Below are 65,328 nucleotides of genomic sequence, written 5' to 3'. Positions count from 1 at the left end.
TATTCACATAAATGTGGGCCGCGCTCTGTGTGTACTCACCCAATAAATAATTCCTAAGACTTGGAGTCAGACATTGTCCTCTAGTTTCATATCTATGTGAAAGTTCTGGCAGAAAATGTGTTTAGTCAAAATATCTCCACTTTTCCAAAAGCTTCACACGGACGACATTCACTCCGGGCGAGGGCCCCGGAATGACTTGTGGACTGAATTTGAATCACAAGTTGACACATGTATGGGGCACACTGTATACAATTGGTAGGTTTATTATCCTGCACCTAGTGCAACGCACCTGCCAATTGTGTGCCCCATACATTTGTGCTACATTTATGCCACACATGTCAGTCTGCTAACCGCAAGCGGGGGGCATAGATGAATACTGGAATACATAAATCTGTGTGAGATCACAGAATTCTAGGGCTAGCATGTACCGTGTCACAACTCACAACCTTAAAAAATTCCCCACTACTCAATTTCTGATTATGGTTTAGTATTGCCATTGACCTTAAAGGAGTCTCTTAATTTGACAAACCACCACCAAACACTCTTTTTGATAACTGGAACCCCTGGTCACTTCCTGTACTTTCATAGATGTTCCAACTTCCTGGTACCTCACTTCCTGGAACTATTGCTAACATGCCTTTTCCCCACAGCTCCCCCTGTGAACAAACCTTGTCAATGGAAAATAAATGACATGGTTTAACTACACAAAACAAAAATCTTTACTGTACACTACATTTCGGGGTTAACCCATTAGGCATGAGGCCGATTCTAAAAAGGCCTTCTAAATCCTGACATAAGTTTTCTGAAAAACAAATATTTATATAGCAGCATCAATTTATTTTTTTACATTTTTGAATACTGTACATACTGTACAGAACCAAAAATGGGTTTCCGGCCTGAGGGGGTAAAACATTAATCATATTATGTTATTATTGATTGATTATGATTGTCATAGTTTTTCAGAAAACTTATGTCAGGATTTAGAAGGCCTTTTTAGAATCGGCCTCATGCCTAATGGGTTAACCCCGAAATGTAGTGTACAGTAAAGATTTTTGTTTTGTGTAGTTAAACCATGTCATTTATTTTCCATTGACAAGGTTTGTTCACAGGGGGAGCTGTGGGGAAAAGGCATGTTAGCAATAGTTCCAGGAAGTGAGGTACCAGGAAGTTGGAACATCTATGAAAGTACAGGAAGTGACCAGGGGTTCCAGTTATCAAAAAGAGTGTTTGGTGGTGGTTTGTCAAATTAAGAGACTCCTTTAAGGTCAATGGCAATACTAAACCATAATCAGAAATTGAGTAGTGGGGAATTTTTTAAGGTTGTGAGTTGTGACACGGTACATGCTAGCCCTAGAATTCTGTAGCCTGGTTAATAAACCAGACCGAATCAGCCGTTGGCAAAAAAAAATTGCCTACCAGCGGATTACGGTCTGGCGAGGCTCAGTAGCACGCCTCTTTCCTACAACCGAGAACAGGTCGGACCAATCGGGACACGGTATGCAATATGGGCGGGCTTTGGTACAGTGACGTTCAATGCTTGAGACTTTTGACTGACAGTAGCTCTGACCAATTGCGTCAAAGAGAAAATGTTTGAACCCGCCCCCCGGGAAATGAAATCCAAGTGGAGCCAGCCCAGACTAATATACCGCGACAGTGTTGTGTGATATTAGTCTGGCTTATTAGCCAGGCTAAGAATTCTGTGATCTCACACAGATTTATGTATTCCAGTATTCATCTATGCCCCCCGCTTGCGGTTAGCAGACTGACATGTGTGGCATAAATGTAGCACAAATGTATGGGGCACACAATTGGCAGGTGCGTTGCACTAGGTGCAGGGTAATAAACCTACCAATTGTATACAGTGTGCCCCATACATGTGTCAACTTGTGATTCAAATTCAGTCCACAAGTCATTCCGGGGCCCTCGCCCGGAGTGAATGTCGTCCGTGTGAAGCTTTTGGAAAAGTGGAGATATTTTGACTAAACACATTTTCTGCCAGAACTTTCACATAGATATGAAACTAGAGGACAATGTCTGACTCCAAGTCTTAGGAATTATTTATTGGGTGAGTACACACAGAGTGCGGCCCACATTTATGTGAATACTGGAATACATGAATTTAAGATCACAGACATTCTACGGTTAGGTACATGCATCATAGGCATGCCACGGTATGAGATTTTACAGTACGGTACGGTGCCGGTATTGAAAACCTATACCTTGGTATTCCACGGTATTTATATATATAAAAAAAATTAAAAAAAAAGATTGCCCCCCCCCCCACCTATGTCTAGTGACTACCCCCACCTCCTTATAAGCCCTTTTTTGTTCCCCAACCTGTAGGCCTACATATCTTATTTTTTTTATTTTTACCTTTTATGATAATTTGAATTTTGTTATTTGTCATGTGACTTGTCATGATTATGAATTGGTTACCCAGGACCGAATGGAAACAAGACTGCAAGGACTTTTTTCAGTGATCCCTTTGGACATGTGTTTGACTGTACCCTATAGTGATTACATTTCTGCCAATAAAGTATTCAATCAATGAATCAATAGCTATTCCCCACTAGCCTCGGTCCCAGGCTCACTTAACTGCGAAAAAGAAGAGCCTGGTCACAACCTAAGGCAGAGAAGCTATCGAAATGCGGGACTTCCGCCGTGTAACCCCCCCCCCCGGAAATTAACGTTTTTTGACCAATCGCAGCGTTGTGTTCCCGAAAATGTATTCCCGCTGAAATGATCATTGGGTGGGGACTAGTAAACACAGCCGCACCGCGTGACGTAGTTATCTTACACGCAACACTTCCGCCACTTCCGCTGATAGTCTTTTCAGCATAGGTCTTGCCCAGGGTGATTCCCCACTGTATTTCACTGTACTATGGCTCCCCCTAATGGCCGTTTTGTACCCTGCACGCTGGAGCAATCTGCTCCAGGTAGTGCAATCTGCGCATGGTCACAACTGCGTGTCTCTGTGTTGACAGTTCACACTTTTAGTTTAGTACATGTGGAAATATGGAATATACAATTGGATCTGGGTGTCTTTCAGCAACACTAACTCAAAGGTAGGAAGCAACTTTTCAATCTACTGCAGCTGTGTGGTGAAAATAAATGTTTTGCCTTAGTCTGGGAGTGGAGTTGCACTGCATGCGCGCAGCATGCGCCGCCCACCAACGCTGTATTAAAATACCGTAAACTCGGAAATCTCACGGTATCAACACCGTGGCTGTTCCTGTCGCGGTATTACCGAAATTCGGTAAACCGCGGCATGCGTGCCTAATACTAGGTCGGTTGTGTTGTGCTGTTGCTGTTGAAGGTTATGCATTTTTTCTACAGTCTATATGGTTGTGACAGGGTGGCTGTATTGGTTCATATTTGGCTATACATCGAACACAACTGTCTATGTACCTGTAGGCCTATCGTCAAGGCCACTATTATTCCTCTTTCTTTCTTTCTTTCTTTCTTTGCTTGTTTGCTATTGGGGAGGGCTCTACACCGAGTAAAGCCCAGGGCCCACCATGGCTTCCAAAGTCTGACCCTGTCTCTTACACCAGTGGTTCTCAACCTTTTCAGGCCACAAACTGGGGGACTACTCCAAATAGTCATATTTGAACTGGGGACCCCCCAACATAATTATATTTGAACAGGGGAGGGAGTGAGGGGACACCCCCACCCCACCCCACCCTGACAAGCAGTTGGAATTGTAGGAGTTGAGGCATTACATTTTGTTTGACTCTGTTCCACATATTATTGTGAAAATAGCCGGTCTACAAGCTCACAATGCCTCACAACTTGTAGATATGCTTTTTTCAGAAATTGTGCCTCTTTCTTTCTTATATTATTGGACAATTTGGCCAATGTTTGACTCATTTTTATAGTATAGTTTGTTGATGATACAATATTGCTCTTTTTCTTTTCTTTAGGTATTAAACAGTTCCTAAAGGTCAATAAATTGTCACTTCACTGTCATCTGGGGTGTGACTTTAGATTGTGGTTGCTGTTGAAAGTAGTGAGTTGTGACAGGATACAATAATACTCTGTGTACCCAACAAAGTTTATCCTATATCTGACATTATCTGGCATTTCAAAAGTCACCGTTTAGTGTCTTTAAAACATAATATTGTCCTGACTCTGCAGTAGAGTTCTCAGGCCCGAAAATTAAGGCCTGGCCTTAACTGATCAGGCCCGAGGCCCGGCCCAGCCCGACTAATTAGCATAGATTTTAGGCCCGACCCGGCCCTAAAACGTCGGGCCTGGTCTGGTTTGTGCAGAATTTCAGAACTCTACACAGTAAAAGTGAAACGCCAGTCAGCACCATCTTCATAATAGATAAATACACAAACAGAACTATTATTTTTGTTATTATAAACAAATTCAATATATATATATATTTTTTTTTTCATGGAGCCCGAGGCCCGGCCCTGCCTTACTGATTTGCATACATTTTAGGCCCGGCCCTAAAACGTTGGGTCGGGACTGGTCGGGTTTGGGTTCGGGCAGAGTTTGAGAACTCTACTCTGCAGGTAGTAGCTACTCTAGCTACTCTACTCTGCAGCTACCCCCCCCCCCCCCCCCCCCCTTACCTGTTTGCCCTTGTTTGCTTCGCAAGAGGAGGCATTAAGACAGTCCTGTGCCGTGGGCACGTCTGCTTATTTTGTGCAAACCAGCTCATCCCTGAATTGATGCCCATAATAGGTTTTGAATAAGGTATATTGGGCTCTGCCTCTGGTTATGCCAGTAGTGCCTGCAGTAGCTAAGGGTGGGCTATAGTTGTAGTCCCGACAGGTGGTGGTTCACATGGTACTGTAGGCTGTCTTGGGGTTTTAAATGAGACGTAGTTTTCGGAGTTAGTTCATTCAGACATACTCGAGGGGGTTCATGCCATGCTTAAAGGTGCATACTATACTCAAGGGGTTAACATGCTGCATTACTAAGTGGGCGTATAAGTGTGTGCAAGTCCCACACGTCATTCGCCGATGCGGCAGTCAGCTGACCAATTGGGCGGGCTACTTAATGCCCACACAACACAACAAAAAAAAACCTGCGCAGGGTGCCCACTTTTTACATTAATTTTTTGACATGTTTTTTTTTATATATATATATAAAAAAAGACCCAGGACGTCTGTGGACGTCTTGGGCACACAACCTCACTAGACTGCATGCTCTTCCAGCACCACCAGGGTTTTATTGTATATCTATCTCCCTGCTCTTAATGTTTTATGTTGGTGCTTAATCGTGCCGAGCAGGGAGAAAATCCAGCAGAGCCGAACGCCAAGTCAAATATCATATGCACACTCATTACTCATTCTAATTTTGGAAAATCTATTCGTGAGTTGTCTGACTGAACTAGCTATTGTACATGATACTTTTTAGTGTGAAACCACTAACCAGTGATGTGTGTATAACTATTTTCTTTTCTTGCAGTGCGAGTGACTGAGCTTGTGTGCTTTGATGTGAAGTGTGCACTCTTTTGGTGGCGGTGAAAACCTTTCCCCTCACTCCCTCACTCCCTGCCTTCCCCCTGTCAGCAAGGACCCCTTGGCACCCCCTGGCTACTGGTATTGTGGTATTTTAGTATTGTTGTAGGCTATTGTCTTTTTAATCCTTTTTGATATTGACCCATTTATAATGATTATTTTAATTATTAGTATATTGAAATTGATAAATAAATACATTTTCTAACCTGACCCTCTTCTTCTAGTGAATTAAGCATTTCAAGATTTCATTCAGCCATAATTTATCAATAAAACAATATATTAATCTTAAACCTGGAATCACACGTCTCTGTAATTTTCTGGGCTTGAAATCTAGTATTGTATGCATGCATGCATGTATGCATGTATGCATGTATGTATGTATGTGTGGCCAAGTGGAAAATAGCATGTTCCAGAAGAAACCACTAGATGGCACTAAACCCCTATGGGTCTTCCCAGGGCCAGGTGTACCAGAGAGGAAGTTGTAGTAGAGGAAGCAGGAAGTGAATCATCTTCCATTTTACTGCCACTGTCCATGATTGTGGAGAGTTGTTTATATTGTAAAACATGGTAAATATACATTATCTGTTCTTTCTGTGCAAAATAACCAACAGATATGCATTAACATGATTTTATGGAAAGTGTAACATGTAATGTTTGTCAAGGATGGTCATTGTTAGGGTTGGGATTCGTTAGGATTTTAACGGTTCCGGATCCTTCCCGGATCCCTCTTAACGGTTCCGGTTCCTAACGGTTCCCTTAACGGATCCTAACCAAGTACATAATAAACACAAATTCATTAATTCAATTATTGAAAATGCACTTTACAATTATGAGGTGGCACTATTATTTAAACTTCACCACCACCACCAGCAGCTAGCCACCAATATCATTGTTGCAATTTGTACTGTATATTGCAATTTGTAGCCTACTGTATATTAAATATACAGTACACATTGCAATAATGATATTGTTGTGGTGACAAATGTTGTCTTTAATGTTCAGATTAATGTAATATGAAGGACCCCTTACCCTAATGGAAACAAGCCATAGTGCTTTCTTGGATTATAAAATCATCATCAATCTATGGAGGTATATGCACCTAAACGCTGGGCTCTCAACAGTCACGTGATTAATTTAGAGCCAAATCAAAAGCAGTTGAGTTGCTTATAAGTTGTAAAAAATAAGTGCAGACAAATTGATTTGGCTCTATAGTTAACGTGATTCATAAAATATCAGACAGAAAGACGTCGAGTCATTGGCGTTCTAAATTAACACCATTAACAACAGTTGTACAATACGCCTAATGAAAAGCTCTGTAGACGTTAGTAGTTTTTATTTTCTATTACGTTACTAGCCTGGGGAAAGTAAACCAGCCTTGCATCAGATCGTCCCCCGTCGGCTGTGGTGAATCTGCGGGGAGAGCGGGCACGGCTTTCCGCATGGCTCACAAACGCGATGTGCCGGTTCTCGTGAGTTGTGGACTCGTGTAGGCATATTGATTTTGAGATGTTTCCTCAATGTGGACGTGGTACAAGTTGCAACAACCTTTGCAGAGGGAACTATAGCATCGCATTTATTGCACTTTGCGTGCTCATTTCCCTCTCTGTTAACCACACTTTGGAGAGAGATCTGTGCGACATACTGTCCCAGTGTCCCACTCGCTCCGCGGCGGTCGCTGAATGCACAGAACAGTGGGCGTATTTTCCCCGACCCCACTCACTCTGTAGGTGGGGTGACGTCACCCCAGGCTCTGCTTGCATGCACACACAGACACAGCGGAGCTAAATGACGACTGATGAGAACCGTTTGGGGAACCGTTAATAAAAAAACGATGGAACCGGCTCCGGATCCGCAATGTCGGAACCGGGTCTGAAATGGACCCGGTTCCGAATCCCAACCCTAGTAGCCTGTGCACCCAGGATATGTAATCAAAACAGACTGACATCAGCACATCTCTTCTTGACGTCTTAAATCTTGTTTGAAATTACCATCAATTATGTCATCATGATGTCATAGACATCTATAGACAAGATCAATTTCTAATCACTGGAGCAATTCTTTTTTTTTAATTTCTTGTCCACATTTGGAGTTACATCATGGCAACCCAAACCTCTACAAAAGTGGTCTTGGACTTTAAGTAGACATTAAGGGCATCCACCTATAATGAGCTATGGTTGAACATGCTCTTTTAAGTTTTGGCATCAGTTTGTATTTAAATAAGAACCAAAACAAAGGCTATGATTGCATTTCCATCACTGCATAGACTAGAAACCTTCGAGGCCCCTAGCCCCCTCACCTAATGGTATTTCAAATATTGTCAGGACAATGTAAAAACTTTGGGTAGGGAAGGGATTGAATTTTCAATCTGGGGGTAGGATTGGAATAACTAGAAAAGTGTGCTCCTCAGTGCCTTCGGCCCTAGACGGCACCCGGCGGAAACCCTGAGGTGAAATGGACATAGTGGCCGAATTTGGTATTTCAGCACTGGCCCAAACACATGAACGCGCTGGTCCGTTGACTATCATTGATGACACGTGAACGCGGTTTCATACATGAACGCACGTGAACGCGTGCAATGATAGTCAACGGCAGCGCGTTCATGCGTTTGCGCCCAATCCATCCCAGAAGGCACTCTGTTCCTACCCGGAAGGAGGAGTGAAATCGCCTCATGCGCAACTTAATGCAAGTGGATGGGAGGTATCTATTCATATATACTCTAAGCTTCGGCCTAGTGGAGACAATACATGAATAAAGATCATTGTTAAGCATAGTGGTGATAATTTTATTTATTTAAGACATATACAGTATATATATAAAAAAATCTGCAGTGGAGGAAAAAAAAAAGTGTCATCAAAACTATAACATCTTATTGACCACACAGTGTAAGGGTCAAAGTGTACAAATCAGGCAGCTTGTTGGCTTGAAGGCGTCGCGTGATGATCCGGAAGAAGAATTTGGATGGATTCATTGTATGGATTCATCTCAACGTTTGGCCCTTAATATCCACCCTAATGTGTGTTTCAAATGATTGATTGCTCAGTTGAAGGAGTCAGGCACAACACTACATCTGTGGGAGTTCACAGGTTAAGGATTAACCTGTGATGTCATGACATACTTGATTTGTGTTTTTTTCTATTCACTTGGTCATTAAGCTCCACAGAATGAGAGGTCTGCTCTGCCGGAAACATTGCGGGGAAAAAAAGTTATGGACATTTTTGTATACCACACCATAGACAACCAATATAAGGCAAAATGTCATCATACTTTAAATAGCATGTGACGTGTCAAACTAGGGGGTTTTCATGATTCTGAATCCATTCCAAGCATTAGTTTTGCACGAAAAACACTCCTTAATAAGACTAATGCTTGGAATGGATTCAGAATCATGAAAACCCCCTAGTTTGACATGTCACATGCTACTTAACCAATATAAGGCAAAATGTCATCATACTGGTCTATGGTGTGGTATACAAAAATTGTCCTAACTTTTTTGCGCGATATTTCCCGGCAGAGCAGACCTCTCATTCTGTGGACCTTAATGACCAAATTAATTAAAAAAAAAAAAAAAAAGTATTTCATGACATCACAGGTCCTCTCAAATTCCGGGTGGCTGGCTGGCTCCCCGGCTACCAACATCTCACAATTGGCTGGTCCATGACCAGCATCCCAAAGTGGATGGTGTCAGTAGTCCACCGGAGACAGGAGGAGCTGGAGCTCTTTGAAGGTACTGCCGTGTCAGTAGTCCACCGGAGACAGGAGGAGCTGCAGCTCTTTGAAGGTACTGCCGTGTCGCCCCACCTGGTCAGCCTTGTTCTTCACCACGTTACTTAGATTCTTGAGCTGCTTATGGCAGGCCTTGCATTTCTCATGCCTGAAGAAACAAGAACAACCAAACATGTTTTAACCCATTATGACCAGACGTAAAAAAAAAGAAAAAAGAAAAAATCTTCCGAAAGAATATATATTCAAAGATTTGTGCCGCATTTTCACGATTTTTCAAAAATAGCAGACCTGCAAGCTTGTAGCGTGCCACTCTGTGGCATGCTATGAGCTTGTAGATCTGCTATTTTTTCAATAGCTAAAGCATAACAATGCTAACACCAAAAGGGGTTCCCACCCAAAATGGGTTAATAGATTTGTCATTTTCCGATTTAAAATGTGATTCTGAATGTGGTGCAAAATACAATAAATTAATAAGTTTAAAACACTAGATTATTAATGAGGAACTTCACACCGAGTCACAAAGACTAGCGACTCTACGAGACCTTGTGGCACTGCTGGTCACACGCCAATCGGCTATCCCTCATTATTTATCTATGTATTGTCTCTGCCAGGCCGATGTTAAGCCTCCAAATGCACTGGCGCCGTTTATCAAGCATCCAAACAAACAAGTCTTCTTTGCCAGCAACAATCAAATTAAAATTCTACCATTGTTAAGGAAAGGTCTACACAAGGAAGAAATGAAAAACATCTGCACACCATTTGATGCGTGTCCTTTTTTAGACATGCGTGTCCTTTTTTAGACGTGCGTGTCCTTTTTGACTGTTTATTCAGCCTCCTCTACTACTTAACACAGGGGTTCTCAACCCGTGGGTCGCGACCCCTTGGGGGGTCGCCAAATTATTTTAGGGGGTCCCCAAATTATTTAAAAAAAATATATATATATATATTTTCACGATTTTTCAAAAATAGCAGACCTACACGCTCGTAGCGCGCCACTCGGTGGCGCGCTATGAGCTTGTAGATCTGCTATTTTTCAATAGCTAAATTATAACAATGCTTAAAACACCAAAAGGGGTTCCCGCCCAAAATGGTTTAAGGTTATTGTAGCAGTCAATTTATATTGGGGGTCGGGAGGGGGCGGGGCGGGGGTCCCGAGACATTGCCAAAGCATTTCCGGGGGTCCCCGGCCAAAAACGTTGAGAACCCCTGACTTAATTAAGGTCTACACAAGGATCTATTGTTTTTATATCAGTTTGAGAGAAAGGCGGTATGTTTAGATGAGTGCCAAGCTGGAGATGATCACCTCTCTTCTCGTGTGATGTCCACGCCGACCGATGGTGGTGCTTTGAGTGTGTCTGAGATGAGGGGCCAGAAACGCTTCAAGACCAGCTTCAGAGACAGGTAACCCGTCTGGATATAGCTAGAGATAAACATAAACGGGGGTTAGAAAAACCACAATAATAAATGCCATTGTTACGTTCACCCCATTTCTTTCAGTTCATAAGAGAGCAAAATGTATACCGTTCGACAAAACTAAAACTCCACTTCACTGTTTCAAGATTAAGAAAGGGTACAGTCAAATAAAATAATTGAATACAAAGTAAAGTTTCCAGCAGCCATTTTTGAGTGGTGTAAACCACTCCTACAACTGGCTTTTTTGTGCAGAAAAAAATGAGCATGGTTGCTATGTTCACCCTGTTGTAATGACGTAATGAAATCACACCCGGGTGAACAGGGTGAACATAGCAACCATGCTCATTTTTTCTGCACAAACAAAGCCAGGTAATGAAATCACACCCGGGTGTGATTTCATTACGTCAGACATGATTTCATTACGTCAGACCTTACACCACTCAGTTCACACGGGTGTGATTTTTTTCTGTACCGTTGGCAAAAAACACTGCTGCTGTATAGACAGTTTTCTTCCATCTACTCTTAGAAAATGGAACCAGTGAATGCACGACTGTTCCTGCTGGATCCCCACTGACCCCACACAGGTGGTTTCATCCACACACTTTCATGTTTTTAGGAGACAACTTTTGGATACATCCGGGTGGCTGGCAGTTGGTTATAAATCTTGGACTTTGAACAGGCCAACTATGCTAGCCATCAACCACTTTAGAGCAGTGTTAGCCAACAATGGAAGAAGTTCATTTCAAAATAATTTCCCAGTACTGTCATTTCATTTTGTGCACCAGTTGTCTTGTACCATCTCTGCTATTCTTGAACTTGAAAACACTACACTTCTCCCTGCGGTCAACAGCTAACCCAAACAAACAGCTGACCAACAAGGGTCATTTTTGTTATTGCTGTCGGTTTGGAACCAATGAAATTCTGACTGTATATATATATATATATCTTCAAACATATCGTTGCTATTGGGAGGTAACCTCATAACTCCATTTTTGGGGTTTTAGATTTTTTTTGTGCATAAATCAGTGCTATTTAACACCCTTTACGCCTGTGTGATGTTTCGAAAAATATTGAACCAATGGAAAGTAGTAAAAAACGCAAGTTGGGACAAAACCTCTTAACTCCATTGGACCCTCAAACTGTCTGCTAAAGCAGCTAACTCCACCACCTCTCCCCCTCTCATGCAAGTCATTGACAATATATAAAGTCACATCAACTTTGATAAGGCAGTATTGCTTAGTTTTCAAAAAGTTCGTAATTTCCTGAAAAATTAACATTTTGGAGTTCCTTCCGACAGCAGAGATATGACACATAGATGTTATTTTTGGAATGCAATGGGCCTGTTTGTGTTGTAGTAGAGTATATTTATTGGCCTCCAGGCGACAATTGCATAACCGTCCCGTCTTTGCTCACCTTTCGTATTTGCTGTGCAGCAGCTTTTCTATCTGTGGAAGGATGGAGGTACATAGGTCCAGTTTCCATAGTGCCCTAAAAGACAGAGAGATTATAGTAGCTAGCATGTGTGTGTGTGTGTGTGTGTGTGTGTGTGTCATGCCCACTCACGGTTTAAGATTTAAAATGTTGAGCACGTCCACAATGATGCACATGTCACCAATGGCTACAGCGGTATCCATAGCCACCTGGAAAACAACCAAGTGGGCAAATAATAGCAACAACAAACTTTGGAACAATAGCATAATAGCAACAACAATGCTGCCAGTGCCCAATGTTCCTCATGTAATGTTGCCTAATAATGTTCCTATTGTATATTTCCTAATGTCATTCATTCATTATTATTTCCCTGAGCGTTTGGAAATTAACACATTGTTATATTTCCAAAACGTCCGGCAGCCAACAGGCTTCTTTTGTTTAAAGTGGGAAATTTGGTATATAGTCTTTTTTATTGGCCTAAAATATTGTCTATGTACATACATTCATGAATCCACTTGCTGACCGGCTGTTAGTATTGGGCAACTTTTTTTTTCTCATTAACATCCTATGGCAGGCAAAATTGTCAAACTTTCCTTATGCTTTAAGTAGCATGTGACATGTCAAACTAGGGGGTTTTCATGATTCTGAATCCATTTCAAGCATTAGTTTTGTGCAAAAAACACTCCTTGGGCTAAAAACGGCCATAGACATCATGACAAATGGGCAAGTGGCTATGGCTGTTTTTAGCCCAAGGAGTGTATTTTGTGCAAAACTAATGCTTGGAATGGATTCATGTTAGGGTCACAAGAAACCCCTATAAAACAAATTGCCCAATACTAACAGCCGGTCAGCAAGTGGATTCATGAATATATGTATATAGACAGGCCAATATAAAAGACTATATACCAAATTTCCCACCCGTTGACTGCTGGACTAGCCCATTAAAACCGGGAAAGCAAGTGTCATTTTAGATTATAGCGTTGGCCATTCAAAAATAGCAGATCTGCAAGCTCAGAGCGTGCGTGCCACGCTGCGAGCTTGTACATCTATTATTTGTTTAAGTGGTTGGTGGTTTCAAGTGTTTGAAAAACCATGTTGAATAATTGAAGAATCTACCTCAGATGGTAAATTGTCTAGTAGCCCATTTACCTTCACGTCTCCGCTGGCCCACGCAGCTCTCACCGTCTCCAAGTTCTTGATCCTGTTGGCCAACATCACACGCATGGTTTCGTGACCTTTAGTCATCTGAGAGAGGACCTCCTCATCGCTCAGGCCAGTGGGACCACGTGAAGACTGCAGAGCGAGAGAGCGAGAGACGCAGAGAGAGAGACAGAGAGAGAGACCCCTTCATAAAATGTGGAAGTAGGAGACAAAGCTTTAAGAGTGTGTACTGGTCATTACCCTTTCTCTTATGGGAATAACAAAATCACACCCGTGTGAAGTGAGGGGCGCTCTTATCATTATACTTGCGATTGGTTGGATACATTTGGTTAAACATTTTTGGCAGACATTTGACCCAATTTCTCCTTTCATTGTCAATGGCAAATATTGAGACGTGTGGGGACAAAAGCTGTATATAGGAGGGCCCTCAATAAACGATGGCAATTGCACAAAAACTAATTTCACACGCTGTTTTACAACTGTAAACTTTGTCAATTCTGATCAATGGTGCAATCGGAATGTTCAGACATTTACTCACTGGTAAGAAATCAGCCACGTTGAGCCCTATGGGCTTGCTCCTGGCAGCCGGGATCAGATTAGGCGGTGCTTTGGGCTTGGCGAGGGAGGCCTGGGGGGGTTCCGAGCGGGGAGCAGGAAAGGCGGAGACCGGGGGAGGAGGTCTCGCCGAGGGGATGGGCCGCGGCGCTGAGGAGACCACCGTGGGTTCAACCCGCTGGACAGGAGTGGACGACGCCATTGGGATGTCCCTCAGATGGCCAGGCTGTGGAGAGATGCATTGAGCAGCAGGCTTTAGACATAGAATGTCTTAAAACACTTTGAGAGCCCACGCAAAACTGCCCAAAAATCACTTTCACCTAGAAATCCATTAACATTTTTTATAATTCAGCTGACTGTGGAGACGCATGCTGGAACTTTTTACTTTGAAATGTTTTATAGTTTCTGAATTATTTAATTTAAACGCCAAATGCATTCTCAATGGCGAAAACACAAACTTTGGCAAAACGTATTAAAAAAAAATCATTTTGATTTTTTGGATTAAAAATAAAATGCAATAAAATTATTATTATTATTTTTTTTTTTACAAAGACGTCCCTTGGGCTCTGCCCGTGCGGTAACAAAATGTGTTAAGGGCCTTGTAAACGGGGAGCAAGGAACGCACACGTTGTTGCCAAGTTCAAGAAACTCATGGCTTTCCATGTATCTTGACTTGTGGGTCAGGAAAAAAAAAAAAAGGTATCAAACTTGATGTCTTTATAGCATTAGCATATTTGACAAAGGATATCAGGTATAACATACTGGCTTCACTGGGAAACCACAATGCTCCCAAACAATGTAGATATGGGAATTGTGCACAAAGTGTCACATTTCCAGGAGCGAGTGGAGAGAGTTGGGACTAATGCAGGTTAAGGCATGCACTCAATGGGAGTGTGAATACATGTACCATTAAAACCAGTCCACATTATACTGTAAATAAGAATGTGTACCAATACACCCACCTGCTGTTTGTCGGGCATTGGTGTCATAACATCTGACACTTGGCTGGCTCTCACCACAAACTCTGTATAGAGAGAAAAATACAAATTTAAACATCTAAAAAAAATGCACTTCTGGATTATTCAAAGTGAATCGATAGTTGCAGGACCTAAATGAAGGAGCTCGTCTCCTACGGAGCACACAGTGTAGAGCTTTGGTTCACTCACCTTCCTCGAGCGGAGCAGGGAAAGGCTCGCTGAACTTGGGAGGGGTGCGAGCTGACGGGAAGAGGAGAGGGATTCAGGAACAAAGTCAACACAATAGTACCACATGCTGGAGTGTTCAATAAACTCCAAGAGTGTCAAGTTGACCCATAAGCACAGACTGTTAAACCCTCTGGCCTTTTTCAGGGATTTAATGTAATTGCTGACACATCCGAAATACCACATACACACCGACTGTTTTGGCTCACAATACTTCGGAATCTTGGAGCGAATGGGAGATTGTTAGCGTCGGCATGAAACTCTGAGAAAACATTTGTTCCGGATTGTTATCAGCAAATTCAGTATTTTAGCCGTGATATAAGCGCCCCCCCTCCAGAACAATAATTAATTAATTAATAATTCTACTCTAGTTGGAAGCATTAAGACCCATTTTAACCCTCAATGGCTTCCTTTCTGAAAAATAACGTTATTGTAAAAAGATTCACACGTTTAGATATTGCCATTTACAATGAGAAGCGGACGGGAGCTGGTGCCACGTAGCGTAGGACTACAAAATTACATCGGACTACAATACCGAATTGCTGCAGATTACCGCCCTCAAATAGGCCTCGGAGCAAAATTTAACAAAATATTTTTTTGTTTACACATTTGAGCAGACATACAGATGGCTGCCTTGGGCTGGAAGATTTCCTTGTAGTCCTCTGCATTCTGAATCTCAGCAGTGGACTCCTTCTCCTCCTTCTCGTCCTCGCTGCTGGGGCTGCGGTGCTCGCCTTCTGGGCTCCATCGCTCCTGGCGCGCCTCCTTCACCCTGCTGAATGGCACAGAGGTTGCCAGTAACTCGCTTAGTATTTCCAGCTGCACAATTTGACTTTTAGGTCACCATATTTATGGAAAAAAACACTGATGGCGTCTTTTTGGAACGTTTAGTTTCCTATATACAGCTTTTGTCCCCACAAAATGTCCGCAACACAAACCTTAACCCATTTAGGCCTGACCTCAAAATAAAAAAAATAATTCTAAATCCTCCAGTTTTCTGAAATAAATATTTTCACGATATTTTGGATGACGTCCCAACCAGAAATGACGTCGAATGTTGCCCAACCGGCGCTCCCCGCCTGTGGAGTGATGCGCTCCGTTATGATATCAATAAAGTTCCGTCCTTTTTATTAATCTCCGTCCTGAGCGCCGGGCGTTACCATTTTATGTGTTAAGAACACAGTTTACGTAAGGCTTTCTACTTTATGACCTCTGACCTCTGACTGCTGCATGTGGTGGTGGGCCTCTCGTAGCTGCGTCTCAGCGTGGAGCCCTTGGGGGAGGGCTCTGTGATCGGCTGGTTGTCCTGGACATGGCCTTTGGTCTCAGAGCATCCAGACTTCTTTACTCTGGTCAGGTCGACCACATAGGAGGACACGCTGGTCAGCTGGTGAGACACGCCGATCTGAGAATAATAATACAGTGGTGTAAAGTAACAAAGTACTTTTACTTAAGTACTGTACTAACCCATTTTGGGCGGGAACCCCTTTTGGTGTTAGCATTATGTTATGCTTTAGCTATTTTTGAAAAATCGAAGAACGACTGACATAGAAAGATAGCTTTTTCAGAAAACTGTCAGGATTTAGAAGACATTTATGGAATCGTTCCCAGTAGCTGGGTCTGAATTCGTCCAAAATCAACAAGATCGTGCACTTGGTGACAAGTTTTTGATTTTTGGTATGATGGTAGGTATGGTTATAAGGTTTTCAAAAACCATCGCAAACGAGTTGGGAGCGCCCCCTAGTGGTCTGTTTGCAATGAATCTAATATCAAATGGGCCAGTATATGGTTAAAAACCATAATAATTGATAGAGATTTTCCAATGGATTCTATTAGTATTGGGTGTGCTAAATAACATACTAAAGAATTAGGAAAAAATAACTTCTGGAAAGGCATCATTTTCAAGATGGCGTCCACGGTGGCTGCCAGGAGCTTGAAATGCCTATAAACTGGGATTTAATACATACAAAATCATAACAATTATACTCTTGGTGACAAGTTTTTGATTTTTGGCATGATGTTAGGTATGGGTATAAGGTTTTCAAAAACCATCGCAAACAAGTCGGGCTCGCCCCCTAGTGGTCTGTTTGCAATGAATCTAATATCAAATGGGACAGTATATGGTTAAAAACTAAAATAATTGATAAAATATATTTTCCAATTGATTCTATTAGTATTGGGTATGCTAAATAACACATTAAAATTTTGGGTGAAAATAACTTCTGGAAAGGCATCATTTTCAAGATGGCGTCCACGGTGGCCTCAGTAAGCTTAAAATGCCTATAAACTGGGATTTAATACATAAAAAAATCATAACAATTATGCACTTTGTGACAAGTTTTAGATATTTGGCATGATGTTAGGTATGGGCATAATGTTTTCAAAAACCATTGCAAACAAGTTGGGCTCGCCCCCTAGTGGTCTGTTTGCAATGAATCCAATGCTGGCCTATTTAACATTGAATTCATTGCAAACAGACCACTAGGGGGTGAGCCCAACTTGTTTGCGATGGTTTTTGAAAACCTCATGCCCATACCCAACACCATGCCAAAAATCTAAAACTTGTCACCAAGTGCATAATTGTTATGATTTTATATGTATTAAATCCCAGTTTATAGGCATTTTAAGCTTACTGAGGCCACCGTGGACGCCATATTGAAAATGATGCCTTTCCAGAAGTTATTTTCACCCAAAATGTTTATATGTTATTTAGCATACCCAATACTAATAGAATCCATTGGAAAATCTATTTTATCAATTATTATTATTTTTTACATATTAAATCCAAGCTTTATAGGCATTTTGCAGCTATTGTGGACGCAATCTTGAAAATGATGCCTTTCCAGAAGTTATTTTTTCCTACATTTTTAGTATGTTATTTAGCACACCCAATACTAATATAATCCATTGATTTTTTTCTTTTATCCATTATTATGGTTTTTAACCATATACTGGCCCATTTAATATTAGATTCATTGCAAACGGACCACTAGGGGGCGAGCCCAACTCGTTTGCAATGGTTTTTGAAAACCTTATGCCCATCCCTAACACCATACCAAAAATCAAGAACTTGTCACCAAGTGCATAATTGTTATGATTTTTTATGTATTAAATCCCAGTTTATAGGAATTTTAATCTCCCGGCAGCCATCGTGGACGCCATCTTGAATATGATGCCTTTCCAGAAGTTATTTTTTCCTAATTTTTTTGTATGTTATTTAGCACACCCAACACTAATAGAATCCATTGGAAAATCTTTTATCAATTATTTTGATTTATAACCATATACTGACCCATTTAATATTAGATTCATTGCAAACGGACCACTAGGGGGCGCTCCCAACTTGTTTGCGATGGTTTTTGAAAACCTTATAACCATACCTACCACCATACCAAAAATCAAAAACTTGTCACCAAGTGCACGATTTTAACGAATTCAGACCCAGCTACAGGTCAAAAAGGGTTAACAGTAGTGTTTTTAGGACTGGGGATGAGCCTACAACTACATACCAGCTGGTTGTTGCAGATGGACAAGTCGGCCACCTTTCCCCAGCCCACTGGCACCGCATCAAAGCAGCAGTCTGGCTCCCAACCGTACACATGCAGCGAGTCCACACTCCCACTGTACAGGCAGCAGCCGTCTGGGTTGAACAGAACACACCTGCAAGCACGGAGACATTAGTAGATGAAGAAAATGGTAAAAGGTGCATTTATCCAAGGCGCTTTACATAGATTGTGCATTACATTCGCCCAGTCTCACACATTCATACACAGATGGCGGCGGAAACCATGCAAGGCACCAACCAGACACATCAGGAGCAATTAGGGGTTCAGAGTCTTGCTCAAGGACACTTTGACACCAACTCTGGGGGAGCCTGGGTTGGAACAGGCAACCTTGCGGTTACCATCCACCCACTCTACCCCTGAGCCACCGCCGCCCCTATGAATGTGATGGTCCAAAAAGAACATGTGTTTAAATGGAAAGGAAAAACACCACGACACATGTGACTAAAGCTGGACAAGATATACATCTCTCCAAAGTATTGTAACAATACACCACAATTATCTCTTACCGATTGCTCCATTGCTTCCCATTTAGCCTGTCAGTTTTTCACTAGAAAGTGCTGCTTAATATTATCCATTTTGGGCGGGAACCCCTTTTGGTGTTAGCATTATGTTATGCTTTAGCTATTGAAAAATAGCAGATCTACAAGCTCATAGCGCGCCACCGAGTGGCGCGCTACGAGCTTGTAGATCTGCTATTTTTGAAAAATCGAACAACCGACATAGAAACATAGCTTTTTCAGAAAACTGTCAGGATGTAGAAGACATTTTTAGAATCTGATCTCAGGTCAAAATGGGTTAATATTAACATTGCACAACAACAAAAATGAAGTTTTTCCTTTGCTTCCTTTCATGTAATTATTCCATGTACTTCCAGTACCGCCAGCTGAACCAATTCATAAACCACTTTCAATCTGCCTTCCCTATTTTGGGCATGTCATCATAAACTCAAAAGCTGCAAGAGTAGCTAGAGGCTGTACTTTTACAACCCAGATTCGGCACAAAGGGACTAAATTATTTTCGCTCCTATGCCACCAAAATGTGGAACGCCCTACCAACAGTCATTAAGACATGCGAATCCCTTGACTCCTTCAAAACCGCTCTCAAAGGGCACCTACTGTACGGACGGCTGCAATTCGAAGCTGGCCTCCGTAAAATCTGAATCCTCCACCCCACCCCTTTTTCCCCTCACTGTATGTTTATGTTCCCTTTTTACCTCCCTTATGATGAATTCCTGTTCTGTTCTTTGACTATATATATATATATATATATATATATATATAGAAGTGTCTATTTGTAAGTCTCTAAATGTTTTGATGAATTGAACAAGGTGGACCCTCTTGTAAACAAGTGCAATGCTTAATTGTCCACTCACAGTTAACAGTCTTTGTATTGAGTTTGTGCTTGAAATGTACTGTAATTCTGCAAACTGTTAATAAATATTTCAATCAATCAAACTCCTCCTTACAATCACCCCATTACCAAAGTGGGTTGAACCAAACAATTGACATCCCTTGCCCAGAAAAGCATAGATAAAAAGTAAATGAACACAAAAAGCCGTTTCATTTACAGTATATCAGGATAACACTTAAGTCACACTGACTCACACTATACACACCTGACAGGCCCCGTCTCCCCCGTCGAAGAGCCGATCATGCTGAATTTCTCTAAGTCCCACATCTTGATGGTCCTGTAATATACAAACACAACAGTAGCTATTTAAAAAAAACTGCATGGGTAAACTACATACATGTCCTTAACCCATTTTGGGCGGGAACCCATTTTGGTGTTTTAAACTAAAGCATTATGTTGTACTTTAGCTATTGAAAAATAGCAGATCGCGTGGCACTCGGTGCCGCGCTATGAACTTGTAGGTCTGCTATTTTTGAAAAATCGTGAAAATGTGCCTCAAATCTTTGAATATATATATTACTACATTATATATTACATTATTATTAATTAGTGAACTCAAATCTTTGCTTCTGGGGAGGTCCCTGGAACAACATATTTTCAGATGGGGGGGGGGCAGAGGCATATTACATTTATATTTTGGGGTCCTTGACATGAAATATTGAGCACCACTGATTAGAGAAACATAAGGTTTTTCAGAAAACTGTCAGGATTTTGAAGACATTTTTTAAATGTCAGGCCTAAATGGGTTAAAATACAGATGTGGGTGTCTGTTGTACCTGTCCGAGCTGCCCGATGCCAGCAGGTATTCTGTCGGGTGGAACTGAACAATGTTCACAGGTCCAGTGTGAGCTGTGAACTCTGTGATCACCTTCCCCGCAGTTAGGTCCCAAAGCTAAGAGACATTGTGAAAAGAATAGAAGACAAATGTTGACAAATAAATGTCTTTGTACTTACCGTACTTGGTCATTTAAGATACTAAAGGTTATAACGCAAATTAAAATGTTGGTTGAAACATGCAGATGCTATCTGCTTCTAAGTTCCAACAAGCTTCATTGACTTTCTATTCATGAAACAGAAAAGCCCTTTCTGATTGTATTAAAACAACTTAAACTCACCGATATTGCAGTTGTCAAATCAATCCAGGTTGATGTTGAGTGATTAACATTGAAAAATATGACTGCACAGAGTTTGACAGAAAGTTGCTCATTAACATGACAACGATGGACAAAGTCTTGACAGAGACAAAAGATAACCCGAGCTGTCCGTAGAGTTGCAATATTGGTGAATTTTGTTGTTTAATACAATCAGATAGGATTGCGTTTCATGAATGGGCTGTCAGGGTCAATGGAGATGGTTGCAACTTGCAGACAGTAAGTTAATTGTGGCTAATAAAAGGCTAGAAAATGCTACATTTTAGGCATTTAGCAGGCACTCTTTAGCCAGAGCGACTTACAGTAAGGTAAACGCATACATCAAATGCAGAGAGACAGTGTAGTGCCTCTGTAATCGAGGGCCATAGGTAAACGAAGCTTGGGATAAGACTGCATGGTGGTCAGTGAGCCATGTTAATCGAAATAAATGATTATTATTAATAATAAATCATCGTCATAATAATACATCATCTTTGGTGTATAGGTGTGGTACCTTAATGGTGCTGTCATCACTGGCAGATGCCAGCCATTTTCCATCTGGGCTGAACGCCACGCATCTCACCACCTGGGTGTGACCCTGCGGAAAACAGAAACACATTCAAGTTGTTCTGGCTTTATCCTCCATGACTGTGTGGCACAAGCCTGTGATTTAACCCAAAGGGGTGGGAACTGGGAAGCTGGATGGGGCATAATTGATTGAAACCTTTATTTATTTTCGAAAAAGCATTGAGGTGCACCCGTCTTAAGCATTATGTTATGCTTTAGCTATTGAAAAATAGCAGAGCTACAAGCTCGTAGCGCGGCACGAGCTTGTAGATCTGCTAAAAAAAAATTAATCGCAAAATGTGGCGCAAATCTTTGAACATATATTCTTTCAGAGCGAATGTTTTTAACTCAAATCTTTGCTTCTGGGGGGGTCCCTGGAACAACATATTTTCAGATGGGGGTCAGCAGCCAAATACAGATAATTCTGGGGGTCCTTGACATGAAATAGTTTGAAAGCCACTGATATGTCAGTGGTTCTGTAGAAACATGAGGTTTTCAGAAAACCGTCATGATTTACAAGACATTTTAATTTCAACGTCGGGCCTAAATGGGTTAATTTGTAGTGTTTGTTGTAGAGTGTTCCATGAAGTAAGGGCATCAAAGCAGAATGATCCCGCTAGAAGAATATGGTGTTTCGATTTTCATCGATCAAAGCGGCAAATACTTCGGCGTATGCTCCAAAGGTAATAAGACAATCTAGGCAGCATATAATATTGGATTATATAGCGGGGAATGCGGCTTATGCAGTAGAACTGTTAAGAAGCTTGAATACTGTGTATACTGTATATTATATAGCATACACCCCAAACCTTTGACTCACACAAACCTTGCAGTATGCATTTAACCAGCGAGAGAGCGAGCAAGCAAGCCAGGGAGACAAACTTCAGACAAGCAATTCCAGACATGCACGCACACCCACCAGCAGCAGCTGACTAAACTAGCTGTAGGCCTTTGGCAATTGCTAAAGTGAATAACAGGAAGCCTAGCTAATGACTATAAATGCTGTACCACTTTTAATCAGATCACAAGGCTAAGGAGGCACTTTGTGACACCTGAATGTCTGGAGGTTGTCGGTAGTCCTCGGTTACTTCGCATTTTATATTTGGTCATCTATGCACATGAACTCCTTCAATTCACTACACATCGCAAGGCGCACGCGCACGCACACACACACAGCTTACCTTATACCTAAACACACATCCTTTCCTCCGTAAATCCCACATCTGAAAAAACAAAATGACAATGTTAGGCTTCTCTTGATTTACAAAGTTCTTAATGGGTTGCTACAACATTGCTGACCTTTTAACCCCTTCTACTTCCAGATCCCACAGGTCAGCTGACCTGTTGGGTCTCCCAATTGTCCCATGAACTACACTCAGGCTCAGACCATAGACGTGTAAAACGGTACACATGGCAGCGGGCCACCATATTGTGGCGGGAAAATCATAAGGGGCATGAGCAGCAACTTGGAACTGACCTCGAGCGGTTATATTTTATGCAACTCCATTCAGCAAAGACCCAGCGATTGTTTCTAAATTAAGTTCTGAAAGTACAGTAATATTTCCAAAAAGGCACCAACTCCGACACAGACACAGACACACACACACACACACCTTGATATTTGTGTCCATGGACCCTGACGCCAAGTAATCCCCGAAGGGATGGAAATCCAGGCTGGATATGTTGGCCTTGTGTCCCGCCAGAGTCCGTAAGACTGAAGAAAATAAGAACAAAGAGTGAAACATGTTCAGCTAGTTTTCTGTCCCACCACTATGCCTTGTACTGCTGGTTTTCAAATCTACATGGACCCCATAGTACCATTTCTGGTTTTCTATTATAATTATTGGTGTTACCATTATGTTATGCTTTAGCTATTGAAAAATAGCAGATCTACAAGCTCACCGAGTGGAGCGCTACGAGCTTGTAGGTCTGCTATTTTTGAAAAATCGAACGACTGACATAGAAACATAGCTTTTTCAGAAAACTGTCAGGATGTAGAAGACATTTTTAGAATCTGATCTCAGGTCAAAATGGGTTAAACCTTGTACTGTTGATCTCAACAACCAGGACTACTAGTACTACTGGGGACGGACGGACGGACACACACACACAAGTCTCACTTTTAGCGGCTTCCAAGTCCCAAACGCGCAGGGATCCTGACTGTGACCCTGCGACGACCTGCTCCTCGGATCCTTTGAACTGCACGCACTCTACTGGGTTACTGTGACCGGTCAAACTCTGAGAAGGATTTCCAGAAAAGACAATTAGAAGTGATTGAACTGCAAACAAATCAGAATTATTTTGTGAGCATTCTCTCATTCATATTTATAACATTCCATTTTCAATTCTCCTTTCAGCCATATGAGCACTGTCAAGCCTTTTCTTTATATCTTCCCAGCTTGTCCCTTTTCCCATTTAAAACCTTTTCACACAAGTGTGATGTGGAAATGAGGCACAGATACCATGGTTAAAATGTTCTACATGCAAAGCATTCACACCTGCAGCAATTGATGATGCAGTCACAAGCCAATCAAACCTGATATACCGCGCAATATACTTTACTTCTCCAATGTACCATATACTGCATGTTACCTTTATCAGGGTAGGATATAAAAATGTGTAATGTCGCAGCTAAGCCAGAAATTGTGTTTTTTGCCTTGTGTGCGTCTGAGAAGCGGCAAGAGTCCCGACTGATAAGCAAACATTTTTCATACACGCAGACAACGTGCCAAGAGAGACATTCCTCTCCAAGATTTTTTCAAATCGGCCACATAGTGGCGTTCTAGAAGGCCACTTTAGATTTTGGCATATAAGACATTTCCTACTGTTACAGTACATGAAATCGTGGACAAGTTTGTGTCGACCGACACCAGTTTTCGTTTGGGGATTTCCACAGTGGCCACCATTGTTCAAGACACCTGCAACCAGATCTGGGAGCATATGATAGTGCTATGACGCCGGTGCCCAAGGGTAAGAAATTAGGGAACACCGCCCACATGTCCCAGAAGACGTGGAATTTGCCTGCCTGGGCCCACTGAATATGTGGTCATCCCTGAGCCGGCACACTCAGGATCCAGATTCACAAATGATAACGTCATATTCTCCATAGTCCTGGCCCTTGTGAATGCAGACTATAGGTTTCTTGTTGTTGAAGAGGGTGTGTGTGTACAGTATGGCAGCAACAGATTTTAACCTTGTTCCCAAAAATGTCCCTGTCATTTTAGCTGACAAGGAACTTCCTCTCCTCAAGTCATTACATATACATTTAGTCTTAGTCAGTCATCATGGCTTAGTTTATTTAGTTTGTCAGTGAAAAACACATTTAGTCTTAATTTTAGTCAACAAAAACACTGACCATGACACAGTTGGGTTTGCTGACGGAGAAGATGTTGACTCTTCCGTCCTCTCCACCAGTAGCCAGCAGGCGGCCTGAGCTTTTCCCCAGGACCAGACAGGACACATTGCTGGAATGAGCCACAAACTCTTCTGCAAAAAATATCAAAACAAAACAATAAACATATTTTTATGTCATATATAAAGATGTTTATATATGATATACATCTTATGATGGATGATAACTTACGTAATCGCCAGGACATTTTGGTTGTGGTGGAAGAAGAAGCAACTGCAGCCATGATGGGGACACTTTGGCGGCTGCTATTCCTTTTTCACTATAGTATCTATGGGACAAACATTGATCATCATCCATGAGGCAGCAGGAGACTATGAGCATGATAATCCATGCTAAATCAAGTCTTAAACATGACAGAGCAACAAACAACCACATTTCCCATTAGATACTCTGGGAGCAGGGTAGCCCCTTTCGGGACCCTCTGTTAGATTTTAGCAGTGAGCCCGGTGTCTCTGATGTCATGGACACTGGGCTCACTTACTTCCTGGACTACATCAAGGTTAATTAAATAAGGTTAGGAAGCGAAGACCGTACGGTGGAGGGTGGACTCCATGTTGCTCCATGGAAGGAAATTGAGACCAAGAAGTTGTACATGCCCTAATTTGTGCATGTACAACTTCCTGGTCTCAATTGTGCATGTTTCTTTCCTTCCATGGAGCAACATGGAGTCCACCGTACGGTCTTCGCTTTCTATCCTCATTTAATTAACCTTGGACTACATGTTGTCTCAGTAAAACAGCCCTCTCCCTATCCCCCTATCCACAAGGAACAGTGCACCAAAGCATTATGGGAATTGTAGTCCAGCAAGGAAGTGAGCCCAGTGTCCATGACAGAGACACCGGGCTCACTGCTAAAATATCTTTAAAACCACATATTACACATAAAGACCCCCAGGAAAGTGTTCTACATCTTCTAAAGGCCATTAACATATATTTGTTAGCAAAAATGGTAAAGTGTCCCTTTAGCAAATCATATTTTGCAAAAACATCTGCATCCTATTGAGTGCTTACTATAACCGATCAGGGACCCTACGGTTAAGCGATGTCCAAACTTCAGAAAACCTTAACCGAGGGTTCCGAAAGGGGCTAGGTAGTACTTATCAGCTGCCATTATTGTTGGCAGCTGTTTAAGAAGCTTCTTAAATAGCTGCCAACAATAATGAATCACATTAGGGCAGTGGCTTTGGACCGGGGGACCACCAGTGGTCCTTGAGGGGGTTCAGGTGGTCCCTCATAATATGATGGTGAGTTGGTAACAAATGGACCCTTAAAAGATCTTTAACTCTTGAGTGTGTAAAATGAAACCAAATGGACCCATGTTTATATAGTTCAGTGCACCAAATATTACAATAAATATATGCAATAAATATGTGCAAATAATCTAAAAATAACAATCAAACGGTGAGCAAACAAAACGTGAATGAATGAAACTATCGAATAAAGTGCATGTGCGGTCAACAAAATGTATCGCTCCCAGCTCACCCTGCCTCCAAGTTCAAACAGCATTAGCCCAGCTGGTACAGATACCTGTATTTATCTATACCGGTGGCCACCCACAGAGACGCTCCCACCAATAATGGAGCGTCAATGCGGTGCCCACACCCATCACCAATCAAGTGAAAATAACTAACTAAGCACTCTTTGGCTCCTACAAGAGTTATTTTGATCGACGTTTGCCCTGTTATCTCTCCCCATATGGTACCAACATAAATCAATACAGCATTGGACAAAATCTTATTCAACGACAACAAAATATTCTTTATTTTGGCCACTTTGGGAGTATGAGAGGCTAAATCTGGCCTGTTAGCTGGAACGTAGCCCTAGAATGGCACTTGTTGTTTCATACAGTGCCCACCACAACAATATCATTGTTGCAATTTGTACTGTATATTGCAATTTGTAGCCTACTGTATATTAAATATACAGTACACATTGCAATAATGATATTGTTGTGGTGACAAATGTTGTCTTTAATGTTCAGATTAATGTAATATGAAGGACCCCTTACCCTAATGGAAACAAGCCATAGTGCTTTCTTGGATTATAAAATCATCATCAATCTATGGAGGTATATGCACCTAAACGCTGGGCTCTCAACAGTCACGTGATTAATTTAGAGCCAAATCAAAAGCAGTTGAGTTGCTTATAAGTTGTAAAAAATAAGTGCAGACAAATTGATTTGGCTCTATAGTTAACGTGATTCATAAAATATCAGACAGAAAGACGTCGAGTCATTGGCGTTCTAAATTAACACCATTAACAACAGTTGTACAATACGCCTAATGAAAAGCTCTGTAGACGTTAGTAGTTTTTATTTTCTATTACGTTACTAGCCTGGGGAAAGTAAACCAGCCTTGCATCAGATCGTCCCCCGTCGGCTGTGGTGAATCTGCGGGGAGAGCGGGCACGGCTTTCCGCATGGCTCACAAACGCGATGTGCCGGTTCTCGTGAGTTGTGGACTCGTGTAGGCATATTGATTTTGAGATGTTTCCTCAATGTGGACGTGGTACAAGTTGCAACAACCTTTGCAGAGGGAACTATAGCATCGCATTTATTGCACTTTGCGTGCTCATTTCCCTCTCTGTTAACCACACTTTGGAGAGAGATCTGTGCGACATACTGTCCCAGTGTCCCACTCGCTCCGCGGCGGTCGCTGAATGCACAGAACAGTGGGCGTATTTTCCCCGACCCCACTCACTCTGTAGGTGGGGTGACGTCACCCCAGGCTCTGCTTGCATGCACACACAGACACAGCGGAGCTAAATGACGACTGATGAGAACCGTTTGGGGAACCGTTAATAAAAAAACGATGGAACCGGCTCCGGATCCGCAATGTCGGAACCGGGTCTGAAATGGACCCGGTTCCGAATCCCAACCCTAGTAGCCTGTGCACCCAGGATATGTAATCAAAACAGACTGACATCAGCACATCTCTTCTTGACGTCTTAAATCTTGTTTGAAATTACCATCAATTATGTCATCATGATGTCATAGACATCTATAGACAAGATCAATTTCTAATCACTGGAGCAATTCTTTTTTTTTTAATTTCTTGTCCACATTTGGAGTTACATCATGGCAACCCAAACCTCTACAAAAGTGGTCTTGGACTTTAAGTAGACATTAAGGGCATCCACCTATAATGAGCTATGGTTGAACATGCTCTTTTAAGTTTTGGCATCAGTTTGTATTTAAATAAGAACCAAAACAAAGGCTATGATTGCATTTCCATCACTGCATAGACTAGAAACCTTCGAGGCCCCTAGCCCCCTCACCTAATGGTATTTCAAATATTGTCAGGACAATGTAAAAACTTTGGGTAGGGAAGGGATTGAATTTTCAATCTGGGGGTAGGATTGGAATAACTAGAAAAGTGTGCTCCTCAGTGCCTTCGGCCCTAGACGGCACCCGGCGGAAACCCTGAGGTGAAATGGACATAGTGGCCGAATTTGGTATTTCAGCACTGGCCCAAACACATGAACGCGCTGGTCCGTTGACTATCATTGATGACACGTGAACGCGGTTTCATACATGAACGCACGTGAACGCGTGCAATGATAGTCAACGGCAGCGCGTTCATGCGTTTGCGCCCAATCCATCCCAGAAGGCACTCTGTTCCTACCCGGAAGGAGGAGTGAAATCGCCTCATGCGCAACTTAATGCAAGTGGATGGGAGGTATCTATTCATATATACTCTAAGCTTCGGCCTAGTGGAGACAATACATGAATAAAGATCATTGTTAAGCATAGTGGTGATAATTTTATTTATTTAAGACATATACAGTATATATATAAAAAAATCTGCAGTGGAGGAAAAAAAAAAAAGTGTCATCAAAACTATAACATCTTATTGACCACACAGTGTAAGGGTCAAAGTGTACAAATCAGGCAGCTTGTTGGCTTGAAGGCGTCGCGTGATGATCCGGAAGAAGAATTTGGATGGATTCATTGTATGGATTCATCTCAACGTTTGGCCCTTAATATCCACCCTAATGTGTGTTTCAAATGATTGATTGCTCAGTTGAAGGAGTCAGGCACAACACTACATCTGTGGGAGTTCACAGGTTATGGATTAACCTGTGATGTCATGACATACTTGATTTGTGTTTTTTTCTATTCACTTGGTCATTAAGCTCCACAGAATGAGAGGTCTGCTCTGCCGGAAACATTGCGGGGAAAAAAAGTTATGGACATTTTTGTATACCACACCATAGACAACCAATATAAGGCAAAATGTCATCATACTTTAAATAGCATGTGACGTGTCAAACTAGGGGGTTTTCATGATTCTGAATCCATTCCAAGCATTAGTTTTGCACGAAAAACACTCCTTAATAAGACTAATGCTTGGAATGGATTCAGAATCATGAAAACCCCCTAGTTTGACATGTCACATGCTACTTAACCAATATAAGGCAAAATGTCATCATACTGGTCTATGGTGTGGTATACAAAAAATGTCCTAACTTTTTTGCGCGATATTTCCCGGCAGAGCAGACCTCTCATTCTGTGGACCTTAATGACCAAATTAATTAAAAAAAAAAAAAAAAGTATTTCATGACATCACAGGTCCTCTCAAATTCCGGGTGGCTGGCTGGCTCCCCGGCTACCAACATCTCACAATTGGCTGGTCCATGACCAGCATCCCAAAGTGGATGGTGTCAGTAGTCCACCGGAGACAGGAGGAGCTGGAGCTCTTTGAAGGTACTGCCGTGTCAGTAGTCCACCGGAGACAGGAGGAGCTGCAGCTCTTTGAAGGTACTGCCGTGTCGCCCCACCTGGTCAGCCTTGTTCTTCACCACGTTACTTAGATTCTTGAGCTGCTTATGGCAGGCCTTGCATTTCTCATGCCTGAAGAAACAAGAACAACCAAACATGTTTTAACCCATTATGACCAGACGTAAAAAAAAAAGAAAAAATCTTCCGAAAGAATATATATTCAAAGATTTGTGCCGCATTTTCACGATTTTTCAAAAATAGCAGACCTGCAAGCTTGTAGCGTGCCACTCTGTGGCATGCTATGAGCTTGTAGATCTGCTATTTTTTCAATAGCTAAAGCATAACAATGCTAACACCAAAAGGGGTTCCCACCCAAAATGGGTTAATAGATTTGTCATTTTCCGATTTAAAATGTGATTCTGAATGTGGTGCAAAATACAATAAATTAATAAGTTTAAAACACTAGATTATTAATGAGGAACTTCACACCGAGTCACAAAGACTAGCGACTCTACGAGACCTTGTGGCACTGCTGGTCACACGCCAATCGGCTATCCCTCATTATTTATCTATGTATTGTCTCTGCCAGGCCGATGTTAAGCCTCCAAATGCACTGGCGCCGTTTATCAAGCATCCAAACAAACAAGTCTTCTTTGCCAGCAACAATCAAATTAAAATTCTACCATTGTTAAGGAAAGGTCTACACAAGGAAGAAATGAAAAACATCTGCACACCATTTGATGCGTGTCCTTTTTTAGACATGCGTGTCCTTTTTTAGACGTGCGTGTCCTTTTTGACTGTTTATTCAGCCTCCTCTACTACTTAACACAGGGGTTCTCAACCCGTGGGTCGCGACCCCTTGGGGGGTCGCCAAATTATTTTAGGGGGTCCCCAAATTATTTAAAAAAAATATATATATATATTTTCACGATTTTTCAAAAATAGCAGACCTACACGCTCGTAGCGCGCCACTCGGTGGCGCGCTATGAGCTTGTAGATCTGCTATTTTTCAATAGCTAAATTATAACAATGCTTAAAACACCAAAAGGGGTTCCCGCCCAAAATGGTTTAAGGTTATTGTAGCAGTCAATTTATATTGGGGGTCGGGAGGGGGCGGGGCGGGGGTCCCGAGACATTGCCAAAGCATTTCCGGGGGTCCCCGGCCAAAAACGTTGAGAACCCCTGACTTAATTAAGGTCTACACAAGGATCTATTGTTTTTATATCAGTTTGAGAGAAAGGCGGTATGTTTAGATGAGTGCCAAGCTGGAGATGATCACCTCTCTTCTCGTGTGATGTCCACTCCGACCGATGGTGGTGCTTTGAGTGTGTCTGAGATGAGGGGCCAGAAACGCTTCAAGACCAGCTTCAGAGACAGGTAACCCGTCTGGATATAGCTAGAGATAAACATAAACGGGGGTTAGAAAAACCACAATAATAAATGCCATTGTTACGTTCACCCCATTTCTTTCAGTTCATAAGAGAGCAAAATGTATACCGTTCGACAAAACTAAAACTCCACTTCACTGTTTCAAGATTAAGAAAGGGTACAGTCAAATAAAATAATTGAATACAAAGTAAAGTTTCCAGCAGCCATTTTTGAGTGGTGTAAACCACTCCTACAACTGGCTTTTTTGTGCAGAAAAAAATGAGCATGGTTGCTATGTTCACCCTGTTGTAATGACGTAATGAAATCACACCCGGGTGAACAGGGTGAACATAGCAACCATGCTCATTTTTTCTGCACAAACAAAGCCAGGTAATGAAATCACACCCGGGTGTGATTTCATTACGTCAGACATGATTTCATTACGTCAGACCTTACACCACTCAGTTCACACGGGTGTGATTTTTTTCTGTACCTTTGGCAAAAAACACTGCTGCTGTATAGACAGTTTTCTTCCATCTACTCTTAGAAAATGGAACCAGTGAATGCACGACTGTTCCTGCTGGATCCCCACTGACCCCACACAGGTGGTTTCATCCACACACTTTCATGTTTTTAGGAGACAACTTTTGGATACATCCGGGTGGCTGGCAGTTGGTTATAAATCTTGGACTTTGAACAGGCCAACTATGCTAGCCATCAACCACTTTAGAGCAGTGTTGGCCAACAATGGAAGAAGTTCATTTCAAAATAATTTCCCAGTACTGTCATTTCATTTTGTGCACCAGTTGTCTTGTACCATCTCTGCTATTCTTGAACTTGAAAACACTACACTTCTCCCTGCGGTCAACAGCTAACCCAAACAAACAGCTGACCAACAAGGGTCATTTTTGTTATTGCTGTCGGTTTGGAACCAATGAAATTCTGACTGTATATATATATATATCTTCAAACATATCGTTGCTATTGGGAGGTAACCTCATAACTCCATTTTTGGGGTTTTAGATTTTTTTTGTGCATAAATCAGTGCTATTTAACACCCTTTACGCCTGTGTGATGTTTCGAAAAATATTGAACCAATGGAAAGTAGTAAAAAACGCAAGTTGGGACAAAACCTCTTAACTCCATTGGACCCTCAAACTGTCTGCTAAAGCAGCTAACTCCACCACCTCTCCCCCTCTCATGCAAGTCATTGACAATATATAAAGTCACATCAACTTTGATAAGGCAGTATTGCTTAGTTTTCAAAAAGTTCGTAATTTCCTGAAAAATTAACATTTTGGAGTTCCTTCCGACAGCAGAGATATGACACATAGATGTTATTTTTGGAATGCAATGGGCCTGTTTGTGTTGTAGTAGAGTATATTTATTGGCCTCCAGGCGACAATTGCATAACCGTCCCGTCTTTGCTCACCTTTCGTATTTGCTGTGCAGCAGCTTTTCTATCTGTGGAAGGATGGAGGTACATAGGTCCAGTTTCCATAGTGCCCTAAAAGACAGAGAGATTATAGTAGCTAGCATGTGTGTGTGTGTGTGTGTGTGTGTGTGTGTGTGTGTGTGTCATGCCCACTCACGGTTTAAGATTTAAAATGTTGAGCACGTCCACAATGATGCACATGTCACCAATGGCTACAGCGGTATCCATAGCCACCTGGAAAACAACCAAGTGGGCAAATAATAGCAACAACAAACTTTGGAACAATAGCATAATAGCAACAACAATGCTGCCAGTGCCCAATGTTCCTCATGTAATGTTGCCTAATAATGTTCCTATTGTATATTTCCTAATGTCATTCATTCATTATTATTTCCCTGAGCGTTTGGAAATTAACACATTGTTATATTTCCAAAACGTCCGGCAGCCAACAGGCTTCTTTTGTTTAAAGTGGGAAATTTGGTATATAGTCTTTTTTATTGGCCTAAAATATTGTCTATGTACATACATTCATGAATCCACTTGCTGACCGGCTGTTAGTATTGGGCAACTTTTTTTTTCTCATTAACATCCTATGGCAGGCAAAATTGTCAAACTTTCCTTATGCTTTAAGTAGCATGTGACATGTCAAACTAGGGGGTTTTCATGATTCTGAATCCATTTCAAGCATTAGTTTTGCGCAAAAAACACTCCTTGGGCTAAAAACGGCCATAGACATCATGACAAATGGGCAAGTGGCTATGGCTGTTTTTAGCCCAAGGAGTGTATTTTGTGCAAAACTAATGCTTGGAATGGATTCATGTTAGGGTCACAAGAAACCCCTATAAAACAAATTGCCCAATACTAACAGGCGGTCAGCAAGTGGATTCATGAATATATGTATATAGACAGGCCAATATAAAAGACTATATACCAAATTTCCCACCCGTTGACTGCTGGACTAGCCCATTAAAACCGGGAAAGCAAGTGTCATTTTAGATTATAGCGTTGGCCATTCAAAAATAGCAGATCTGCAAGCTCAGAGCGTGCGTGCCACGCTGCGAGCTTGTACATCTATTATTTGTTTAAGTGGTTGGTGGTTTCAAGTGTTTGAAAAACCATGTTGAATAATTGAAGAATCTACCTCAGATGGTAAATTGTCTAGTAGCCCATTTACCTTCACGTCTCCGCTGGCCCACGCAGCTCTCACCGTCTCCAAGTTCTTGATCCTGTTGGCCAACATCACACGCATGGTTTCGTGACCTTTAGTCATCTGAGAGAGGACCTCCTCATCGCTCAGGCCAGTGGGACCACGTGAAGACTGCAGAGCGAGAGAGCGAGAGACGCAGAGAGAGAGACAGAGAGAGAGACCCCTTCATAAAATGTGGAAGTAGGAGACAAAGCTTTAAGAGTGTGTACTGGTCATTACCCTTTCTCTTATGGGAATAACAAAATCACACCCGTGTGAAGTGAGGGGCGCTCTTATCATTATACTTGCGATTGGTTGGATACATTTGGTTAAACATTTTTGGCAGACATTTGACCCAATTTCTCCTTTCATTGTCAATGGCAAATATTGAGACGTGTGGGGACAAAAGCTGTATATAGGAGGGCCCTCAATAAACGATGGCAATTGCACAAAAACTAATTTCACACGCTGTTTTACAACTGTAAACTTTGTCAATTCTGATCAATGGTGCAATCGGAATGTTCAGACATTTACTCACTGGTAAGAAATCAGCCACGTTGAGCCCTATGGGCTTGCTCCTGGCAGCCGGGATCAGATTAGGCGGTGCTTTGGGCTTGGCGAGGGAGGCCTGGGGGGGTTCCGAGCGGGGAGCAGGAAAGGCGGAGACCGGGGGAGGAGGTCTCGCCGAGGGGATGGGCCGCGGCGCTGAGGAGACCACCGTGGGTTCAACCCGCTGGACAGGAGTGGACGACGCCATTGGGATGTCCCTCAGATGGCCAGGCTGTGGAGAGATGCATTGAGCAGCAGGCTTTAGACATAGAATGTCTTAAAACACTTTGAGAGCCCACGCAAAACTGCCCAAAAATCACTTTCACCTAGAAATCCATTAACATTTTTTATAATTCAGCTGACTGTGGAGACGCATGCTGGAACTTTTTACTTTGAAATGTTTTATAGTTTCTGAATTATTTAATTTAAACGCCAAATGCATTCTCAATGGCGAAAACACAAACTTTGGCAAAACGTATTAAAAAAAAATCATTTTGATTTTTTGGATTAAAAATAAAATGCAATAAAATTATTATTATTATTTTTTTTTTTACAAAGACGTCCACAGACGTCTTGGGCTCTGCCCGTGCGGTAACAAAATGTGTTAAGGGCCTTGTAAACGGGGAGCAAGGAACGCACACGTTGTTGCCAAGTTCAAGAAACTCATGGCTTTCCATGTATCTTGACTTGTGGGTCAGGAAAAAAAAAAAAAGGTATCAAACTTGATGTCTTTATAGCATTAGCATATTTGACAAAGGATATCAGGTATAACATACTGGCTTCACTGGGAAACCACAATGCTCCCAAACAATGTAGATATGGGAATTGTGCACAAAGTGTCACATTTCCAGGAGCGAGTGGAGAGAGTTGGGACTAATGCAGGTTAAGGCATGCACTCAATGGGAGTGTGAATACATGTACCATTAAAACCAGTCCACATTATACTGTAAATAAGAATGTGTACCAATACACCCACCTGCTGTTTGTCGGGCATTGGTGTCATAACATCTGACACTTGGCTGGCTCTCACCACAAACCTATCTGTATAGAGAGAAAAATACAAATTTAAACATCTAAAAAAAATGCACTTCTGGATTATTCAAAGTGAATCGATAGTTGCAGGACCTAAATGAAGGAGCTCGTCTCCTACGGAGCACACAGTGTAGAGCTTTGGTTCACTCACCTTCCTCGAGCGGAGCAGGGAAAGGCTCGCTGAACTTGGGAGGGGTGCGAGCTGACGGGAAGAGGAGAGGGATTCAGGAACAAAGTCAACACAATAGTACCACATGCTGGAGTGTTCAATAAACTCCAAGAGTGTCAAGTTGACCCATAAGCACCGACTGTTAAACCCTCTGGCCTTTTTCAGGGATTTAATGTAATTGCTGACACATCCGAAATACCACATACACACCGACTGTTTTGGCTCACAATACTTCGGAATCTTGGAGCGAATGGGAGATTCTGTTAGCGTCGGCATGAAACTCTGAGAAAACATTTGTTCCGGATTGTTATCAGCAAATTCAGTATTTTAGCCGTGATATAAGCGCCCCCCCTCCAGAACAATAATTAATTAATTAATTAATAATTCTACTCTAGTTGGAAGCATTAAGACCCATTTTAACCCTCAATGGCTTCCTTTCTGAAAAATAACGTTATTGTAAAAAGATTCACACGTTTAGATATTGCCATTTACAATGAGAAGCGGACGGGAGCTGGTGCCACGTAGCGTAGGACTACAAAATTACATCGGACTACAATACCGAATTGCTGCAGATTACCGCCCTCAAATAGGCCTCGGAGCAAAATTTAACAAAATATTTTTTTGTTTACACATTTGAGCAGACATACAGATGGCTGCCTTGGGCTGGAAGATTTCCTTGTAGTCCTCTGCATTCTGAATCTCAGCAGTGGACTCCTTCTCCTCCTTCTCGTCCTCGCTGCTGGGGCTGCGGTGCTCGCCTTCTGGGCTCCATCGCTCCTGGCGCGCCTCCTTCACCCTGCTGAATGGCACAGAGGTTGCCAGTAACTCGCTTAGTATTTCCAGCTGCACAATTTGACTTTTAGGTCACCATATTTATGGAAAAAAACACTGATGGCGTCTTTTTGGAACGTTTAGTTTCCTATATACAGCTTTTGTCCCCACAAAATGTCCGCAACACAAACATTAACCCATTTAGGCCTGACCTCAAAATAAAAAAAATAATTCTAAATCCTCCAGTTTTCTGAAATAAATATTTTCACGATATTTTGGATGACGTCCCAACCAGAAATGACGTCGAATGTTGCCCAACCGGCGCTCCCCGCCTGTGGAGTGATGCACTCCGTTATGATATCAATAAAGTTCCGTCCTTTTTATTAATCTCCGTCCTGAGCGCCGGGCGTTACCATTTTATGTGTTAAGAACACAGTTTACGTAAGGCTTTCTACTTTATGACCTCTGACCTCTGACTGCTGCATGTGGTGGTGGGCCTCTCGTAGCTGCGTCTCAGCGTGGAGCCCTTGGGGGAGGGCTCTGTGATCGGCTGGTTGTCCTGGACATGGCCTTTGGTCTCAGAGCATCCAGACTTCTTTACTCTGGTCAGGTCGACCACATAGGAGGACACGCTGGTCAGCTGGTGAGACACGCCGATCTGAGAATAATAATACAGTGGTGTAAAGTAACAAAGTACTTTTACTGAAGTACTGTACTAACCCATTTTGGGCGGGAACCCCTTTTGGTGTTAGCATTATGTTATGCTTTAGCTATTTTTGAAAAATCGAAGAACGACTGACATAGAAAGATAGCTTTTTCAGAAAACTGTCAGGATTTAGAAGACATTTATGGAATCGTTCCCAGTAGCTGGGTCTGAATTCGTCCAAAATCAACAAGATCGTGCACTTGGTGACAAGTTTTTGATTTTTGGTATGATGGTAGGTATGTTATAAGGTTTTCAAAAACCATCGCAAACGAGTTGGGAGCGCCCCCTAGTGGTCTGTTTGCAATGAATCTAATATCAAATGGGCCAGTATATGGTTAAAAACCATAATAATTGATAGAGATTTTCCAATGGATTCTATTAGTATTGGGTGTGCTAAATAACATACTAAAGAATTAGGAAAAAATAACTTCTGGAAAGGCATCATTTTCAAGATGGCGTCCACGGTGGCTGCCAGGAGCTTGAAATGCCTATAAACTGGGATTTAATACATACAAAATCATAATTATACTCTTGGTGACAAGTTTTAGATTTTTGGCATGATGTTAGGTATGGGTATAAGGTTTTCAAAAACCATCGCAAACAAGTCGGGCTCGCCCCCTAGTGGTCTGTTTGCAATGAATCTAATATCAAATGGGACAGTATATGGTTAAAAACTAAAATAATTGATAAAATATATTTTCCAATTGATTCTATTAGTATTGGGTATGCTAAATAACACATTAAAATTTTGGGTGAAAATAACTTCTGGAAAGGCATCATTTTCAAGATGGCGTCCACGGTGGCCTCAGTAAGCTTAAAATGCCTATAAACTGGGATTTAATACATAAAAAAATCATAACAATTATGCAATTTGTGACAAGTTTTAGATATTTGGCATGATGTTAGGTATGGGCATAATGTTTTCAAAAACCATTGCAAACAAGTTGGGCTCGCCCCCTAGTGGTCTGTTTGCAATGAATCCAATGCTGGCCTATTTAACATTGAATTCATTGCAAACAGACCACTAGGGGGTGAGCCCAACTTGTTTGCGATGGTTTTTGAAAACCTCATGCCCATACCCAACACCATGCCAAAAATCTAAAACTTGTCACCAAGTGCATAATTGTTATGATTTTATATGTATTAAATCCCAGTTTATAGGCATTTTAAGCTTACTGAGGCCACCGTGGACGCCATATTGAAAATGATGCCTTTCCAGAAGTTATTTTCACCCAAAATGTTTATATGTTATTTAGCATACCCAATACTAATAGAATCCATTGGAAAATCTATTTTATCAATTATTATTTTTTTTTACATCCAAGCTTTATAGGCATTTTGCAGCTATTGTGGACGCAATCTTGAAAATGATGCCTTTCCAGAAGTTATTTTTTCCTACATTTTTAGTATGTTATTTAGCACACCCAATACTAATATAATCCATTGATTTTTTTCTTTTATCCATTATTATGGTTTTTAACCATATACTGGCCCATTTAATATTAGATTCATTGCAAACGGACCACTAGGGGGCGAGCCCAACTCGTTTGCAATGGTTTTTGAAAACCTTATGCCCATCCCTAACACCATACCAAAAATCAAGAACTTGTCACCAAGTGCATAATTGTTATGATTTTTTATGTATTAAATCCCAGTTTATAGGAATTTTAATCTCCCGGCAGCCATCGTGGACGCCATCTTGAATATGATGCCTTTCCAGAAGTTATTTTTTCCTAATTTTTTTGTATGTTATTTAGCACACCCAACACTAATAGAATCCATTGGAAAATCTTTTATCAATTATTTTGATTTATAACCATATACTGACCCATTTAATATTAGATTCATTGCAAACGGACCACTAGGGGGCGCTCCCAACTTGTTTGCGATGGTTTTTGAAAACCTTATAACCATACCTACCACCATACCAAAAATCAAAAACTTGTCACCAAGTGCACGATTTTAACGAATTCAGACCCAGCTACAGGTCAAAAAGGGTTAACAGTAGTGTTTTTAGGACTGGGGATGAGCCTACAACTACATACCAGCTGGTTGTTGCAGATGGACAAGTCGGCCACCTTTCCCCAGCCCACTGGCACCGCATCAAAGCAGCAGTCTGGCTCCCAACCGTACACATGCAGCGAGTCCACACTCCCACTGTACAGGCAGCAGCCGTCTGGGTTGAACAGAACACACCTGCAAGCACGGAGACATTAGTAGATGAAGAAAATGGTAAAAGGTGCATTTATCCAAGGCGCTTTACATAGATTGTGCATTACATTCGCCCAGTCTCACACATTCATACACAGATGGCGGCGGAAACCATGCAAGGCACCAACCAGACACATCAGGAGCAATTAGGGGTTCAGAGTCTTGCTCAAGGACACTTTGACACCAACTCTGGGGGAGCCTGGGTTGGAACAGGCAACCTTGCGGTTACCATCCACCCACTCTACCCCTGAGCCACCGCCGCCCCTATGAATGTGATGGTCCAAAAAGAACATGTGTTTAAATGGAAAGGAAAAACACCACGACACATGTGACTAAAGCTGGACAAGATATACATCTCTCCAAAGTATTATAACAATACACCACAATTATCTCTTACCGATTGCTCCATTGCTTCCCATTTAGCCTGTCAGTTTTTCACTAGAAAGTGCTGCTTAATATTATCCATTTTGGGCGGGAACCCCTTTTGGTGTTAGCATTATGTTATGCTTTAGCTATTGAAAAATAGCAGATCTACAAGCTCATAGCGCGCCACCGAGTGGCGCGCTACGAGCTTGTAGATCTGCTATTTTTGAAAAATCGAACAACCGACAAAGAAACATAGCTTTTTCAGAAAACTGTCAGGATGTAGAAGACATTTTTAGAATCTGATCTCAGGTCAAAATGGGTTAATATTAACATTGCACAACAACAAAAATAAGTTTTTCCTTTGCTTCCTTTCATGTAATTATTCCATGTACTTCCAGTACCGCCAGCTGAACCAATTCATAAACCACTTTCAATCTGCCTTCCCTATTTTGGGCATGTCATCATAAACTCAAAAGCTGCAAGAGTAGCTAGAGGCTGTACTTTTACAACCCAGATTCGGCACAAAGGGACTAAATTATTTTCGCTCCTATGCCACCAAAATGTGGAACGCCCTACCAACAGTCATTAAGACATGCGAATCCCTTGACTCCTTCAAAACCGCTCTCAAAGGGCACCTACTGTACGGACGGCTGCAATTCGAAGCTGGCCTCCGTAAAATCTGAATCCTCCACCCCACCCCTTTTTCCCCTCACTGTATGTTTATGTTCCCTTTTTACCTCCCTTATGATGAATTCCTGTTCTGTTCTTTGACTATATATATATATATTATATATATATATATATATATATATATAGAAGTGTCTATTTGTAAGTCTCTAAATGTTTTGATGAATTGAACAAGGTGGACCCTCTTGTAAACAAGTGCAATGCTTAATTGTCCACTCACAGTTAACAGTCTTTGTATTGAGTTTGTGCTTGAAATGTACTGTAATTCTGCAAACTGTTAATAAATATTTCAATCAATCAAACTCCTCCTTACAATCACCCCATTACCAAAGTGGGTTGAACCAAACAATTGACATCCCTTGCCCAGAAAAGCATAGATAAAAAGTAAATGAACACAAAAAGCCGTTTCATTTACAGTATATCAGGATAACACTTAAGTCACACTGACTCACACTATACACACCTGACAGGCCCCGTCTCCCCCGTCGAAGAGCCGATCATGCTGAATTTCTCTAAGTCCCACATCTTGATGGTCCTGTAATATACAAACACAACAGTAGCTATTTAAAAAAAACTGCATGGGTAAACTACATACATGTCCTTAACCCATTTTGGGCGGGAACCCATTTTGGTGTTTTAAACTAAAGCATTATGTTGTACTTTAGCTATTGAAAAATAGCAGATCGCGTGGCACTCTGTGCCGCGCTATGAACTTGTAGGTCTGCTATTTTTGAAAAATCGTGAAAATGTGCCTCAAATCTTTGAATATATATATTACTACATTATATATTACATTATTATTAATTAGTGAACTCAAATCTTTGCTTCTGGGGAGGTCCCTGGAACAACATATTTTCAGATGGGGGGGGGGCAGAGGCATATTACATTTATATTTTGGGGTCCTTGACATGAAATATTGAGCACCACTGATTAGAGAAACATAAGGTTTTTCAGAAAACTGTCAGGATTTTGAAGACATTTTTTAAATGTCAGGCCTAAATGGGTTAAAATACAGATGTGGGTGTCTGTTGTACCTGTCCGAGCTGCCCGATGCCAGCAGGTATTCTGTCGGGTGGAACTGAACAATGTTCACAGGTCCAGTGTGAGCTGTGAACTCTGTGATCACCTTCCCCGCAGTTAGGTCCCAAAGCTAAGAGACATTGTGAAAAGAATAGAAGACAAATGTTGACAAATAAATGTCTTTGTACTTACCGTACTTGGTCATTTAAGATACTAAAGGTTATAACGCAAATTAAAATGTTGGTTGAAACATGCAGATGCTATCTGCTTCTAAGTTCCAACAAGCTTCATTGACTTTCTATTCATGAAACAGAAAAGCCCTTTCTGATTGTATTAAAACAACTTAAACTCACCGATATTGCAGTTGTCAAATCAATCCAGGTTGATGTTGAGTGATTAACATTGAAAAATATGACTGCACAGAGTTTGACAGAAAGTTGCTCATTAACATGACAACGATGGACAAAGTCTTGACAGAGACAAAGGATAACCCGAGCTGTCCGTAGAGTTGCAATATTGGTGAATTTTGTTGTTTAATACAATCAGATAGGATTGCGTTTCATGAATGGGCTGTCAGGGTCAATGGAGATGGTTGCAACTTGCAGACAGTAAGTTAATTGTGGCTAATAAAAGGCTAGAAAATGCTACATTTTAGGCATTTAGCAGGCACTCTTTAGCCAGAGCGACTTACAGTAAGGTAAACGCATACATCAAATGCAGAGAGACAGTGTAGTGCCTCTGTAATCGAGGGCCATAGGTAAACGAAGCTTGGGATAAGACTGCATGGTGGTCAGTGAGCCATGTTAATCGAAATAAATGATTATTATTAATAATAAATCATCGTCATAATAATACATCATCTTTGGTGTATAGGTGTGGTACCTTAATGGTGCTGTCATCACTGGCAGATGCCAGCCATTTTCCATCTGGGCTGAACGCCACGCATCTCACCACCTGGGTGTGACCCTGCGGAAAACAGAAACACATAAACCCATTCAAGTTGTTCTGGCTTTATCCTCCATGACTGTGTGGCACAAGCCTGTGATTTAACCCAAAGGGGTGGGAACTGGGAAGCTGGATGGGGCATAATTGATTGAAACCTTTATTTATTTTCGAAAAAGCATTGAGGTGCACCCGTTTTAAGCATTATGTTATGCTTTAGCTATTGAAAAATAGCAGAGCTACAAGCTCGTAGCGCGGCACGAGCTTGTAGATCTGCTAAAAAAAAATTAATCGCAAAATGTGGCGCAAATCTTTGAACATATATTCTTTCAGAGCGAATGTTTTTAACTCAAATCTTTGCTTCTGGGGGGGTCCCTGGAACAACATATTTTCAGATGGGGGTCAGCAGCCAAATACAGATAATTCTGGGGGTCCTTGACATGAAATAGTTTGAAAGCCACTGATATGTCAGTGGTTCTGTAGAAACATGAGGTTTTCAGAAAACCGTCATGATTTACAAGACATTTTAATTTCAACGTCGGGCCTAAATGGGTTAATTTGTAGTGTTTGTTGTAGAGTGTTCCATGAAGTAAGGGCATCAAAGCAGAATGATCCCGCTAGAAGAATATGGTGTTTCGATTTTCATCGATCAAAGCGGCAAATACTTCGGCGTATGCTCCAAAGGTAATAAGACAATCTAGGCAGCATATAATATTGGATTATATAGCGGGGAATGCGGCTTATGCAGTAGAACTGTTAAGAAGCTTGAATACTGTGTATACTGTATATTATATAGCATACACCCCAAACCTTTGACTCACACAAACCTTGCAGTATGCATTTAACCAGCGAGAGAGCGAGCAAGCAAGCCAGGGAGACAAACTTCAGACAAGCAATTCCAGACATGCACGCACACCCACCAGCAGCAGCTGACTAAACTAGCTGTAGGCCTTTGGCAATTGCTAAAGTGAATAACAGGAAGCCTAGCTAATGACTATAAATGCTGTACCACTTTTAATCAGATCACAAGGCTAAGGAGGCACTTTGTGACACCTGAATGTCTGGAGGTTGTCGGTAGTCCTCGGTTACTTCGCATTTTATATTTGGTCATCTATGCACATGAACTCCTTCAATTCACTACACATCGCAAGGCGCACGCGCACGCACACACACACAGCTTACCTTATACCTAAACACACATCCTTTCCTCCGTAAATCCCACATCTGAAAAAACAAAATGACAATGTTAGGCTTCTCTTGATTTACAAAGTTCTTAATGGGTTGCTACAACATTGCTGACCTTTTAACCCCTTCTACTTCCAGATCCCACAGGTCAGCTGACCTGTTGGGTCTCCCAATTGTCCCATGAACTACACTCAGGCTCAGACCATAGACGTGTAAAACGGTACACATGGCAGCGGGCCACCATATTGTGGCGGGAAAATCATAAGGGGCATGAGCAGCAACTTGGAACTGACCTCGAGCGGTTATATTTTATGCAACTCCATTCAGCAAAGACCCAGCGATTGTTTCTAAATTAAGTTCTGAAAGTACAGTAATATTTCCAAAAAGGCACCAACTCCGACACAGACACAGACACACACACACACACACACCTTGATATTTGTGTCCATGGACCCTGACGCCAAGTAATCCCCGAAGGGATGGAAATCCAGGCTGGATATGTTGGCCTTGTGTCCCGCCAGAGTCCGTAAGACTGAAGAAAATAAGAACAAAGAGTGAAACATGTTCAGCTAGTTTTCTGTCCCACCACTATGCCTTGTACTGCTGGTTTTCAAATCTACATGGACCCCATAGTACCATTTCTGGTTTTCTATTATAATTATTGGTGTTACCATTATGTTATGCTTTAGCTATTGAAAAATAGCAGATCTACAAGCTCACCGAGTGGAGCGCTACGAGCTTGTAGGTCTGCTATTTTTGAAAAATCGAACGACTGACATAGAAACATAGCTTTTTCAGAAAACTGTCAGGATGTAGAAGACATTTTTAGAATCTGATCTCAGGTCAAAATGGGTTAAACCTTGTACTGTTGATCTCAACAACCAGGACTACTAGTACTACTGGGGACGGACGGACGGACACACACACAAGTCTCACTTTTAGCGGCTTCCAAGTCCCAAACGCGCAGGGATCCTGACTGTGACCCTGCGACGACCTGCTCCTCGGATCCTTTGAACTGCACGCACTCTACTGGGTTACTGTGACCGGTCAAACTCTGAGAAGGATTTCCAGAAAAGACAATTAGAAGTGATTGAACTGCAAACAAATCAGAATTATTTTGTGAGCATTCTCTCATTCATATTTATAACATTCCATTTTCAATTCTCCTTTCAGCCATATGAGCACTGTCAAGCCTTTTCTTTATATCTTCCCAGCTTGTCCCTTTTCCCATTTAAAACCTTTTCACACAAGTGTGATGTGGAAATGAGGCACAGATACCATGGTTAAAATGTTCTACATGCAAAGCATTCACACCTGCAGCAATTGATGATGCAGTCACAAGCCAATCAAACCTGATATACCGCGCAATATACTTTACTTCTCCAATGTACCATATACTGCATGTTACCTTTATCAGGGTAGGATATAAAAATGTGTAATGTCGCAGCTAAGCCAGAAATTGTGTTTTTTGCCTTGTGTGCGTCTGAGAAGCGGCAAGAGTCCCGACTGATAAGCAAACATTTTTCATACACGCAGACAACGTGCCAAGAGAGACATTCCTCTCCAAGATTTTTTCAAATCGGCCACATAGTGGCGTTCTAGAAGGCCACTTTAGATTTTGGCATATAAGACATTTCCTACTGTTACAGTACATGAAATCGTGGACAAGTTTGTGTCGACCGACACCAGTTTTCGTTTGGGGATTTCCACAGTGGCCACCATTGTTCAAGACACCTGCAACCAGATCTGGGAGCATATGATAGTGCTATGACGCCGGTGCCCAAGGGTAAGAAATTAGGGAACACCGCCCACATGTCCCAGAAGACGTGGAATTTGCCTGCCTGGGCCCACTGAATATGTGGTCATCCCTGAGCCGGCACACTCAGGATCCAGATTCACAAATGATAACGTCATATTCTCCATAGTCCTGGCCCTTGTGAATGCAGACTATAGGTTTCTTGTTGTTGAAGAGGGTGTGTGTGTACAGTATGGCAGCAACAGATTTTAACCTTGTTCCCAAAAATGTCCCTGTCATTTTAGCTGACAAGGAACTTCCTCTCCTCAAGTCATTACATATACATTTAGTCTTAGTCAGTCATCATGGCTTAGTTTATTTAGTTTGTCAGTGAAAAACACATTTAGTCTTAATTTTAGTCAACAAAAACACTGACCATGACACAGTTGGGTTTGCTGACGGAGAAGATGTTGACTCTTCCGTCCTCTCCACCAGTAGCCAGCAGGCGGCCTGAGCTTTTCCCCAGGACCAGACAGGACACATTGCTGGAATGAGCCACAAACTCTTCTGCAAAAAATATCAAAACAAAACAATAAACATATTTTTATGTCATATATAAAGATGTTTATATATGATATACATCTTATGATGGATGATAACTTACGTAATCGCCAGGACATTTTGGTTGTGGTGGAAGAAGAAGCAACTGCAGCCATGATGGGGACACTTTGGCGGCTGCTATTCCTTTTTCACTATAGTATCTATGGGACAAACATTGATCATCATCCATGAGGCAGCAGGAGACTATGAGCATGATAATCCATGCTAAATCAAGTCTTAAACATGACAGAGCAACAAACAACCACATTTCCCATTAGATACTCTGGGAGCAGGGTAGCCCCTTTCGGGACCCTCTGTTAGATTTTAGCAGTGAGCCCGGTGTCTCTGATGTCATGGACACTGGGCTCACTTACTTCCTGGACTACATCAAGGTTAATTAAATAAGGTTAGGAAGCGAAGACCGTACGGTGGAGGGTGGACTCCATGTTGCTCCATGGAAGGAAATTGAGACCAAGAAGTTGTACATGCCCTAATTTGTGCATGTACAACTTCCTGGTCTCAATTGTGCATGTTTCTTTCCTTCCATGGAGCAACATGGAGTCCACCGTACGGTCTTCGCTTTCTATCCTCATTTAATTAACCTTGGACTACATGTTGTCTCAGTAAAACAGCCCTCTCCCTATCCCCCTATCCACAAGGAACAGTGCACCAAAGCATTATGGGAATTGTAGTCCAGCAAGGAAGTGAGCCCAGTGTCCATGACAGAGACACCGGGCTCACTGCTAAAATATCTTTAAAACCACATATTACACATAAAGACCCCCAGGAAAGTGTTCTACATCTTCTAAAGGCCATTAACATATATTTGTTAGCAAAAATGGTAAAGTGTCCCTTTAGCAAATCATATTTTGCAAAAACATCTGCATCCTATTGAGTGCTTACTATAACCGATCAGGGACCCTACGGTTAAGCGATGTCCAAACTTCAGAAAACCTTAACCGAGGGTTCCGAAAGGGGCTAGGTAGTACTTATCAGCTGCCATTATTGTTGGCAGCTGTTTAAGAAGCTTCTTAAATAGCTGCCAACAATAATGAATCACATTAGGGCAGTGGCTTTGGACCGGGGGACCACCAGTGGTCCTTGAGGGGGTTCAGGTGGTCCCTCATAATATGATGGTGAGTTGGTAACAAATGGACCCTTAAAAGATCTTTAACTCTTGAGTGTGTAAAATGAAACCAAATGGACCCATGTTTATATAGTTCAGTGCACCAAATATTACAATAAATATATGCAATAAATATGTGCAAATAATCTAAAAATAACAATCAAACGGTGAGCAAACAAAACGTGAATGAATGAAACTATCGAATAAAGTGCATGTGCGGTCAACAAAATGTATCGCTCCCAGCTCACCCTGCCTCCAAGTTCAAACAGCATTAGCCCAGCTGGTACAGATACCTGTATTTATCTATACCGGTGGCCACCCACAGAGACGCTCCCACCAATAATGGAGCGTCAATGCGGTGCCCACACCCATCACCAATCAAGTGAAAATAACTAACTAAGCACTCTTTGGCTCCTACAAGAGTTATTTTGATCGACGTTTGCCCTGTTATCTCTCCCCATATGGTACCAACATAAATCAATACAGCATTGGACAAAATCTTATTCAACGACAACAAAATATTCTTTATTTTGGCCACTTTGGGAGTATGAGAGGCTAAATCTGGCCTGTTAGCTGGAACGTAGCCCTAGAATGGCACTTGTTGTTTCATACAGTGCCCACCACAACAATATCATTGTTGCAATTTGTACTGTATATTGCAATTTGTAGCCTACTGTATATTAAATATACAGTACACATTGCAATAATGATATTGTTGTGGTGACAAATGTTGTCTTTAATGTTCAGATTAATGTAATATGAAGGACCCCTTACCCTAATGGAAACAAGCCATAGTGCTTTCTTGGATTATAAAATCATCATCAATCTATGGAGGTATATGCACCTAAACGCTGGGCTCTCAACAGTCACGTGATTAATTTAGAGCCAAATCAAAAGCAGTTGAGTTGCTTATAAGTTGTAAAAAATAAGTGCAGACAAATTGATTTGGCTCTATAGTTAACGTGATTCATAAAATATCAGACAGAAAGACGTCGAGTCATTGGCGTTCTAAATTAACACCATTAACAACAGTTGTACAATACGCCTAATGAAAAGCTCTGTAGACGTTAGTAGTTTTTATTTTCTATTACGTTACTAGCCTGGGGAAAGTAAACCAGCCTTGCATCAGATCGTCCCCCGTCGGCTGTGGTGAATCTGCGGGGAGAGCGGGCACGGCTTTCCGCATGGCTCACAAACGCGATGTGCCGGTTCTCGTGAGTTGTGGACTCGTGTAGGCATATTGATTTTGAGATGTTTCCTCAATGTGGACGTGGTACAAGTTGCAACAACCTTTGCAGAGGGAACTATAGCATCGCATTTATTGCACTTTGCGTGCTCATTTCCCTCTCTGTTAACCACACTTTGGAGAGAGATCTGTGCGACATACTGTCCCAGTGTCCCACTCGCTCCGCGGCGGTCGCTGAATGCACAGAACAGTGGGCGTATTTTCCCCGACCCCACTCACTCTGTAGGTGGGGTGACGTCACCCCAGGCTCTGCTTGCATGCACACACAGACAGAGCGGAGCTAAATGACGACTGATGAGAACCGTTTGGGGAACCGTTAATAAAAAAAACGATGGAACCGGCTCCGGATCCGCAATGTCGGAACCGGGTCTGAAATGGACCCGGTTCCGAATCCCAACCCTAGTCATTGTATGCATTGGATGTTTACAGATTGTGTTCACATGCACTCACATGCAACAGTAGTTAGCAGAGGAGTGTTGTACAGCTTCATGCTGCAAGCATTGTAAGTTTCTTTCTAGAGATACAACTGGTTCTTTTATTTGTATTGTTTGAGAATGTTTCATTTGTGCATATTACTGAAAGTAATATTTGTTTGTATTGTATAGTGCTGAAGGAGGTTGATGAAACCTGTGTTTCATGTGCTGTGAGAGCACCAAAGAGTTCATGTAGTGAGTACTGTTCTTAGATATGTTGACAGTTATTTCACATAATATACAAAATGTTTACTGTGCTTTGTAAAGTAACTATGTGATTTTGTTGTTTTCTTTTATTTTTGTTAACAGAAGAGGTATCACTACAGTTAGTTTAGGATTGTTACTGTACTGTGAATTGAATTCTGAGTATTGTTGTTAGCAAAGACAAGCTGCTCTTTTTCTTCTTTTTTTTCTTTTTACCTTTGTTGTCTTTTATCAACACCAACCTTAAATTGGAAACTCTAAAAAATAACTTAAAACTGTTCTCATTTGCTGAAGGACAGGCTGATAATAAACAACCCCAAATGCAGTATTGTGTCCGGTGTCATCCATATCACCAGGTTATGTACGTACATACGTACATACATACATACATACGTATGGTGGTGGTGCTGCTCTTGATACTTCGGTAGTCCCCTTTGCCATTCCACGGGCGTTGTATGGGAAACGGCTGAACAGTTTGTAGCTTGGGTAGTGCTTGTCCTTGATAATTCCTGGGCTTTGACTCCGCACCACTTGTTGTAACAGCCACGGCGCTGCCGGAAGAAGGTATACGGCACCTGCCAGGGAAACTGGGGGGATTATGACACTCGACTGCCGCTCGCTTCCGCGGCAGTGCGTTTGGTCCGACATGCGTTGTGTCGTGCTTGCGGTTTGGGGTAGAGTTTCGGACTGATGCCGCCGAGAAACACTGCCGCGGGTGTTCCGCGGCAGATGCCGCTACCGGAAAATGTACTTTCTCTCTCTCGCTTGTTCAGCTTGTGGGCAGTTCAGCTTGTTTATGAACTGCCCACAGCCCTCCTATGAGACACAGACTGAGTAGAAAAGAATTGTGGCATTTTATCATGAACATCAGTGAGGATCAATTATATGAAGATAGATTGAAAAGTGGTGAAGTGGTCCTTTAACTATTTAAAGATTTTGAGTTGATTATCTTTACCAATGAAGCTTTCAGAAGGTTCCCCTTCCATGACCATCATCATACATCATTCCATCTCAGAAATTTTTGACACCTGAAACATTTTCTAAATATGAATTTAAGCACATGCTACTTCTGTCACATTTTACTTCAGTCATGCTAGTGGGAACGATTTCCGCATGAGGCCCAATGCCTCTAAGCCACACAGCCTGTTGATTCTGCATCACCCAGAGCTCAAACTCACAACATCATGCAGACGTCAAGGGGCAATGATCAGAGTTTGTCTGCCTCTTTGATGCATAACAGTGGTTCCCAACCTATTCTGGATTAGATCCCTAGGGTGCAGAATAACCTAACTCATTAAGACCTGAGGCCGATTCTTTAAGGCCTTCTAAAACAGTTGTTGCCACGACAACGGACAGCAGCGTGACGCCACAGGCCCACGGCAGTGCCGTCCCATTGACCATATAGATTGGACCACCATGAGAATCTGGCAGATACAGTACGGTGCAAGTATGAAGGAAGTCCTCATGTCACCGTTCAAGATCTAGCTGATCTTGTCCACTCTAGATAACCAACACAGCCAAGTTGGTTATAGCAGCAAGAAGTATATATTACTGTACCAAGCCACAGAAGTCCAAGTCACAGCGGCGAAGAACACCTGTAGGATATAGCTATATAGATATCATCCTAACACTCGTAATCGGACTCCGAGTGGAGTCCACAATTACAGTAGTTCTCAAACTTACGTCCCATTTGAATGTCCTATATACTGTGAAAATAATAATGATCGGGTAAACAAATACACACAAGCAGAAGTGACTGATTACGTGCTTTTATTATTTTAAGATGCATAGTCTGTGATTGTTTTGCATTATTATATTTAATATTTAAGAATACTAAACGATACAAATGCAATATTGAAAAGTAGTAGTAGTGTAATACAAAGTTAAGAGAATCAAAGAACCAAAACAATCCAGCTGTAATAAAAGAAAAAAGTACATTTATTTTCTTTCGTGTACAAAGCCTCCACCAATGAGGATCGAATAATATTTTAAAATAATATACTGGAGATCAGAATCGTTATAGTACTCGCCCTAACCAATCAAAAATAGAAGCCCAAAGTCTTTCCTAAAAGATTAAGATTCATGATTGCAAAGATTTATACTCTTTATAATACCGTTTTAGATGGCTCTATATTCCTTTAGAGAGAGGATAAAGTAATATATTGTACTAGCTCTCTCTCTCTCTCTCTCTCTCTCTCTCTCTCTCACTTAGTAAATGTAGGCTAAATTATTTACGTTTTTTTTAATTTTGTTGAAGTAGTAAGCGTTAAAGGGATAGTTCAGATTTTTTGAACTTAAGTTGTATGAAATACTTTCCATTAATATAGTGGTTGCAACTGTATTAATTGATTGCCCGAGTCCTGTGGTGGGAGTTCTGCTCTGGTTTTGGTGAAATATCAAGTAGTTCCGGTCATTTTGTGGGGGGCACTGGGGGCCACGCAGTAAATGTAAATTAATCCACAAAACTAACGTCATTTGTATTGTTGACCTATTTCTAAAATATTAGTGCAACTTCCGTTCTTTTTTTACCCCTCTATCACACAGAACTATGTTTTTTGTGTCCATATCACTACGCCCAAAAAATAGTTCCATGTGATAGAGGGGTCAAAGTTGAACGAAAGTCGCGCTAATATTTTAGAAATAGGTCAACAATACAAATTACGTTCGTTTTGTGGATTCATTTACTTTTACTGCGTGGCCCCAGTGCCCCCCACAAAATGACCGGAACTACTTAATATTGACCAAAACCAGAGCAGAACTCCCACCATGGGACTCGGGCAATCAATTAATACAGTTGCAACCACTGTATTAATGGCAAGTATTTCATACAACTTAAGTTCAAAAAATCTGAACTATCCCTTTAAATAGCTCTGTATTCTGATAGTAATCACTGCTGTAGAGGAGTTTGTTCTCCCCGTCTCAGCTCTACAATAAACAGAAAGTACATTTTCAAGTCAGGATATCAATTTTATCCAATTACTGTAAGGGAGAACTCGATACAGGATAGAATAGTGAAACTGGAGGTGATGACACAAAGCAATGAGCAGACAATTAGAATTGGAACACTGTAACATTAGAGCTGATGAATGGGTACTCTCTCCTGATTGGCTGAAATTGGACCCACCTGGAAATTTTATTTTCTACTAATCGATTTTCTATTAATGAGCTGTAGGGACAGAGTGACCCATGATACTGAACAAACAAGCTATAGCAATGATTACTACCACAATATAGAGCTTTAACCTTATAACAAAAATAACCTTTTTAACTTGCACTCCCTTTAACCCTGAACTCAGGCGTTATACATTTCCACAGTCATGACAGGCGTGTAAGTGTCTGTCATTGTGGCCTCGATTTTAAATTCACCATCTGAGTAAGAGAAGGACTGGCCTCCTTTGCGTCTTTTAAATCCACTCAGAATTGTTGTACATCTCGTACCAAAGATCGTAATCACAACTTTTGCTGCAGCTATAGAACCCCCCTGCATGCCAGTTTGAGTACAGGTTGTAGTCATAGGGCACAGAGAACAAGTAAGCCATCTGCTATATATATATATATATATATATTTTATTATTTTATATATAGGGGCCACTCAGCGAAATACCAAAAGTCCAAGGGGCCGCAAGCCCAAATAATGTTGGTCCTATATTGGATTTTTTTTGTCTGTGATTTTCTAACACACTATGAGTAGTCTAAAAATTGAAGAAACACACAGAAAACGGACTCTCTACTTTTTCGTAAAGTGTTTCGTAAGTGTTTTTCGTAAAACACTCATTTTTACGTAAAACCCCCGATTTTGACCCCTAGTTTGGCCATAGACCCCCTCGTCTGGCCATAGCCACTTGCCCAAATATGCCCAAATGTGCTGACTTCATCACATTTGTGATGACGCTATGGCCATTTTTAGCCCAAGGACTGTTTTTCGTGCAAAACTAATGCTTGGAATGGATTCAGAATGATGAAAATCCCCTAGTTTGACACGTCACATGCTATTTAAGGCATATGAAATTTAGAACATTTTGCCTTATAATGTGTTGTATGGTATCCCAACTTTCAGCAGCTGTCAAAAGTTCCCCTAGGGTGGTTGAATATAAACCAATGTGGGATATGTTAGTAGACACCTTTACAAACACATTGGTGAAGAAAATTCTTGGTAAGAAATGTATTAGCAGATTTTATTAATATCCCCTGGCTATAAAGGGTGGATTTTTCTTACCAACTGCATTTTCTTAAACGTATAAGTGTGTATTTTAAGATTCTACTAGGTGCCAGGCTGAAATAATGTCCCATGGGGTTCCATTTTTAACCATATCTGACAAAAAATATCCTACCCAAACCACCAAATGGAAATGAATAGCTAATCTTTGAAAGTAGGCCTATACAAGATACAGAGACAAAATATCAATTTTTTTCCATTTTATGTTGACTTTTGTATTAATTAAAATTTGTATTATTGAGATTCAAACATATCTTGTATCTCTTCAGGGCAAGAATATCAAGAATCAAAGACATTCCACAAATGCTTGTTTTAGATGGTTGTTAATAATATCCAGAGAGGCCGCATTACTAACCCTGTCCAACCCTATATGCACTAACCCTAACCTTATACTGCACTCGGAAGCGTGCGTTGGAATGCCCCTGTCCCCAGAGGCTGCAGCTCTCAAGACCTGTAAAACGACATTTCAGAGTCTGTGACCTAATTTAACCTTTTTGTTTATTACCTTTTTTTTGGCCTGCGGGGGAACTTCAGTATGTCAGTATGTCAGTGTTTTTGTTGTATTTATCTAATGTGCAAAATCACACATGTATACACTTCACACAATATTACAACGCAAATCAACAGTCTGCGAGAAAATGCTAATGTTACTTCTGCCGAATTAGTTACATTTTCGCTAGAAACGTAAGGGATACAGAGACACCTCCCCGACAATATCGCCGAGACAGTTTGTTTCTTTTTGGACCACAATTCTTATGAGACGATTTTAAGATGACCCAATGTTATTCTCCATAGAGAAAAACCTCCGCAAATCCCTTGGAACCAGGGGATGAGCGAGTGATGCCAGGACTTCGGCGCTCTATGCTTGATTATAATAAACCAAAAAAATATGTGTATTTAGTTTGTTTATAAGAACGTTAATGGATTCAGCGTGTCTTAAGAAGTATGGAGAACGGTGGGAGAAGGCCCTACTCCACCAGCTGACTGACTCTGTTACAGGACAAGACCAAAATATGTTAAGTGAGTATCACGCTGGCATCTACTTTGTCTCAGTTTAATTATGACAAAGTTGTGATAATATTTGCGGATTGTCGCTAAGTTCACTGCTCAAGCAGATGTGGTGGAGTTGGAATGTAGCCTACACTAGCCTTCAATTAAGAAGGCTATGTTTGTATGTTTTAGAGTACATCAAATGAATCTATTGTGTGTGTGTTACTGCATGATGCAGTTGGATGATGTTGATTATTTATTGACACTAATATTTATTTTATATAGATGATGATAGACGCCTAGCTTCCACTGCTGCTGGCTGCATGCTGCTGCTGTTACCATGGAGCCCATATTTTTGGATATTGGAAAGCTGAGGTACACCACACACAGAACCATAACTTTTTTTCTTTAACTTTTATTGAAACCCGTATTTTACATGCATCGTGTTTGCACTACATATCTGTTTACGGCTTGAAATGATTGAGGCCTTGGCTCTCAAAGTGTTAATTTACGGCTCTGAGGGAACTTTCTCAATGCTGCTCTCAGGGCATCTTAAATGCTATACATAGAACCGTGTTAATTTTCTGCTCTGAGGGCAGCTTTTGAATTCCGCTCTAAGGTTAGCTTAAATGCTATACATACACCAATGTTAAATTGCTGCTCTGAGGGCAGCTTTTGAATTCTGCTCTAAGGGCAGCTTAAGGTGTTGTACAGCTTTCCTGATCTCCTCTCTGCTGGGTATGTCTCAGCTGATGGGGAGGTTGGTCTGTGCTGGTTGGATATCTGTGGGGTTTGCTGGTGGGGGGTCTATTCAGCAGTTCCTCAAAGTTCTGCCCATCTATGTTGTTGGCCATCCTTTCTTTTAATGCTGTTTGCATCTTTATCTCTGACTGGTCTTTGCCTGCTATATTTGCCCGACATTTTTCTGGTGGTGTCGTACACCTGCTTCATGTTTCCGTTTCTTGCTGCTTGTGTGAGTCTTGGTCAGTAGGAATAGTAGCAAAAAGTGTATGAAGAAAACCCATAATGGCGGAAATTGTAATCTGGTACAAGTACAAGTCTGGTAATATGCGTAACAAAACGTTGTCTTCATAAATAAATGTGGACTTTATGAAATAATATCGGACCTATTGAAAGCTTTGCTTACACCTCATTGAGGACAATCCAAATTGCACACCTGTGTTTTCAAATCAGAGTGGCAGATGGCTTGCCTTGCAGTATGGAACACATTTTTTGCGCTGTAGTAATGTGATCCTAAACCAGTATAATCATCTCACAAGTTACACAGCCATTTATGTTGCTGCTGCACTAACCTGATCCTGGTCAGCCTGAAACATCACACTTAATTGCGTTTCTCTCCTGATCAGTGCAGGGTGCCGCACAGTCACACACAGCACAGGTTATCTCGGATCCACTCGGGTATTACACATAATGATAGACAGACCAGAGTTGTGAGGTATTAGAACCAATACCGATACTGATAAAACATGGATCCAGAACCGTACAGGTCCTGTCAGGTACTTTTGGAATCTGAGGGACCGTGAAGAGCTCCACTTTCTTGGCCTAGTCTATGTTCGAAGTTTCACAGCAATCGAGAGCTTATTTAGGGAGTTGCGTAACAACCCAAGGAATTCAAGGGGAAATAACTGTGATTGTATGACCTGAGGTTCAAGAGTTATGGGGCAACACGTGAATATGCCTGTTATAGTGCCACCATGAGGTGATAAGAAAAATGTGGCATTTCTTCCTTGGCCTAGTGGGAATGTGTGGGTAAAAGTTTCACGGAAATTATTTGAGGCCTTTTGTTCAAAACGGCCTCTCCTGCAAACCTTGGAAGTCTTGATGACATGACTATGGATTATGTAAACCGATTTGCAAAATCTGTAGGAGTAACAAAGTCGGCCTCCTCGATCGTGATGTGAAACATTTTTGGACAGAGGTTCTGCTCTGGCATCCAGACAGTGTGCGTATCGGCCCGAAAAACATGTCCCACAGGTAAAGTAAATGCAAAACATTGAAATACTAATGGCATACTGTACTTTTATACACACACGCACACACACACACACACGCACACACACTATTTCTGACAGCAAATAAACATTTCCATGGTTTTGTAAGGGAATCACTAAAGACCAGGGACGTAGTCGAGCCAGTTGAGCTACATGCACGTGCACCCACATGTAGGTCAGAAGGCCTCTGTCCGTTCGCATAGAAAAGCATTAGCAAAGTTCGGTGTGACTGCACCCTTAACAGCTTTTAAGTGGTTCTTAAAAATGTCCCCAGAGGCAGAATCTGTGAAAGATGACAGAGACTGAAAGCCTCTGTCACCTTTAGTTTTGTCAGTATGTCAGTGGGATCAAGTTCAAGTGGTATTTATGTAGAATGCAAAATCACAAGAATGTCTTGATACACTTACAACATAAAACCTCTAATACAATCTTCATCAAAAACAGTCATGCAGACGGCCAGACGCCGACATTATGCTTGATTATAATAAAAAGTCAAAATATGTGTTTTATCAGTTTGCTTTTAAAAACATTCATGGATTCAGCATGTCTTACAGAAGTATAGGGGCACGCACGGTCGGAGAAGGCCCTACTACACCAGCTGACATTTTATACATTTTTACGGGTCCGTGTCATTAGTAAACAGATGACAGCTTCCGTACTCCGGATTTCAGGCGGTGTAGTGCCAGACTCAATATAGCATTCAGGTGGTGTAGTTCCAGAGTATATAGATTCAAACATATCTTGACTCTAGTTCGGTGGCGAGCATGGGGAAAAAACAAAACCCTTCAAATCAAAGACATACCATGCACAAATTGTTTAAACGGCCAATTAGGTGCTTCTTAAAAATGTCCACGGAGGGTGCAGCTCTCAAGACCCGTGGAACGTCATTTCAAAGTCTGTGAAAGTGACAGATACTGAAAGGCTCTGGTCAGCTGTCCTTAAATTGTAGACACTTTGCAAAATATTTAAAAGAAAAAAATCTAAGATTTGTTTAGACATTTGAATAAAATATAAATCTTAGTGAAAATAGCAGCGCTACAAGCTCACTGATCAGAGAGAAGCAAAAGTGTTAAAATGAAGAATGGAATAAAAAACAATGCCAAGGTTATTCATAGTAGGGCTTTGGGTGATTAGACAGTTACATATGAAAGTTGAAAGTGAGATCTGTGTAGAGGGTAGGACCAATGACAAATTGTAGGACATTCAATCTGTGACAACAGCTCTGAGAGGGATTATTGGGAGCGAGTGGTATGAATATTTTGGTATTGTCAGCGTAGCAGTGACATTGGATGAACTACCTGCAACATATGTGGCGAAGCATGTATAACGAGAAGAGCAGGGTCCTATGAAGCACAGAGCCCTGTGGGACGTCAAAGCTGACCTTGGACTTGCCTGACTGGGTTCTATGGAGTATAGGTATCAACTGAGCCATAAGAATGCAGTTACAGATAACAAGGTGGGTTGATGGGCGGTGTAGCAGAATGGTATGATCCACAGTATCAAATGCTGGCTAAGGTCAAGGCAATGCTGTCGCTCAAAAAACATATTTTCCGCCCCCATGTTCTATATGATGACACGGAGCTCCGCCCCAATTGCTCTCACTGTAGCCTATATATTCTTGCCATTTGTGTCACATATGCAATGGGACCCAAGAAGCTCTTGAAGAACTGAATACAGAAGAACATACATTTTGATTCCAGGTAAGAATATATATACATATATATTATTTTCTATTTACTTGTAAGCAGTCAAGTAGTATACAAAGCTTATAGAGTACCAGAAGCTCTTATGTGTCGGTGCATATACCTGAACCACATCAGTGGTGATCAGTGATTAACATGTTATTTGCACTCTGACCATGCTTTGCTTTTCCAGTTACCATGGCGCATATTCTTATGGCTGCCCAGACTGCTGTGTCAATTGGTTCCTCAGTTGCTGAACTCATTCCAACTCATCGCCAGTGCAGCATTACGATCAGCAACTATAGTTCCCATGCACTCATCAATCCCAAGTAATTGTTTATTTTTACTAATGTGTTTTTATTATCATTATCATTTGCTCTAACCAGTGGTGTCAATTAAGGTCTCCCAGGATGACAATTTATTCCCCTAGTGTTCATATTTAACCTCAAATTCAGTTTTCAAACATTTTCTCTTTCTCAACCCCAACAAATGTGGGGTCTAATTGTTAAAACTTTTGACATTTCCATTACCCCCCCCCCCCCCCCCCCCTGAAATTATGCCTCTGGCTCTAACTTTCATTCTAATTTCTTCCCACTATTAAGCTTGTATGTTTCGAGTGGCAGTTGTACCAGACATTTACCGAACCAAATCGGCGCATCCAGCGAGTCCATGGTTGAGTTCAAGAAGACACCACACACTGCCAGGGGTGCTGTCGGTTGCTTCACCTATGAGCTCCAAAATCCCCGCACCAAATCAGTCACCAAGCAGATGGCTTACTTGTTCTCTGTGCCCTATGACTACAACCTGTACTCAAACTGGCATGCAGGGGGGTTCTATAGCCGCAGCAAAAGTTGCAACTACGATCTTTGGTACGAGATGTACAACAATTCTGAGAGTGGATTTAAAAGACGCAAAGGAGGCCAGTCCTTCTCTTACTCAGACGGTGAATTTAAAATCGAGGCCACAATGACAGACACTTACACGCCTGTCATGACTGTGGAAATTTATAACGCCTGATTTCAGGCTTGTTATAGTTAAAGAAAGTGCACGTGATATTTTTGGGTTAAAACTAAAAGGTTTTTTGTTATATTACGTTTTTCTGTCGGCCTTCCTTTTTGATGCCTGTAATGTTTTTGCAGCCATGAATCGAAAGACTTTGGGCTTTTATTATGATGGGTTAGGTTTGTACTACTAATGTAACCATTCTTATCTCCAGTATATTGTAATGTTTTTGATCCTCATTGTTGGAGGCTTTGTACACAAACTAAAAATGTACTGTTTAGTATTCTTAAAGATTAAATATAATAATGTAAAATAATCACAGGTGCACTTAAAATAATAAAAGCATGTAATCAGTCACTTGTGTTTGTGTGGATTTGTGTATCAAATCATTATAATTTTTTGCACAGTTTCAGTTTACAGTATAGGACATTCAAATGGGATGTTACTGTCCAGGGTACCACTGGAATAAATATGGCGTGGAAATGTTTACCAAGCATGCACACAACTAAGAGAAAGGTATTGGTAACTTTTCTTAGTATTGGCTTTCATGGAAATCGGACTATTGATGATGGGGATGGGGTATTTTGTTCAAAAATCGGCCTGCTGGTGGCGCTATAACAGGCCATTTTGAAAAGTGTGGAATTCCTTCCTCGGCCTAGTGGGAATGTCACGACAATCGCACGCTGCATTCATGATTTGAGGCATTTTGTTCAAAACGAGTCAAATCTTAACCAGTCAGGAATTAGCCAATCAGGAATTTTGAAAAAAATAATTGTATCACTGTCTGGTGATGGTAGTGGTAGATCACCAGGCTTCATGTGAAACAAGTCATTAACGCATATATATTGTGCCTGACAGGGTCATCCACCCCTGAACTACATGTACAGTAGAACATCAGTTTTTAATAGCATTGGAAACAAAAGTAATCCAATGTCACAAAAATGCACAATGAATTGTCTACGGTAGTTATGTTGGTCACTTCAATTAGCTCATGACATGAGTGACTTTACTATTTTCTTTAAAGTTAAAAGTTCAGTATTTATTTTTCTCCAGGAGGCTATACCAAAACAATACTAACAATCAAATAGTGTATTGATTCAAATAATCGTATTGCAATGAGAATGAGGATCAATTACTGTGTAGCCTATATGATGTCACATGTGTTTTGACTTTGCAGATCTGCTTCTTGTATGTGTTTAAATATTTGAGTACAGGCCTATACTTTTACTCTGGTAAGTACATTTTGATGCAAATACGTTTATAATTTGACTCAAGTAAAACATTCAATAGAGGACTTTTACTTTTAACAGGGTGGCTATATATTTTTTATTGTGTTGCTTTACTTTTGCTACGGGATGCAGCTGCTGAAGTACATTGTGTACTTTTCATATAGTGTATGACTTGCATATCTTGTTTGTCACGTAATGCCAATTATATCTTTGTATTTCATAAACTTCAGAACTTGTTTGATTCTGCATGGTGTCATCTTGTCCTCCGTGCTCACCGATAGTGGCAGGGCAACACATTATTTTAAATGCTGGATAAAACCGAACCTGCCTCCCAATTGTCTGCATGTAAAGAAACTTCCATAATTTCTATAAGACTGATGTTTTAAAACAAGTTATCTGGCCTCACAAATTGACAATCTGAATTCCTGGTCACTATCTCTCAATACGAATATGGAGATGGCTTGACATGCTTTTTAACACTATACATTTCCTTTCTGACAGACACTTTGCCTCCCACTGCACAACAATGTGTTCATGTTTAGACTTTACAGAGAGATGAGATTTATAAACAACTGATTGGTATGTCCATGGGCTCATGTTTTCCCCCTCATTTTGTGTGCCTTTATTTGGGCTATTGGGAGAAGACATTTGTTCTATAAACTCCAGTTAATTCTTGAGTTCCACAGTTACTAAACGGACAATATTAAATTGACCATTGAGTTCTCGCAACAAAGCATCAATTTCCTGGATGTAACGATTTTTAAAGATGAGTTGGGCAAACTGCACACTACCTTGTATAGGAAGATAACTTCAAGAATCATTCCACCTGCCTCATCTGATTTAAAACATTCCCTTTGACCAGCCACATTTGATTGTGATTTTAACCAAAAAGCTGCTGACATGACTATCAGATTTAAGAGAGGGGCTACCGGGTAATGTCCATACTGTAGTTGATCCAGGCGAAAACGTCTGTGTTGTTTTTGGCAGCAAATTTAGATTTTAGTTTTAGTCATTAGTCTCTTCAATAGTTTTCATTTAGTTTTAGTCACATTTTAGTCTCCTAGAATGTTTTAGTGTTAGTCTAGATTTAGTCGACTAAATATCATAAGATTTTAGTCGACTAAATCTACAGTTGATTTAGTCGACTAAAATGTATTTTGGTGGGCCTTGATGCCGTCGTAATGACTTGATCTACAAGCTCACAACGCATCGCAGCGCGACGTGCTGTGAGTAAGACGCCCTGAGGGCGAGAAGCGAGGTCGTGCTGAAACAACAGAGCTTCTTAATACGGCACAGTTGAGAAGCAGGAGTTAAACTATTAATCTGGTGTCAGTGAGGTCAGATGTAGAGTTGCTGGCCGGCTCCATATCTACTATGTCAAACCATGTATGGCTATCCAGGGTTTGATGAGGTCAGTATTGTGATCTTCATATATGGAGATCCAGGTGATGATAGTCAGCTCCACATATGGAGATCCATGTGTTGTACCAACTTGGTTCATTTGCAAGTCTGAGTCGCTTCTCAGCAACCACAGTGGTTGGACTGACAACCATATATGGAGATAAAGGGTCTCCATGATGTCACGTGATGTCACGAGGTGTGACCATTATGTGGGGGCATGGGTGATGCAACAAATAACGAACAGGAAATGCAGGTTTTCATAGTAAATGTGACCTATGGTCGCAATTACACTATTGTTACACTTATTACACTATTACTTATTGTGATGGCATAAGTGGTATAATTATAAACCATTTTTGAAAACGCTATACCACTTTTAACAGTGGTATACCACATACCACTTTTGGAGCTCGCCCTCCCTTGTAATGTGGTATGTATATATTCTAATGGAAACAAACCGCTCCGTTCCCATTGAAATGCATTGTCCCTCATAGGTAAAAAAAAATAAATAAATCCAGTTTGTTGTCAGCAACGGCTCCAGAAAATTGTGACTATAGCTGGGTATGAATAGCGGGGGCTAATGAATGATTTATAAAAGACAGTCAATTGAGTTTGTGGGGAGGGGGAAGGCTAAACCTCCTCCAGAGGGGGCTAAAGCCAATCACAGATTTACAGTGCATTGTGGGCGTTAAGGGGGTCCCCCTGCATGGCACAGATTATTTTCAAATGGGCATCTGCGGCCATATGTGGCATCATGCCACATATAAATCTGTGGGTCCTTGATATGAAAATGTTTGAGAACCACTAACTGTTGTTCAACAGTTGCATCATGTATATCTATCCTTGAGCATGCATATTGTGTTCCGATAAAGCAGCAGCGACCATGGCCTCATTCATGCATATACGTCACATGTTTGTTATAGTGTCTGTTGAGCGGTTATAAGTCCATAGCTCCTCATTCTCTTCACATCCTGCTCAGAAGAAGCAACCAGCCAACAGGACCAACACAAGTTTGAACGGTGAGTCCATTTCGTTTATTTTTTTTTTCAGCAAACGTTGGTTGATTGTACTTTACCATCATTTGATGGTAAAACATGAATATATACAGGCAATAATAACCACCAACACTTTATCATCTCATCTCATTTCTGTAGCATTTCAATCATTCATTTTAAAGGTATTAATGTTTTCTTCATATTCATTATGAACTGTTTCTAGATGCGGATGTATTTGCTGGTACCCGTGTCCATACTGGTTCTTCTGGTCCAGTGCCACAGTGTCGCAGCAGGTACGTTGAGATACATTCAATAGATTTAACCCAATCTGAACGGGAACCCCTTTTGGTGTTTTAAGCATAATGTCATATACTTTAGCTATTGAAAAATAGCAGATCTACAAGCTCGGCACCGAGTGCCGCGCTATGATTTCGACGTCAGGCCTAAACTATTCGATTTTATTTGAACTCTCAACCACTTCAACCCCATCTATACTTTGGCTACTGAAAGATAGCCAATCTACAATCTCACAATTCAATTCAATTGAAATACAAATTTCACCAATAGGAATGCCCGGTAATGACCCATACATCTGTTTTTGAATGTACATTTCTAGCTCTGCCTCTTCACAGTAAAAAATATATATAAAATAAAGCACACAAATGATCCGTTTCACCAAATGTATCTTTTGCTGTGAAATTTTCATATCTAACAAAAAAATGCCAGTCTTTGTTTTGTTTTTTCATTTGGTAAACTTCTTCTCCCATTATGAAAATGCAGCACCCCCGGGTCCCCCTCCCTCGGGTCTCCCTCCCCTGGATGACCCTCCCCCGGGTCCCCCTCCCTCGGGTCTCCCTTCCCTGGATAACCCTCTTGTGGGTCCCCCTCCCTCGGGTCTCCCTTCCCTGGATGACCCTCCCCCAAGTCCCCCTCCCTCGGGTCTCCCTTCCCTGGATGACCCTCCCCCGGGTCCCCCTCCCTCGGGTCTCCCTTCCCTGGATGACCCTCCCCCGGGTCCCCCTCCCTCGGGTCTCCCTCCCCTGGATGACCCTCCCCCGGGTCCCCCTCCCTCGGGTCTCCCTTCCCTGGATAACCCTCTTGTGGGTCCCCCTCCCTCGGGTCTCCCTTCCCTGGATGACCCTCCCCCGGGTCCCCCTCCCTCGGGTTTCCCTTCCCTGGATAACCCTCTTGTGGGTCCGATGGACAAAATGGGTCACCGTGGACAAAATGCAGCAGGTACGTTCAGAGACATTCAATAGATTTAATGGGTCAAATACCACATTCTATTAGATTTTGAACTCTTAACCACCTATAAGCCCTACCTGTCTATACTTTGGCTACTGAAAGATAGGCGATCTACAATCTCACAATTCAATTAAATTGAAATACATTTTTCACCAATAGGAATGTCAGGTAATGACCCATAAATCTGTATTTAAATGTACAATACCTTTACATTTCTAGCTCTGCCTCTGCACAGTAAAATAATTAAAGCACACAAATGATCCGTTTCACCAAATGAATCTTTTGCTGTGGAATTTTCATATCTAACAAAAAATGCCAGTCTTTGTTTTTTTCATTTTGGTAAACTTCTCCCATTATTCTCTATATGAAAATGCAGCACCTCCGGGTCTGATCCCTCCCCCAGGTCTCCCTACCCTGGATAACCCTACCCTGGGTTCCCTTCCCCTGGGTTCCCATCGCCTGGGTCCCCATCCCCTGAGACCCCGTCTCAATGAACGGCTTCATATTTACCGTGGACAAAATGCAGCAGGTACGTTCAAAGACATTCAATCGATTTAATGGGTCAAATACCACATTCTGTTTGATTTTGAACTCTTAACCACTTACGCCCTGCTGTCTATACTTTGGCTACTGAAAGATAGGCGATCTACAATCTCACAATTCAATTAAATTGAAATACATTTTTCACCAATAGGAATGTCAGGTAATGACCCATACATCTGTATTTAAATGTACAATACCTTTACATTTCTAGCTCTGCCTCTGCATGCACAGTAAAAAAAAAAAAAAAAAAGCACACAATGATCCGTTTCACCTTTTGCTGTGGCATTTTCATATCTAACAAAAAATGCCAGTCTTTGTTTTTTTTTTTCATTTTGGTAAACTTCTCCCATTATTCTCTGTATGAAAACGCAGCACCCACGGGTCTGATCCCTCCCCCAGGTCTCCCTCCCCAGGATAACCATCCCCTGAGTTCCCATCGCCTGAGTTCCCATCGCCTGAGTTCCCATCCCCTGAGTTCCCATCCCCTGAGTTCCCATCCCCTGAGTTCCCTTCACCCGGATCAGCTTTGGTATTTGCGTGAACGAAATGCAGCAGGTACGTTGTGCACACATGTGCACACATGCCATGTGTGCACATATGCACACATGGCATCAACGCATGGTGTTGTGTGCTGGCACACTATACACTCTGTCTTTCTTTTATCTGTAGTCCCTGAGCCTGCCCAGGGACTACAGATGAAATTTAGCTTTGGCTAACTCTGGCCCATTTACATTGAGGTGAAAACTGTTGATGTTGATTAATGAGCTTTGTCCCTGTCAAATAAATAAATAAATAAAGACATTCAATAGATTTAATGGCAATTCTATTTGATTTTGAACTCTTAACCACCTATAAGCCCTACCTGTCTATACTTTGGCTGCTGAAAGATAGCCGATCTCACAATTCAATTATTTTTCTTAATGTTTTAATTTGAAAGAAAAATCTTAAAAGATTTTTGAAGATTTTCACCAGGGAATGCCAGGTTCCCATGAATCTTTATTTGAATATATAATACCATTACATTTCTAGCTCTGCTTCTGCACAGTAAAAAATAAAATAAAAAGCCTTTACTTTACTTTACTTTATTTGTTTATTTAGACGCGACAGAGCATATTAATGAACAGATTTTTTTTTAAGTAGCGTAAATACACCGGATTTAGCAGAGATGCTATTTTCCATCCGTAGTCCCCAGACATTGAACAATGAACACTAAACAAAACTGACATTACAAGACAT

At 41.4% G+C, this 65,328-nt stretch overlaps 3 protein-coding genes across 10 annotated transcripts in view; 1 reads left to right on the top strand and 2 right to left on the bottom strand.

Moving 5' to 3' along the window:
* Positions 1 to 8,248: 8,248 nt before the first annotated feature.
* Positions 8,249 to 26,544, bottom strand: LOC306923682 (katanin p80 WD40 repeat-containing subunit B1-like). Of its 4 annotated transcripts, none has more exons than XM_079501919.1 (20): positions 26,529 to 26,544; positions 25,219 to 25,315; positions 24,991 to 25,121; positions 23,756 to 23,873; positions 23,249 to 23,349; positions 22,817 to 22,858; positions 21,583 to 21,666; positions 20,715 to 20,830; positions 20,144 to 20,215; positions 18,472 to 18,622; positions 16,180 to 16,367; positions 15,568 to 15,737; positions 14,927 to 14,977; positions 14,723 to 14,784; positions 13,744 to 13,986; positions 13,194 to 13,337; positions 12,177 to 12,253; positions 12,027 to 12,101; positions 10,504 to 10,620; positions 8,249 to 9,348 (listed from the first exon to the last, which is right to left on the bottom strand). In XM_079501919.1, exons 2-20 carry the CDS (start codon positions 25,268 to 25,270, stop codon positions 9,213 to 9,215), a joined length of 2,130 nt encoding a protein of 709 aa, XP_079358045.1. In that variant the 5' UTR covers positions 25,271 to 25,315; positions 26,529 to 26,544; the 3' UTR covers positions 8,249 to 9,212. The 4 variants fall into 4 exon arrangements, with proteins under 4 accessions (XP_079358045.1, XP_079358047.1, XP_079358046.1 ...); XM_079501921.1 differs by having other exon boundaries at positions 15,586 to 15,737; XM_079501920.1 differs by having other exon boundaries at positions 15,568 to 15,734.
* A 2,254-nt stretch (positions 26,545 to 28,798) lies between these two features.
* On the bottom strand, positions 28,799 to 47,118 carry LOC306923425 (katanin p80 WD40 repeat-containing subunit B1-like). 4 transcript variants are annotated; one of them, XM_079501512.1, is made up of 20 exons: positions 47,103 to 47,118; positions 45,793 to 45,889; positions 45,565 to 45,695; positions 44,330 to 44,447; positions 43,825 to 43,925; positions 43,391 to 43,432; positions 42,149 to 42,232; positions 41,281 to 41,396; positions 40,710 to 40,781; positions 39,028 to 39,178; positions 36,747 to 36,934; positions 36,135 to 36,301; positions 35,488 to 35,538; positions 35,281 to 35,345; positions 34,294 to 34,536; positions 33,744 to 33,887; positions 32,727 to 32,803; positions 32,567 to 32,641; positions 31,046 to 31,162; positions 28,799 to 29,898 (listed from the first exon to the last, which is right to left on the bottom strand). In XM_079501512.1, the coding sequence occupies exons 2-20, from the start codon at positions 45,842 to 45,844 to the stop codon at positions 29,763 to 29,765; spliced, it is 2,130 nt and encodes a 709-aa protein (XP_079357638.1). In that variant the 5' UTR covers positions 45,845 to 45,889; positions 47,103 to 47,118; the 3' UTR covers positions 28,799 to 29,762. The 4 variants fall into 4 exon arrangements, with proteins under 4 accessions (XP_079357638.1, XP_079357637.1, XP_079357640.1 ...); XM_079501511.1 differs by having other exon boundaries at positions 28,800 to 29,898; positions 36,135 to 36,304; XM_079501514.1 differs by having other exon boundaries at positions 28,800 to 29,898; positions 36,153 to 36,301.
* Positions 47,119 to 62,196: 15,078 nt separating this feature from the next.
* Positions 62,197 to 65,328, top strand: part of LOC306922863 (uncharacterized protein) — a 5,408-nt gene continuing 2,276 nt past the window's right edge. Inside the window, exons 1-5 of one of the 2 annotated variants that reach the window (XM_079500739.1) lie at positions 62,197 to 62,328; positions 62,528 to 62,597; positions 63,085 to 63,540; positions 63,926 to 64,078; positions 64,492 to 64,647. In XM_079500739.1, coding sequence (XP_079356865.1) covers positions 62,528 to 62,597; positions 63,085 to 63,540; positions 63,926 to 64,078; positions 64,492 to 64,647 — 835 coding nt within the window. In that variant the 5' untranslated portion in view covers positions 62,197 to 62,328. Of the gene's footprint in view, positions 62,329 to 62,527; positions 62,598 to 63,084; positions 63,541 to 63,925; positions 64,079 to 64,464; positions 64,648 to 65,328 lie in introns of both variants that reach the window. The other variant, XM_079500738.1, reaches the window with a different exon arrangement.

The sequence above is a fragment of the Electrona antarctica genome (genome assembly GCF_951216825.1).
Source record: "Electrona antarctica genome assembly, chromosome: 5".
NCBI classification, from domain to species: domain Eukaryota; kingdom Metazoa; phylum Chordata; class Actinopteri; order Myctophiformes; family Myctophidae; genus Electrona; species Electrona antarctica.
The sequence above is the reverse complement of the archived record's forward strand: the minus strand, read 5'-3'. Positions and strand labels throughout refer to the sequence as shown.

Bases quoted from the DNA above. Each gene is read 5' to 3' on its own strand.
- LOC306923682 (XM_079501919.1), bottom strand. From the start codon at position 25,270: ATGGCTGCAGTTGCTTCTTCTTCCACCACAACCAAAATGTCCTGGCGA. The intron at 18,623-20,143 runs GTGTGTATAGTG...CCGTGCTTGCAG, and splicing joins GGGGAGACGGGGCCTGTCAG to GTGTGTTCTGTTCAACCCAG. The intron at 14,785-14,926 runs GTGAGTGAACCA...CTCTCTATACAG, and splicing joins CCCTGCTCCGCTCGAGGAAG to AGTTTGTGGTGAGAGCCAGC.
- LOC306923425 (XM_079501511.1), bottom strand. From the start codon at position 45,844: ATGGCTGCAGTTGCTTCTTCTTCCACCACAACCAAAATGTCCTGGCGA. The intron at 44,448-45,564 runs GTCAGTGTTTTT...AATCCTTCTCAG, and splicing joins GCAAACCCAACTGTGTCATG to AGTTTGACCGGTCACAGTAA. The intron at 43,433-43,824 runs GTGTGTGTGTGT...TTGTTTTTTCAG, and splicing joins CCATGGACACAAATATCAAG to ATGTGGGATTTACGGAGGAA.